Here is a 72,089-nt window from a genome sequence, read left to right on the forward strand (position 1 = left end):
AGCCCAAATGTACACTAATCAATCATTTATTACATAACATAACACAATAATTTATTCCCAAATTCATTATTTTGGGTCAATTTTATTCGGCCCGAATTTTATAACCTCAAATGGAAAAACCGACCCAAAGTGCACACCCGTAACTTAATAATGCATGCTTAAGAGCTGAATAAGTAAAATACCTAATTTTTCATACTACACTCTCAACTCAACATTCGACAACAATTAAGCATTTTGATAATAAGGAGACCTGATTGCCTCGGCCGGTGTACTTTAACTGGCAGTAATCAAAGCCTGGGCGGTGGCGGAAGAGGTTGTGGATCTCACGGGCCTTCACGTCGTCGGGTAGTCCCGAAACGAACAGTGTCTTGATGGCGTTCGGGTCCTCGTATCCGCCACCATACTCCACCATGCTGTAGTATACTGGATCGTACGGAGGACGGTGCTGAATCGCCATCGGAAGGACGGGAGGATGTGACCAACTACTGAAATTTTCATTTATAAATAACTAAACTTTTCTAAATGCTTTTAATTTTATAAAAAATATATATCCGAACACACGATTTTAAAACAAAATAAGTCAGAATAGCAAAATCTAGTCTTAGCGTTTTTTTAATTGACGTCCTTTGACAAAACAAATGACAGAAAGCGTACTTGTGTTCTAATTCTCTTTCACGTTACGTCCTTTGGCTCTAACCCCGTTAAAACTTTCTTGTTAAAAAATGTAGTACTTAGAGCCGAAGGTGCTAATCCTAACAATGGATTTGTGGGAGGAAATTTGGAACAAAAGCCGATTTGTGACTGGTTACCCGAAATCGTTTTTTTTTTCTTTTAAATACGACTTATTACTATTAGACGTGTACTTGTCGTTTATAGCGAGCTATTTAAAAACAGTCATATAGCCTTTTTAAAATGTTTTTTAGAAAATTTAATTGATAGTGCAATTGAAACTTTGGACCTACACAAACAATGAACACAGTGTGGAATGAATATATAAGAACGTTTTTTTAAGAATTCTTCAATTAATATGTATGATTTTCATTTTAAGAAGATATGGTTCACAATCAAACATTTTGAGTCGTTTGTTCATCATCTAGTAGTTCGCGTTGCAACCCTAGCTATAGTGTCTTTAATAAATTGAAAAATGATATAAGTAAACAGCAAAGGGGTAATACCTCCACTAGCGAGTTCGAGAGGTATAGTAACCGTCTTGTAACATCACGACAAATTTGGTCCAATTTTGACAAATAATAAAGATAAGGGATCAAAAAATAATCATGGTATAAATAATGAGTAAAATAAAACAAAGAAATGGAAGTAGCTTATGTTAATGAAATAAGAAAGAAAAACTCCATCCCACATCGGAAGAAAAAAGAAAAAGAAAGCACTTTATAAGGAGAGAACTTTATATGATAATATTTTTATGTGGCCAACCACTCTCCCTAGTCCTAGCGGAGGGTGAGAAGCACCCGACGCGCACGGACTTGGGCACGGGTGAAGGGCGCTTTGATGGCGCACTTTGCACTTCGCATCACCGCTTAAGAGCCGCCATTGTATTTTTGGATGATGAGACGAGATCAAGAGATGACAAGTTACCAAAAGATCAGGGACTAAAATGAACAAATTTGAAGTTTTGCATCTTCGCGCATCGCGAAGAATCCAAGTTGCATCTTCGCGATACGTGAAGTTGCATCTTCGCGATACGTGAAGTTGCAGGACACGTCATTGGACACGTGTTACCACACGGTGACACGTGGCAAGCCTACGCGGAAACTCACCAAGCCTACTGCATCTTCGCGTATCGCGAAGTAGAACTTAGCGTATCGCGAAGTTGCAGTTTTCTCCCTATAAATAGGGCAGCCATGGGGGATCTCTCATTCATCCCTCACACATTCAAAAAAACACACATAACCTCGATAAGCGTGCCACAACCCCGATATGTCGATATTCCGATGTTTTTGGCCTCGAAGTGCATGATAGAATTCTACACAATTACACTCTCGACTTTCCTCCAGGTAGAAGTGCGGTCCAAATAGAGCTTAGGCATTTCTTATATCAAGCCGTCTAAGGTAGGGATCTTGTCTGATTATTATATTATAAATGGCTTAGACCCTAGTCGGGGATATAGCTCGTACCTTGATCATATAAGTAAAGTGAAAATAGATTTCATAAGATGAAATATTATTTCTCTATTATATATAAAGATTTTTATAAACATTCTTATGATAAAAGAAACTTGAAATGTACGTTTCTACATGAAGAAGAAACATAGTTTATAAATGATTAAAAAATGAACGGACTAGAGGTCCTTATATTTTTATAAAAGAGATTAATGTCAAGGTAAAGGTTATGCAAACGGACTAAAGGTCTGAAGCTAGATCATTGATCTAGTATTTATAAAATCGTTATTCTCATACTATAGGTCCGAGGTAACGAGACAATACAAAACAAGTGAAAGAAACCGAACGTGAAGAAAGGTGAATGCGTCCAACTTCTTATAAAACAAGTCTTTAAATGTTTGCATGGGAATATGTATCCCTAAAATTTTATAAACAAAAGTAATCGCTGGCCCTCAGGCTATTGTATACGTTTGTTTGGATCCTTACATATGTGGGTAGACGGTGGGCACACCGCACCACACTTGCTAATGCCTCCGCCATGTTGGGCTAGACCTAAGTAATGTCCGAGAGGAGATTATCTCGTGTATATTGGTAGTTGCTAAGTCCTCGATGCTACGGTATCGCTGAGAGATTTCAAGTAGAACTGGATGTTTATAATAGTAAATTTAACTTGGTTGTTTCCTAAGCCACGATGGGCCGGGTCATAAGATACCCGAGGGGATAACTAAGTAACTTAAATGTTTTGTGTCAGCGTGTTCACCAGCATGTGTTGCTGACGTATTTTTATAACTGTTTTACTGGTAATGGAGAGTGGGTGTTTGGAGATATTGGATAGCCGTTAGACGATCTGATGGCTCAATGGACGTTTTATTATTAAAATAATGTAAATCATGGTTTTGTTATCCAAACACTTTTGTACAAGTCAACGGGTGTTTTAAAATCCCGTCTTTCGAATATAATAATATTTTAATTAAGTCTTCCGCTTTACAACCTTAAACTTTGATATATTTACAAAACAGATACCAACTTATGAGTCACACGCCTAGGCCCTAAGTCGGGATGTGACACATATTTTCACCCAGTATACCCCTAAGGATTTGGTAAAACTTGATATGTTAGCATGGTAGAAAGAAAGGGAAACCTAATATCTCGTGCTAGCTGCCATTGTTCATGATTTACTAACCATTCAAACTTCATCTTTAGCCTCAGAATCCACATTTTCTTTTAGTGGCAATGCTTTATCAAAATCCAAAAAACGAGACTCACTCCAACGTCGATGAAAATGTGCATTTGCTTAAAAGATCATTTGAATGTGATGAAGCATGTACAACATGCTAGAAGTCTTAAAGGTGAACGCTCTCTCAAGTAAGATATAGACGAAGAAGTGGAAATTGGAGAAGCGTCCCCATTATTAGGTGTATAACTTGTTTACGATCAAAGAACATGTGCAACCCAATAGACACCAACTGAAGAAAAACAAAGTCCTCAAAGGCTCAAAACAACAACTTGAGTTTATTTTAGGGAATATCTTTATTTGTTGAATAATGTAAGAAGATTATGTGATGTTAATTTTAAAACTTCAAAAATCAGAAGAAAGTGTTTGTTGAGTTTATTTAATATTTATATTATTTAAACATTTTCTAACTTTTTTTATACCCGGTTACATGCTAACCGTTTCGATTATAACATAACCAGCTAAGATGGTTATTAGCTCGAGCTACACAAGGTTCTTTTAACAAATACCCCATGTATATAAGCTTGTGGAGTGTTTAACCCGTGCTTAGGTGAGAGACTTGGGTTTGAATCTAAGCCTTCTGATTTTTTTTGGATGTTTGGTTCAAACAAACTACTACCCTTGTAGAGTTATATTCATTTTTATCCTTTGACGTTCATTCCTCTTCCTGACACTTCTCCCTTCCCTGTGTTTCATCGTTTTTAGAGACCACAAATTGTGAATGTTTTTTGCCTCCTAAATCGATTATAGCCTTGCATTGCCTATAAAAACATAAACAAATGCAGCAAATCACGCCATGAATCCCTTGAAAATATTAAAATAAGTAAGCTTTAATCTTTGAGTCGATCGTCTCTTTTCATATTGTTGGAATCTTTTATATTTTTTAAATAACAATTCACCTTAAATTCCATCCTACAGTGTAAGGATTTGAACCCATTAGCACATAATTTGTATAGGCCAAGTAGTAATACCATGCAAATATTGTTTAAATTTTTATGATGTTTTCTTGAAATTTGTTTCTAGAGTTGTATGCTTTTATGGTTCCATAAAGTCTCTTTTTTTTTATTCCACTCACATCCAATTTGTTTTAATCAAACCCAATTAAAATCCTAAAACTAGAACTTGTTTTCTAAGGGGGTTGTTTGGTAGCCCTTAACACTCATTAAGAGATTATCATTTAATGGTTCACAACATTTTAATGGTTATGAGATAGTTTTAAGTCTGAATGATTAAGATGTAACCATACTTAAGGTTATCTCTTAACCATGGTTGATTATCAATCCAATGTAACTCAAAAACTACAATGCCGTGGATCATCACCATTGTTGGAAATCCACCATTCACTATCATACAATATATTCTTAGACATACGCAGAAATCATTTACTCAAATCTACATTTGTTCATCGAATAATAATTGTTGTATAGAATATTTTGTGCTCTAAAAAATCATGAATAATTGTTGTATAAAATGTTTTCTGCTGGAAAATATCATGCTGTTATAGTCTACTTATTTTATAACCTAATTATATCAAATAGTATCATGCTAGTTTTTTTTTATTAATTTTGTTGACGGCATATGTATCATGCTAGTTTTTTTTTATTAATTTTGTTGACGGCATATGGTTAAAGTGATATGCATAAGATCCGTCAAATTCTATACATGCAGCTAGGCCGGCCTGTATGAGACGTATAACACACTATCTCTATTCAACTTGTATAGACCCCACTACTTGATTTCTAACTCTACACTAAAAAGCGAGTCCATTTTCTAAAAAGTTTAGTTCGTCAAACTTTAAATGCATTGCATTACAATAATAATAATAATCAGGTACATAAACAGATCCACTTCAAAAGGCAGCAACATGCATGCATGTGTTACTGACATATCACACTTCCAACTCATCACTAAAATTAAAAATTAACAAACCAACCAGATCTTCAATCTCTAACAGCATCGATCATCATTCAAGCCACCGGCGAAGACACCGCCAAAAAGCCACCATCTTCTTCTAAACACAAGTCCTCCATCTTCCTAACCGCGGCATGCACCACCACAACCGCCACTCCAACCAAAACCGAAACCAATATATTCATCGTGGCACCGGTCAACAACAACAAAACAATAGTCACAACCGATAGCACGGCCATAACCACGCGATCGTCAACTGTGTAGTGAAATATTACTAGCGGCTCGTCACGGAGGAAGTAGAGGAACAACCATGCAGCCATTAGCACAACGAACACGATCAATGAGATCGGGTGCCATAGCAAGCTTAGGAATAAGGTTATGAGGACGATTATGACGTAGTTCATTAGGAAGTATTGGAAGTTGATTTTGATACGTGAGATTGCGTCCACGGATGAAGGTGGGAGGTTAAATGAGTGTAGATCGAACATTTGTTTCCATGGCATTCGTTCGCCCAGGCCGTTTTGTAGGCGTTCGGTTGCACGGGATAGGAATTCGACTTTTGAACCGCCACCGTCGTCGGATGAGGTCGGAATGGTGCCGTATGTAGACATTGGTGAGAGGAAAACGATTAAAGGAGACCAAGAGGGGAAGCCTGAAATATATTATGAGTAGAGGAGTTCAGGCTTTAACTATATCATTTTTTTAGGGAAAATGTCAAAAGTGGGTCTATTATGGGACCGCGGTCTATAATTGTTAAAAGGTGTAAACGAGTCGAGCTCGATCTTGACCAATTTAATTTAAGATAGCTCAAGCCTGGTTTGTTAGTAAACCAGTTTCAAGTAGTTTAGAAACAGCTTGACTCGTCTACTTCCCTAATTATTATAATTTTGTATTGAAAGAGGTTAATGCAACTTTGTATATAATGTTCATGTGTAGATCAAAATAATTACCAAAGGGTTTTGGCCTGACACTATGGCATTTGATGGATTTTAATAAGTATAGTTTAAGAGCTTTTAAAAAAAATTAAAATAATTTCAAATTAATATGTCTCTTATATAGCATGCTACTACATCTTTATATACGGGTTCATGTGTTTATATCGCGTCGACGCCGACCCTAATTTCACTGGTCATACTCAAGTCTATACGTTCGCGCCTTGATGATATCTTTGTGTCTAACTTAATTAGTCATATTTGTGTGTATCATAGTCATATAATTACAACACACTAATTAAAAAATGTTACTTATTTAAAAAACAAATCGATCAACTCCTGTGAGCAATCTACTCCTTTAACAAACTGCTAATGTAATGTTCTTTTGTTTAATTATATATAACTTCTATTAATTTAGAAGGTCTTGTATGGATTTGAGATTTCTGCTTGCTTGAATCTCAAATAAACGAGATGGCATTATTGATATAGTCAAACACACGCAAAAATACAAACATGTATGCTCTCACGGTCAACAACGCATTCTAGGCCCCACATATACAACGATGCACACAAAGAGCAATCAGCAATGATGAACACATTGATATCTTTGTTTTAAAATTTGATTTGGGTTCATTTACGATTATTATTAGGGTTTTTTTATGGTCCAAGTGTATATAACCTTAAACCGACCGATTTATTCGGTTTGGATGATTGATTGGTTAGTGTTGTTAGTAATCACCCCAAACTTCTTATCATGCATAGGCTTGACTTGTTAGTGTAAACCCGTCCACGCACAAAATTATAGTTCAATTTGTTATTTTTATTTGTGCTTTTTGAGTTATATCAAGGAAAGTTAACATGCAAATTAAATTTATAACTGTAAGAATCAAGTGGTGTAATTATATTTACAGGCAGTGTATAAAAAAAATTGGCCTAAGGCAATATTTATTTCACAAAAAAAAAAGCCGCATTAGATGAAGTTGCATTAGACCTAATCCAACCTTGTTGTTAGATAACGCAACTGTTTCTTTCAGATGCAACATCTTTCATTAGATTGTCTGACAGGGAGGCGACGTAGCTGCGCCTACGAAAATGGTGGTTGTAGGATTGGCTGACAGGGTGGCAACGTAGGCTTCGTCAGTTGCTATGGTGGTTGAGTTGGTGTCAACGATTGTTGCGCGTCAGTGACAAATGTGGTTGGGTCAGTGGCAACATAGACCGTGGTGGTTGCATCGTTGATAGCAGCGATGCTGACCACCTTGTGGTAGTGGCAACGGCGGGTATCGCTCACCCATTTGGTCTCATTTTAAATTATCAAGTGTTTTAACTTTTAAGAACAACTTATTTTAATTCGTTATTCAACTTGAGTCAAACCAAGTTGACACATCACACATCGTATGTTATAAATTTATAATTAAACCCAAATGGAAATATTATTTACTCGAATCAACTCATCTATGGGTCATGATCACCAAACCTTCAATTCAACTCCACCTAAAACAATTGAAGGGCTAAATTACGAAAGTGAAAGATTTCATAATCCAATAACCATATATTATAACAATTTTAGTGAGGTAAACATTTAGTGGTTGTATTTATGTAGTTATAGATGATGCAAGATCCAACATATTCAACTGCTCCAGTCAGGGCGATGGGCGAAGGTATGGAGGTGGTAGGGACATTGGTTCTGATGGGATTGGTTACTTTGTACCACATGCTTTGTTCCATAAAAGCTGATCACAAGACTAATATCTACGTCCTGCTTTTATATATTATACCGGCCCTGCCACCCACTTCATGCAAGGGGACAACAATATGTGTAGTCGCGTTCGGCCCCTTTCCAAATCTGATACTACCCAAACACAACACGGATTTGATAATCAAGTGAGCCCGTACTCACGTACCCATACTTACATTACCCGCTTAACCCAAAACTATTAGATTTGGATACTACAGTTAAGCATATTTCTCTTTTATCTTTAAACTTTGACATAAAAGACCCACTTAGTTCAAACCGAGCCTTTTTATAAATTTAGCGTAGACGCGCTACTTTTCATATCTTGTAAATAAGCATGTCAAACCGTGATCAACCAGGTCGACCTAAACACGACCGTTTAGCTAAATGTGTTAGCAAGTTCAACCAAACACGTTTAGACACTAACATCAAACCCGCAAAATTTTTATTAGTTTGATATATGTAAGAGATTTATACCCCTAACCATATAGTTTAATCATAAAGTGACTATAGGTTATAACGTAGGCATGTGTTGGTCATCATGTGATTATTTTAAAATATATATATATATATAGGGAAGGATGACCACATATGTGTCGGTCATCATGTGATTATTAAAAAAAGAAAATAGGAAAGAATGACCACATAAAGAGTGTTGTAGATGAACTGAATTTTCAATGAATAGTTAATAAACCGTTCGAAGTTTGTTTATATCTGTTTGTTTAATAAATGAACAAACACGAACAAGAAATTTCGTTTGATTAGTTAAGCAAACGAACATGAACAGAGCCCTCGTTCGTTCAATTGTGTTTGCGGATGTTTGGTAATATGTTAATGAACATTTGTTCATGCTCATTGTATATGTTGTACATGAAAGTTTTTTGTACATTTATTTATGTTATCTAAACAATTTATATTCTTTAATTATCTCTAACATAAAATAGGAAACCATATTCTCATATTTTTTTTTGCATTGTTCTCATTTTATTTCTTATTATCCACATTGATGAATACATCGTTCTCAATCTTTAAGCTCCACCGATTTTATTTGTGTCGTGAACCGTTCATGAACACATTCATTTTCTTAATGAACGAACACGAAGATAAAATCTCGTTCGGTAAGTGATCATGAACGCATTATTTCTTTAATAAACGAATATGAACAATGTCTTGTTCGTGTTCGTTTGGTTCGTTTACAGCTCTACTCATGATCATGACCACTCACTCCATACAACCATACTCCAAAGTCCATAGTCCATCGGTAGATATTGTCATAGTATACATAGATGCATAAATTACCCGCATATCTGCATTCCTGATTAACCTAGCAACCCAGCCCAATTCAAATTTCACCCATATTCACATCCAATCGGGGGCGGACCTAGCACATGCGTACGGGGTTGGCCGCCCCATGGAAAAAGAATTTTTAGTGGTATATATATGCTAAAATCTTGATCAATCTCTGTGAAATTTTTACACCGGCCTCCATAGAATTTAAAGAACGACTCCTCAACAGGGTGGCTGAAAAAATTTTAAAAAATATATCACCGGAAAGTTATTACGGTGTTAGTTGCGGAGTTGGGTTGGAGAGTTAATATAAAGAAGACACTAAAAAATAAATTGTACACGGTACCCTTTATGCTTTTTATGTAAGTTTGACTTTTCTTTAATTTTTAAGTTTCAATATATTTTATAATAATAAAAACAACTCCTAAGTTTTGTTTTACTTTATACATTTTTTTAGTTTTCAGTTTAATCTAACTGATCTTAAATTTATGTTATTATATTTTTATTTATTAGTTAATTTAAATTACCTTTATTTTATTTTACTTACCATTCGTTTAAATGTTTTTGATTTACTTACTAAGTGAAACTCTAGTCCCAAACAATGTTCAATTTTATTTTTTTATAGTTTGATGTTACTATCTTATAATGTTCAATTTTACTTTTGAGTTTGAGAATTTGATTTTGTTAATGTTTTAATTTTAGTTTGTATTTTATTTCAGTTGTTTGTTTGAGTCTCTTGTTTAGTGTGAGTTGTCCTTTTTCTTTTCTTTTTCTTTTTTTTTAAATAATTTTCTTGTAGAGAAGAAAAACTTTGATGATTAATGGTGATGCTTTGATTTGAATTCTGTTTACATGTAAAGAACAGCTTTATATATTATATTTTAATTATGTATTTTTATTAACGTTTCACATACATTTTTAGTTATATAATATTTTGCTTGATCATCTTGTTTTTCATATAACCTGACACGATTTGGTCCGACTGGAACGACCGAATTGGATTGAAAAAAATTATAACCCCATTTGACCCGACCCGAACAACCGAACCACACAAAAAGTATTTTATATACCACGAGTCAACTTATAGTACTAATGCAAAAAAGAAAAAAAAACGACCCCTGTGCGAAAAATTCCTGGGTCCGCCCCTGTCATTTAATTGAAACTAGTATTTATTAATAAATATAATTTATAATTGGTTTAAATTATATAAAAATGAATTTTTATAATAATAAATTTATGAAGCAATAATAGTATATCCGATACCATGTTAAAAAAATACATATTTTGAAACAACTCTGTTTTTTTTTTGTAAAATGTATGTCAGCATGTTCACAACAACAAAAAAGAAATAAAAAATAAAATAAAATAGATTGTGTTTAGATATTTTAAGAAAAAGTTAAATATTATAAGTTATTAGAGAAAAATAAAGTATATGAAATGAAGTGTTAGAAAGCTTTAAAGAAATACAAAATAAAAAACCAATGGGCGTGCTCTAAGTGTAAAAACCATAAATAGCAGTAACAGTTAAGGGGTGTGTGGGGTTTGATGCGGTTTTACCGAAAATCAAAGTTTTGATTTTTTTTTTCAACACCCTTCGGTCCTGGTTTTTTTATGGTTTTGGGTTTTCAATTTTAATTAGTTTTTTTCAGTTTTGCTAATCAGGCTAATAATTTTTAGACCAAAGACATGTGACCCACGATATTATAAAATTGGGTCTAATATATTTTTAAAAAATAACAAATTGCATTCTAGATCCACTCGTTGCATTTTTCTCGGTTACCCCAAATCCCAATGAGTACCGAGGTTACTGGTGTCTTGATCCTCTTACCAGTAAAGTTCATTTATCTAGGCACGTTATTTTTTATGAAGTTGTGTTTCCCTTTAATGAGCCGATCTTGCCATCCTCGTCCCTGACACTCGGCGTTCCACTTCCGGATGTGTTTTTTTGGGGGATACACTTGTCTCATGGTAGCCTAAGCGACAACCTACTATATCACGCTCCAGTGCTGAAGTCGAGTATCGTGGTGTTGCTGAAGCAAGCACGCTACCGAATCTTTTGCTTGAGTTACATGTTCCGTTACGGCGTGCCACTATTGTCTATTGTGATAATGTTTCAGCAGTTTACTTATCAGTAAACCCGGTGCAACATCAACGCACCAAACATGTTGAGATGGACATTCATTTTGTACGTGAGAAGGTTTAGATAGGTCACTTACGGGTTCTTCATGTACCAGCCTCCTCACAATATGCAGATATCTTTACTAAGGGTCTTCCACGACATCTTTTTCAGACTTTCAGGTCTAGTTTGAGTGTCCTATCCAATGCCGCTAGAACTGCGGGGGACTATTAGCCAATATCTTTGTAAATATGTTTTATATTTAGATAATGATTGTATTTAGGTTTGGTACATATATGTTTCCTTATTGATAGGTTGTTCTCCCCCCTATATAATGGGATTAATATTTCATCAATGACACACAAGATTTTACCCTTGATATTATCATACGCGTTTACACTAATCACCTTTTTCACACCATAACGTTATTAAATGGATATACATCGAGATTTGATGTCAAGTACCTTACCTAAATATTATACTTGATAAATCACCGACAAAGCCCCAAATCACAATAACCTAAAACCCCATATAAGATAAGAAATCAGCCATCGTTTTGTCAAGTACATACCGCGACCCCACGATCTAATATCAGGATTTGAAGGTTCGGCCCGAAGCCTTTCAATTTCGTGTGCCATAGATACCAAATTCTTTTCCATTGCTTGTTTTTGATCCAACAGCTTACTTGCCTTCTTCTCATAAACAATAGCATCTCTACAAGATGGACAATGAACGATAAATCATTTAATATAAACTTAGCAATTACCATGCGCGCATAAAATCGAAAACACGTCGCAAAATTGCTAAATCGAAACAAAAAACATAAACTGAATGTTAGATTTTTGGACTTTTGATAAGTAAAATCCAGTCTGGGATTGTTTATGTGAGAAAAGTCGAAAACCAAAAGAAAACAAACCAGACCATTTTTCAAAGATTAAAATCATCATTTTGCAATTTAGCATATTAACTGTTTTAAACAACACAGTTCACCCTATCTTTCACTTCTCATTACCAGTAATCGTGTGCAATCTCTTGCAAAACAGTGAATGTAAATAGAGGCGCACATAAAAAACCGGATCAGAAACCAGATTCTGGTATTGAACACATTTCGGCAAGAACCGGTTGGTATCGATCCAACCCGCAGGCTTGAAATCGGCTTGTAACCCTATACATTGAAATCAGTTTTGACCCGACCCGAACTGGCTGAAACCTGGTTGAACCAGTCAAACCCGACCCGAACTGGCTAAAACCTGGTTGGACTGATCAAGCCTGACCCAAAGAGGCTAAAAACCGGGATCAACCAGTTAACAGACCCAAACCAGCTAAAGCAGGATCATTTCAACTCCAAAAACCGGTTCCAACCTGGCCCGGTTACGCCAGAACCCGCTTTTGACTTTTGTTGACCCAACCCGAACAAATTTGAGCCTAGAACCAACTTTGTGCACCTCCGTGTAAATAGCATCATAATGACTTAAGGTGTTGCTTGTTGGGCCGACTCAACCCAAACCCGATTTGTGTGAGTCTGAAAATAGGCCCAAGCCCAAACAAAACCAAACCCAAAACAGAAACTTTTAAAAACTGGAAGTAAACAGTTTCAATGTCCCAAAACGAAACTTTTCGGGTTCGTTCAGTACCCGACCCGTTCCGACCCAAACGTACTGCATGAATAAAGAGAATGTCAAACCTAGCATGCATAAACTCCTTGTATAACTCCTTAAGCTCATTTTTCAAATCATGAAGTTTCTTATTCTCATCTTGCAGTTCTGCAAGGTCTTCTGTGAGGGTCTGAACCTGCCCATATAACTCACGCGTAACCGAATTAAGCCTTTTAACTTCCTCATGAAGTGGCACAACCTCTTCTTTAAACGGTTCAGTGGCCCAAATACCAGCTTCAAGTTTCAACACACTCTCAATAAGTTGCCTTGAATGCAATTCATTTTCTTTTTGAATTTCAGTAGCTGCATTTTTCATTCGCCTAAATTGCTCTTCTGCAGCGCCTAATTCTTGTTGCAGAGTGTCCCGATCTTCAACTAGCCTTCGGTTTACGCCCAAAAGCCTGCGGATATCATTATGTTGCATTTCCAGTTCTTGCTCCAACATAATGTGGTGAGGTGGCATGGGCTGAGAAGGAGGCCCGTTTGGGGGGTACCCGTGATGATTGGTTTGTGGCTCGTGAGGATATCGATTTCTTCCCGCCATTTAATTTGAACCTGAAAGAATTTTGTTTGAACACGACAAGTAAATAATCAAATTTTCGGTTGGCATATCCAACCCGTTTAAAAAACGGGTGGTGTGTCGGTTGACCTGCTTAATTTTAATTAAACGGGCCATGTTTGGGTTGACCTGTTTAACCCGTTTAGTCAACCTACCAAAACATTTACAACTTGATTATTACCCATGAACCTGTTTAGCACGCTTAGATAAATGGCTTACAAGGGTCATGTTCGGGTTACATAATTTCAACATGTTTGGGTTAGGATTGATACTTTTCACACGAATAAAAATATGGGTCGTGTTCGGGTTAAGTATTAAAGTAACTTGTTTACAAAATCATCATAATGCCTGTAATGGGTCAAGTTATTAACAGGTAATATCATCTCAAATTCAAGTTATATTAACTTAAAAGTCAAAATATGCGATTTATTTACCAAAAAAATGAGGGTTTTACTGGCGGTGAAGATACAAAATGAGCATGTGAGAGAATAATAAGGAAATGGCATTACCTGAATCAGCCTCCGACTCCGAGAAGTGAAGAAGAAATCACTGATTAGATATTTCCATTGCGTTATATTTGGAAACAAAATAATACATTCAATTTAGTTAAAAAAAGTAAAGCATTGTTCTAGTCACTTCTGGTTTTTTTTTGTTTAATTATGTCACCCTAAGAGTCTCGTTTAGATTACTTAACTTTTAAGGGTTTTAAAACGAAAAAAAACAACTATTGTATTATTGTAAATGATATACTTATTGATAAAAAATAAAAAAATTTAGTTTTAGTTAATATGAGCATATCATATGTAATCGAAGCATTTGATATGAAGTTAAAAAAAAATATAGTATTAAAACACTCATTAAAAGTTACCCAACTAAGATATATTGAGAGTTAAATGATATAATTGAGACAAAAAGAAAAATGTAAGTAGCTTTATTGTAATAAATTTTGAGTTATGATTTTTGTTATTAATTTTTTATTATTTTTAGGGATTTTTTTTTTACCTACAAATTCTTCTTATTTGTGTCCCCTTTGTAGAATAACATGGCCCTCTTTATCATAACCTGACATTTATTATTATTCACACATAGGGTCAGCTCTGAGAATTCACACATATGGTGTTTATTACTCAATAGAATCTTTACAAAAGTCGCTCTAGTTTCAAGAGGTATAAACTATGAAGATGACACCTGTGTGTTATGTGGTTTGTTCCCAGAATTGTCGGAGCATTTATTTGGTTCATTGCCAAGCATCAAAATGGATTTGGTCTATAATTCATAGTTGGGTTAAGTTACTGGTTTCGTCAACTTTTGGTTCGATTAGAGAGGTATTGAACTTCTCAAATAATCACAAGAATGATAAAGAAGAAGGCCTAACAATCCAATCAATTTCACTTGTAACTTGCTGATTGATATGGAAAGCAAAGAATGACAAAATTTTTAAAAAGATGTCCGTTTCGATGGATAAGGTGGTCAATGAGATAAAGTCTACATCATTTCTTTGGGTGAAGCATAGAAGGCGGAAAGCAAACTTGGATTGGCAAGCTTGGTGCATGTTTAGTTTTATTAATTTTCCTTTGTAAGTCGATTGCTAGTGGGGGATCTTGTTTGTTGTTTTTTTTGCTTTCTTTTGTACTCTTTGGGGTTCCTGCGGCTTGTAGGTTGCTTCTTTTGTTCTCTTTTGAATTTGGCCTTTCAAAAAAAGTTGTGTACACAACGCTTGTTGTGTGAGAGAGAATGGAGAAAAATGTAGTGATTGCAAGGGGTTTTTGAAGCTTTTATCACCACATCACTTTTTGCAAAACTCCTCATTGCTAATTGCGACGCCACGTGTTGCACAATGCCTGTGTGTGAAGAGTTACCGCTACACATGGTCTAAGCCTGTAAGGCTTAACACGTGGACATTATATACATTGGGCCTAATAATTAAGTCCATAAAAGATTAACATAGACCTTCATTGGGCCGGCGAGTTAACATTAGGAAATTCAAGTAGTAATTACTAATTAGTGTTTAGTTGAGAATAATTATTTATATTAAATTTATTATTTAAAATTTTATAAGTATTTAATTTGTTTTTCCTTAGGGGTGGGCACACGGCCGTTTAGCCCTCTCAAATTCATGGTAAACAGACGTATAGCCAATGCCATAAAAATCAATCAAATCAATAAGTGTGGTTGATTAGTGAAATATCACAACTGATTGTATATATTTGTTTGATTAAATTGAAATGTAGTTTTTGAATATATTGTTATTTATTCACTGGTAATCAATAATCAACCTCAGGTTCTTGGTCGACTTTCTTGATTAATCTGTGATGCGCCTCCTTCTCGATCGCAAGTTCTTGGTCACTTGTTATGTTTATTGTATTAAGAAACTCACTCAAAACTTAACTACAATAATATATCATATACGGTTTATATAGCTAACTTAAAACGTATCATCCTATACCGGCACGCCAAGTTAGAATCTTTATCTTCTTTTAACTTGTGCCTTACACGCCAAGTTAACTTGCCTTATACTTTAAAGCATTAATTAGAAATTGCAAATACATTCATGTTCATTCATTGCGCAAAAAGTTGTGTTCATGTTCTTTCCATGAACTTCCCACCAGATGATTCACTAAACCTACGATTCGTTTACTGAACTATGTGATATGCAATGAACAACCTGCTTTCAAAGAGTAGCATGCATTTTAAACACAATGGTTAAACCATTACTGTTATATGATTCGATTCCTATTTTACCCCTGCAGAAGAAAAAGGTTATAAAAAATCTTATATCTTTTTTGCATGTGTCCATAAAATGTTTTGTAATATTATTGCAGCAAGCAAGCTGCTGTTACAATCGTCATGGATGGAGATGCCACCTCATAACAAGAAGTACTTGGGCAGCTCAGCAAGCCACTAAAGAGTATGTGGCCCGTGTTGATGTTAGCATAAAGCACAAGTTTTTATGCTGAGCGAGTTTTGGCCGGTGTTATGGAATAATTAGGAATGCAGGAGAGCTGTGAGCATTTTACCACTACATCACTTTTTTCCAAAACTCTAAAAAGCTAACTAGACACCACATGATGCGAAACGCATAGGATGCAGAGTTTTGACTACGCATGGTCTTAGGGACCCATATTTCAAATATAGCTCTTTTGTCAATTGCTAAGGGGATTAGAAGAACAACCAACTATGCTTTCAACCCGTCAAGTAGAGTATTCCAATCGCAAATCGGATCATTCACAGTTTCACACACGAGGTAACTGAATTCTATCAAATACAACACGTGATAATGTTTTTCTGTTTTTTTTTTCGAATTTTGGAATATAGTAATAAAAGCTAAAAAGAAGACTGCAGAAGAGAACATGTTAGGATTCAGAAATCAAATAGATATATAGAAATTAGGGTGATTGGCCTGATTCGAGATATATAGGCTAGATCTCCAAAACACAAATACGATTAGCTAGATTGTTAATAACTTGACATCTTAACAATGATGATAACCAGGAAATTAATACTAGTCACGCTACGGTTACTAGATAAAAACTGATCATAAACACTGCCCAATGCATTACGGAATTAAAGCTGTTGAAGCAAAGTTACATCTTCCAACAGAGGGGAAAGCTTTCTGCATTAATTCACAAATATATGAATAAACCATAGGCAGCCCAAATAGAATTATACACATTACTGAGTCAAATATATCATTTGGCTTGAAAAACTTACATCATACTCTTTGGTGCAGCATCCTCCTCTTTGTTATCTTTTTCACCACCTAACATATATTATTGTTATTATTATTTACAATGAAAGATACATACCATATATTATTATTGAGTGTCATATGATTTCGCATAACAAACTCCACTGTTGGTGCCAAAACAAACACAGCATTATCGATCATTCATTGGAAACTATGGAACTCAGCAATAAGAACGCACGCTCTTTAGTAGTTGAATTGCTCATGCATATCATATCACCATCATCTTTCATTTGTAACTTGCTTAATAGATACTCACACTAACTACTTTCAAGGACTAATTCCCATAACTTTTAGTTAGTTGATAAAAAGAAAGCATGTATTTGCAAACACAAAACAAAGTAGCTGTTTTTTTACTTCATGTCTTGTTTTCGTTTTCACTTGCTTCCCAACAAGCCGAGACACTTATCTCTTGTTCCCTCCCTCCCACCAGAGAGGGCATAGAGACTCGACACAAAGATAGATGCCATTACTAAATATTCAAAGATATCATTTGGAAAACTTACAACATCATATATATTTATATTTATATATATATATATATATATATATATATATATATATATATATATATATATATTGTAACCTAATAATACAAAGAACCCTATAATCGGTTGCACATATAAAAATACAAACCCTACCTTTCGTCTGCATGAAAGAAAGCGTGAAGTTAGATTTTGTGTAAATATATATATAGTTTTAAATTAATTAAAGTTTTAGTTTACCCCTCCTAAATCCATTTGCCTCACATTTTGATCCATAAGTTAACCGCCTTTGTTTCTTCTTTTTCCAAATTCTACAATATGTTATAAAGGTAAACTAAAGGCCCATGTTGAAAATGTATGTCCATAAAATGTTTTACACTGACCTACGATCAAATTAAATTCATGACGTCTTTTAATATATTTAATACTAGCTTTTGAACCCGTGTATTACACGGGATTTATCAAATGATAAAAATAAATAAGGTCTTATTTTAATTATGATTCTCACAATACTTATGAAGGTATTAAAGTTGTGTAGTTGATCAAACCGAATGTGTGAAAATGATATTTAACTCAATAATAAATAAAATCCACACTATGTTATAACCCAACTAACAAAATGGTTTTGACCCATGACCTATGGATAGCTAGAATGAATGAGATGGGAGATTAGAAATTAGGAGGAATGTAGGTTTGACACCTAAGTTTCAACATTTTCTTTTATTAGTATCGTAAGATTGTTATATGCTAGCTCATGTGAAAAGAATAGAGTATTTTACTAATTAATTTGGTTTGAATCTAAGCTATTTATTTAATTAAAATTGAAGTGGAATGAATAAAATTTTGAAAAGTATAAATTAGAATTAAAAAAGAAAAGCCATGGATCTTTTACTCGTTTTGTACCACCAAATTTTCTTATCCCGGTTGATAATCCATGTGTTGATGATTAGATATTATTATTATATATTATAAAAAGGAAATTTAGTGACCTAATAGTATGATTGGTCCACTTGGCCTCGTGTATTTGGTCAAGATTTTTTTTCCAAGTTATTTATTTATTTATTTTTGTTAAATTTGATAATTAAACGGTTATTCGTCTCAATTCACTGCAGCAACGTCCGAAAATGATAACACCAAGATTTATTGCCGCAACATTCGGGTTTTACTGATGCCCGGGTTTTACCGACCCTTTTGTTTTGGTTCTGATATCACTCGTTACCAAAACCGACCGAATTTGCATCAACTCACCGCCAAAATACCCAAGACCGATAACGCCTGAGTTTTACCGACTCGCCTCCGAAACGCTCAGAACCAAAAACACTCGGTTTTGCTCGAGTTTTACCGACCAACACCACCACATTGATTCATCTCAATTTTTATAATTTTTTTTGTTTTAATTTTGGTTTTCGTTCCGGTACAAGAACGTAATCAAAATCGATCGAATTCACGTCGACTTACCATCTCACGCTTAGATTTACCACAACTCGGGTTTTACCCAGCAACTCGCCAGGTAAACAACTAGTAGTTTATAAATGAAATCTTGATGATTGATAATATACATTTTAGATTTCAATATATGGGGAAAAAAGGAGCTTTGATTGGGTAACATTACTTTTTTAGATGTTACAGATTTCAAACTAATTTGATTTTTAAAATATAAGTTCAAAATGTTTTCTTGTAGATTTTTCATTTAGCGAGAAGTTTACCCAATTCAAATGTGTTGACTATGGATTCAGATCTCATAAATTAATGACCAAGGTCCGATATCATAGTTAGAGCATCACCAATGGGTCATTTTTTGAACCACCTGTCGCAAGACAAACACCGTCAGACGAACAATGATGGGGTTCATGCACGTTCTTGCAGTCCACCACTACACCAGGCATCTATCGGAGATGATCTTACGATAAAAAAAAACATCAACTTAAAGTCAACAAGAAGAAACAACTTAAAATCTTGATTACAAAGTTCGTCCATTAGCTGATGTTCAATATGTATTAAAAAGTTAAGTGATTCAATTTCAAGTCTGAAAAGAAGTGCAAGAAGATCAAGCTAAGCTGACGATTAAAAGACTAGCAGAGTTCAAACAACAATAAAAAAAATACCAATAGTACCTTCCCAATCGCACCTCAGAATGTGTGGATTGTTCTTGTTCGTCAGTTCCATGATCGACCACCACTGCTGTAACCCCGACCACGATCGCGAAAACCGCCATGTCCTACTCAACACATAAATAAAAAGATAAAACTAAGTTTCAGTGAGAAAACAAAGTAGCTTAGAAGCATCGACAACATTAATCACTACATATACAACATTGACACCATTACAGCTTAAGGTAGCGGGTCAAAAATGAGTAATACTTATTGTGGTCATAACAGTAACATCAAAGAGAGTGCAATAACTAAAACAGAAAAAGTGAAAGCACATTGGTATTTACGCAAAGTCACAAATAACCCTTGTTATAATGAAAAGCTTTAGGAGGTTTTGCGTGCGTTGTAAATAGAGACTAGATGATTTTCAACCCATTAACAATTTTAGCTAATTTCTATAAATTTAACCTATGTGACTATGTGAGACGTAAGAAGAAAATATAACCCAAATTAACAGTGTTATCTATACCCTGAGACATAAAAGGCTATAAAAATTAACAGAATATCCAGTCAACCAACCTGGAGGAGGAGGTGCACCACGACCCATTGCCGCTAGATCAGGGTTGACTTTTTGGCCTGCTTCTTGAATGATGGCAATAAGCTCTTTAGCAAACCTTGCATTTGCTGCTGTAAAAAAAGTGTATGCGGTCCCTTTTGCCCCTGCTCTTCCAGTTCGACCAATCCTATGAACGTAATCTTCAAGCGAACCCGGGAAATCATAATTTATCACATATTTCACATCCTTCACATCTGCAATTAATTTGTAAACATATCAACAATATAATAATTTAATTATAACTAAAAACATGTGACATACCTAACCCACGGGCTGCAACGTCCGTGGCGGTCATTATTGGGCTTTTACCAGATTTGAACTCGGATAAAACCCAATCTCTTTCTGCTTGACTTTTATCTCCATGAATAGACAAAGCAGGCCATCCATCCATTCTGAGCTGGCGGGTGATTTGGTCACAACCCTTTTTGGTATCCATAAATATTAAAATACGGCTACCATCCATGATATCATCCAACAGCTTCACCAATCTGAAAACAAAGCATAATCATTAGTTACAACCATGTGTATCTATAAAGTTGACTTATTAAGATTCTTAATCGATGCCAAAAGGAATGTTCCACTTACCTGTTATACTTCTGATTTTCGGTCACAATATCCACATGCTGGCGAATTGAATGGTTAGCTTTCAACTCAGAAGAACCAATTACCACCTGTATATATATTTCAAACACAAATATCTTAACAGTTAAACACCATAGGATGTTGTAAAAATACTTAAATATTTCAAACACCAATATGTAAACACCATAGGATGTTGTAAAAAATAAAAATACTTAAAATGTATTACATATGGCTGCAAAAATATATCACCTAAAATATTTCCTTCTAAAATAAACCAAAATAGGGTATTGCAAGAATTTGAATAAGTGGCATCTTTAACCATTTTTAAATCATGTGTCGTGCTTCATGTTTAGCTATGTTTTTACAGTTGTCCAGTTACCAGTTGAATACAACCCAATTTGATATTTCCATTATAACTAGGTTGAAACTGCGACATCTAGTAATTAGCATTTAAAAAAATCTTACTTTGTAAGGGTTATATAGTAACTGCCTTGCAAGTTGCTCAACTTCCTTTGGCCATGTGGCACTCCAGTACAAAGTTTGACGATCTGGCCGAATCTATCACAGAGGTGATGTGTCAAAATTTTATACACAATTATAAAACATCTCAGATATTAATTAACAAGATAACTTCACATGAGTGTTATTGACATGAGTATAACCAAAACCCTACCATTTTTTATTCAAGTTTAGACATGTTTTGACATCTATTCCCAATAGGATCATTTTTGGACCATGAAATTTAATAGATTAACATGCAACTTTGAGTAAAACAGAAGTTCTTTACTATAAAAAGAACATAATGAAACTGTATCTATATTATAGGTTTAACATTAGACTTGTAAACAAACCGAACAAACTCGAACGAGTGTGTTCGTGTTCGTTTGTTTAACTTTAATGTTTAACCGAACAAACGATCGAACGAGTGTGTTCTTGTTCAACTTGTTAAGACAATAAGTTTGTTTGTGTTCAATTATGTTTGTGTTGTTAAAAAAAAGAGTGTGCTAATGTTCGATTATGTATGTGTTTGTGTTGTTAAGAAAACGAGTGTGCTCATGTTTGTTTGTTAAGAAAATGAGTGTGTTCGTTCAATTATGTTCGTTTGTGAATTGTATAAATGAACGGTTCATGAATGTGAATGAACACATAGTTGAACATAGACGAATGAGCATAACCGAACGAACACCAATTAAAAGTACACGTAAACATCAATATGTTGGGCCTAAAAAGTTACAAAATAGACTAAATTGTAGCATGTGATATTTTGATTCATACAATTAAACTAAATTGTAACGGGGCTAAATATTTTAAATGAATATATAAGTGAATGAAAATGAAAGAACTTAACTATAAATGACTGCAAGGGAACGAGCATAAATGAATAAATGCAAATGAACGTTCACGAACATCAGTGAACGAACAAGACATGTTCATGTTCGTTCGATGTTTGGCTAACTAAACAAACAAATAAATTACTTTGTGGTCTCTCGTTTAATAAACGAAATTCCAGTCGAACAGTTCATCGAAAGTTCAGTTTGTTTACAGGCCTATTTGACATAGAAGGTTTCTTTTCATATATAAGTTATATTTTTCACAATACTTTCATAAGCATTAATATCCCAAACCTGTGAAATAATTTTCTTCATTTGAGGTTCAAAACCCATGTCTAGCATCCTATCGGCCTCATCCAACACAAGATAAGTAACCCTCCGTAAGTTTGTATGCAAAGACTCCATCATGTCAATTAACCTTCCAGGTGTAGCAATAACAATTTCAACACCTACCAAAACAATAATAATAATAATAATAATAATAATAAATTGATGGTAAAACATGTTTTTTATATAATAAAGGTAACTATGCTGGAAAGTGTTTTATGAGCATAAGCATTAGGATATACCCGATCAATAGTCATCTTGTGCTTATCACCACCTACCTTTCTGTAAATCACGAACTTGTGGGCCCTTTGGGACTCCGCCATATATGCAAGTACTTTTAATCTTTGAAGATGATCCAAATTTAGTTGCTTCTTGTTGTATTTGAACAGCAAGTTCACGAGTTGGTGCTAAAACTAGCACGATTGGTCCATCTCCAGGAGCTGCAAAAGGTCAAAACAAACAATTAGGCTTGTTTCGAACTGAACGAACAGAGCATGTTCATGTTCGTTTGTTTGACTTTAAGCGAACAGACAATTCAAAACGAACAATAAAAAAACGTGGTTTTCTTATTCGTGGTTGTTCGTTAAGAAAATGAACGTGTTCATGTTCGTTTTTGTCTGTCCGTTAACAATATAAACGAAGTTCACTAACGTAAACGAAAGAACATGCTAAAACCAATTACAAGTAAATGTGAAGAACGGCATGTTAGGCCGAAAAAGTTATCAAAACTAGACTGCTTTGTAAGGGGCCAAAAGAATTTTAATGAATACATTAACGAACATAAATGAACGAGCATAAACAAATGTTCACGAACATACATGAACGAAAGAGACATGTGTTAATGCTCATTTGTTTAACTAAATGAACAAAAAAATTAGTCATGCCCGTTCGTTTATTAAGTAAGCAAGCATAAGTGAACTTCCTGCCGAACGGTTCACTGAACGTTCGGTTTGTTTACAGGACAAAAAACAATATTACAATCATGTAATACCAATAAAGAGGATGATGAGAAAAACATAAATATAAGGATATAAAAAATGCATACATAAGATTGGTTGAGCATTAACATGCACAATAGCAGGCAATAAATACGCAAGTGTCTTTCCCGATCCTGTTTCAGCAATTCCAATGAGATCCCGGCCCTTTAAAGCCATTGGCCATCCTTGAGCTTGAATTGCAGTAGGCTCTGTGAAGCCTGCTTTCTCGATTTCTCGCATAACATAATCTGTAAAACACAAAAATTTATTAGAAATAGATATTGATCAATAAGTTACAAAGTTGAGAATCAAAAATGCTAGAAGCTAGCCATGTAAACGAACCGAACCTGTGTTCGTTCGTTTAACTTCAACCAAACAAATGATCAAACAAGGGCAATTGAACAAACTGGGTGTGTTGTTTATTTCCGTTTGCAAAACGAGCATAAACAAACATAACTGAACATAGATTAACGAACATAACTTATCGAACACCGACTGCAAGTAAACAAGAGCGTCAATATGTTGGCCTAAAAAGGTAATAAAACTAGATTAAACTGTAATGGGCCTTAAAGATTTAAATGAACTTAAACAAACAAACATAAAAGAACGTAAAAAAAGAACCTAAACAGATTTAAATAAACAAACGTAAACGAATGTTCATAAACATAAATGAGCAAACGAGGCATGCGTTCATGTCGTTCGTTTAACTAAATGAACAAACAGTTTTGTTCATGTTCTAATGTTCTTTCGTTTATTAAATAAACAAACTTCGCAAATTGTTCGGTCCATTTACAGGCCTACCTACTAAAAGCATTTTACTAGCATATGCAATGAACAGCCTATTTCCTAAAAACAACATTCATTTTAAACATAACCATTAACTCATTACTATTATATAATTCAAATTCCTTTTTTTACCCCGGCATATTCTATTACATAGAAAAAAAATGTTGAAAAGTTTAGCTTCTTGTCTGGGAAAGAGAGGAAATGAAAGCAAGTGAGAGAAAAAACAACTCAACGTGATTAAGAAAACATTAGACAATTACTCATACACCATGGGTCTATATTGCTGCACAAATCTTATTACATATGATCCTAATAAACTATTAGAAACCTCTGAAAGCTATACAAAATACTACAATGATTAGCAATTAATTCACAACCAATTTCATATGCCTATGTACAAAAGTAAAAAAGAACTTGCATGTTTTTACCTGGAAATCTAGCATCGCTGAAAGTTGTAACAGGTTTTGGAACATCACGACCTTCAACAGTAATTTCTTTTCGTTTCCTGTATTCTTCCACCTCACTCTCGGACATTTTTGCAACATTTGGTGATTCCACATAGAAGTTCTTCTCGAAAGGAGTCAATCCATCCAAATCCACCTTCTTTTGAGGCTCAGTATTTTCATTATCCCTCTTGCTAGATGAAGAATTATACCCACCAAACCCTGAATCACTAAAAAACACACAAATGCAAAGTTATTATTACAGTTAAGGGTGCAAACACCGAGCCTCTCGCAAGCTACTCAAGATCGGCTTGTGTAAAACTTGATCGAGCTGAGCTTAAACGAGCTCGAGCCTAAAAATAAGCTTGTTTAATAAGCAAGCCTGAGCTTTTCAACTATCGAGCTTGAGCCAGCTTGCGAGCCTAGACGAGTCTATTATTTATAAAGCTTTTGCTTAATATATAATTTTAATAATAAACTATTGTATATGAAGTTGTGAGAAAAATTACTAAATAATATATGTTATGTTATATATAAAATTATAATTGAAAAATATATACAAAAATAATTATAAATATATAAAAATCGAATAATAGATAGTAAATGAGCCAAGCTCAAGCTTGAAAAACTACTACTTATTAGACAATTAATATCGAGTCATATGAAAGGTTTATGTTATGTCATATGAAAGGTTATGTGTCCTCTGTATAAAGGACCCTCTTATGTAATCCACAAGACATAAAAAACAATTATAATACAAAACCTTCATAGTTGCCAAATTTAACTCTACTCACGAGCCAAGCTCGAGCTTTAGAAATAGAGCTCGAAACGAAACAATCTGAGCCGGGCTCAAGCCCTGTGTAAGTTAAACGATCCCGACGGCTCGTTTACATCCCCAGTTATCAGTTCACATTTCAAAATTGGAGTAACTGATTCAATAAGCGAGCCTGAGATCCAATTATCAAACTTGAGCCAGCTCGCATTATATATAAAGTTATAATTGAAAAATATATAAAAATTAATTAATAAGCAGTAAACGAGACGATCTCGAGCTTAGTGTAAGTTAAACGAGCCGATTCGGACTCAGCTCAGCTTGTTTACAGCAGTTGACAATTAAAAATTTGGAGTAACTATATTCAATTGATCGTAATTGGCTTGTCAATGATAAGGCCAATGTTTAATTTCCCCAAATTTGAAACCCTAAATACGCAGAATCAATGGAACATTATAAAAGGTGAAATAATAATACTAATAAGGTAGGGTTTACCTTTTCCGGTCACGGTATGAGCCGGGATCACCGGAACGGCTGTCGTAACGACTCATGATGTCGTATGTACTACTTCCCACGGAAATGGTATCAGTCTGCGGTGCGGTGCGGTGTGGTTCTTCGGTTAGTTGTCGGTATTCAGTTAGGTTTAGTTCAGTTAATAAGCAAACAAAACTCTGGGCTAAAAGTTTTTGCTTGAAAATGCATTTCGACCCATCCACTTAGCATGTCACGTTATATTTTAAATTAACCTACGGAAACATTTATTTCTTCTCATTTGGTTATTACCGTCCTTGTTTCAAACCATCACTTCACCATCCATCTCATTACCTACTTTTCTCTCCCTGGCGGATCTTTTAATGGGCCAAAGCGGGCCGCGGCCCCATCACGTTTTTTGTTCGTTAGTGTATTTTTCTCGAAAAATCAAAAATATATATGTATGTATTGAGTTCGGCTCATCTAAGTTATTTGAGTATGGCTCATCCATATTATTTGAGTCCAGGCTAACCTTAAATTTAAAAAAAAATAATAAAGTTTGTCGAAAGCCGATAAACGTAAAGATTAAAAAAAAGGCTAAGAAATAAAGCTCAATAAGACCAAACTCAAGCCCGAATAAATTTTAAACCAAAAAAATCGAACATTAAGCCTAAAACTAACCCTACCACTTGGTTGATGTTCGAACACACCAACAAACAGAGTAACCATTGGGCACTGGCTGCTGTGTGACTTACTGACTTGTGAGGTTCGACATATAAGTCGGAATAGAAGCTAAGAATGAGCAGGTGAATTGGTGAAATAGTTTGGGTATGAAATCGATTAATTGATTGATTGGGTGCTGCCGCTGTTTGTTGAGGCATGAGGTTCAGAACTGACTCATGTGGAGGTGAAATTGAGTACTCAAAAAAGTCAACGGAAGCAAGTAGAGTCCAGGTTCGGCAATTCGCATTTCACCATTTTGTATATATATATATATATTTCAATTTGGTATGTTAGGGTTTGAAATTTTTGTTTGACCCAACCCGAACTGGACTGCCGACCCGAAACTTAGAAGTAGAAAAAGAAATTTTAGGTCTCATGACTTTCAGCCTATCGATACTGGATGTTCAAAATCCGTCACTATTTTCACTCTATTTGATCTATAACAATTTATATCTTTTATAGCTAATAATTTTAAATTTCGTATATATTAAATAAATTAACTAATAAAAACACATAAAATAAAATAAAACAATTAGAAAAAAATTGCATCTTCAAATTAAATTTAAAACATATAATATTTTGTAAGAACTACACCTAAAATAAAAAAGTTAAAGAAAAGAGAATTTTAATTAAAAAAATCACATTGTGGGTGCCTTGCATTTATTGATAGGACCTTTGTAAATGCTAGGATGAGAGTTTGTGTTTACAAAGTGTTGCATCACTACATGCATGCCGTCTCCAATGGAGAGGGTGATAAGTTTAAAATTAGAAGTTAGTACCAATCTATATAGATGCAAAACCTCTCTAAAGATGCTCTAAGCCTTTTATTGTAACCTAGTTTGAAGCCCGTGTATTACACGATCAATTGATGAAAATTTTAAGTTTTAACCATTAAGTAAAATACAATCAACAAAAATGATCATATAATGTTAATAAAATTACAATTTACATTAAAAATAACATAAATTAATAACTAAGATTATACAAATATGTTGCAAATAAGTAAAACCTTCATTGTATACTACATTTGTGATTGTATTGGTCATTTGGTCGGTATACACTGTTTATCAAAAATCAAAATCTTTAGTCCATTTCTGCTTTTAACTCTGGATAAGATAACAAATAGGCCTGCTTATAACACTTCTGTGTCACAAATAAGATTCTTTAAGTGCATTCCAACCCTAATAAATGAAAACGTATCCATGAAACCAACAAAAAAAATATCCATGCACATAAAATATCATACCTTTTAATTAATTAATATGATGTCATTTGAGATCATATGCTAATAAATGAATCGGTTATGATTTACATTTAATAAAAATATTGAATTCATATATTGAAATGACTTAAAGAATTAGAACTATATATTGAAATAGGTTGAAAAAATGTGAGGATGGCTATGAGATTGACTAGTGACAAGAATATATAGTCTTTTATTAGAGACGACGGTGGGAATTAGTGTTTGTTATTCGGGTTGGTGTGTGTTATGAAAAGAAATTGACATAATAATAAAAGGATCCGGAAACTATTATTTGAACGGGTTGACCTGAAATAAAAACCATTTATTGAATATGAGTTAAAAAAAATGAGGAGTGATGAGGGCTTGACAAGTGGCACAATAAAATGGTCTTTTATTAGAGTAGTAAGATACATTAAATATATGAATATGAGATATAAAAGCTATAATAAATATACAAAAATATGAATGCTTTGATTCGGTAAGTTTCGGTTAACTAAGGGCACATAAAAAACAATAACCAATGTTTATTTAAATTGGTTAGCGATTAACTATTCGATTATTGCTCACCCCTGGCTTATGTCTACAACATCATATTAAATGTAAATTATGGAGAAAGAAATAATAATAATAATAATAATAATAATAATAATAATAATAATAGCATTTCGTGGAAATATTTGTATATGGTTCTTTGAAAAATAATGAGGGTCTTATACGTCATCTCGTATGATGAAAAGAAAATGGTTATATGGGTTGTTTGACTTAATATGTTGTGACATTATTTATTTGTTAGTTTAACGCATCATAAGACCCGTATGATTTTAGCAAACGCTCATATGGTCCATAATTCCATATGAAACAATATGGTATAAGTGATTTGTCACAACTCATAATAACAGACTATACATCATCCGTTACATGGCATGTATGGCCATAGGGCGATATGAGACTTAGTGGTATTTATATAGTGTGTCAGTAGGGTTTCTTTATCATCTTCTTATAAAAAAAAATGTTAATTATGCTATTGAGTAACCAGCTACGATATCACAATTAAAACATTATTTACAACTCTTTAGAAGGTTTATATACTCAGTCTTAACTATATTTGATTTGTTTTAGCACACATATTATCATTAATATTATTAAACTAGGTTAGATTTCTTGTTACACACGGACGGGAAATATATAAAACTTCATATATATATATATATATATATATATCAGCTACGATATCACAATTAAAACATTATTTACAACTCTTTAGAAGGTTTATATACTCAGTCTTAACTATATTTGATTTGTTTTAGCACACATATTATCATTAATATTATTAAACTAGGTTAGATTTCTTGTTACACACGGACGGGAAATATATAAAACTTCATATATATATATATATATATATATATATATATATATATATATATATATATAGTATCTTAGTATACAGATAGGCAACCTTTCACTATCCACATGAGACGCCGGTATATTTATTGCTCCGATAGGCATTCATTGTTCGGGCGTTCAATAATCATATGTGCAATCAATTATCAGTTTCCTGAATTTAGTTCATAGCGAACGTTACAAGTGATATTTGCCTACCTTTAATTACAATAAATTATCATTAGTTTTCTCTTAATCATCTACGGCTTTCAATTATTTTATCTATTTCGTATTATAGAGGTTTGATCAACTGAAGACCCCTTCAATTCTCCTGAGCATCCCAAACGATTATTTAACGCCAATTCAATTCTTATATATAGACGCTATGAAGAACATACTCATCGCAAACCAAAAATGAGCAATGGTGGTGATGATAATCATTGCAGGTTATGACTCATAATGTAAGGCCCCGAACCCCGGGATCCTCACAGTTGGTAATCATTCAAAACACTTGTAAAAATAATTAAACTTGAAAACAATTCTTTTCATTAAAATAAGCATCACAGAGTATAATTCGGTGGAAAATGTAAATAAGTAAATGAGTTCCCAAAACCCGGGAATTTTGCCCAAAATCAACATAATTATCTTTAAATAAAAACTTTTAAAAATAAATGTTTAATAATAAAATCTTCATTCACCGTATGCCCTTCACCGTCCAAGTAGCTTCGTGCACGTCCAAGCGATAAGGCATCCTCTTCCTAACCTGGAACTCAAACTAACATGCACACAAAGTCAGCTTAAGCTGAGTGAGTTCAAGTTTTAAATAAGTAACAAAAGTCTTAAATAATCATTCCAACGGTTTTAAAACGGTAAACGGAAATACATCGGTTAGGTCACCACATTCGATAAATAGTCATTCTTACGTATGAGCATCTCTATACGTGCATTCCTATATATATCAATATATATATATATAACATTCAATAATAACATTCAGGGCCGAGAAAACGTACAACCCAAACACGTAACATTCAGCGCATGCAAACACAAAGTAGGCATACGCAACATTCAGTAGTCGAGACGACTAAAAACATTCAGGGTCGAGCAAACGTACAACCCAAACACGTAACATTCGGCGCATGCAACACAAGGTAGGCATACGCAACATTCAGTAGTCGAGACGACTACAACATTCACCAAATATTGGCCATTCTAAATATATATAAATATAATACACATTCTATAACATTCCAAGGCCTACCAATACTAGCAAGCCTATGTAAAACCATTCAAAACATTTCATCAAGTAAGAAAAACACTTAGGTGTGCATGCTAGCCCAAAAGTAAAAAGAGTAAAAAGGGGCATCATGAACTCACCTGGAATCAATCGAACACCTGCAACGAGCTAGGAATCCCTAAGTGCACAATCATAAGCAAGGGTCTGTAAATTATACACAACACGTTACTAAACTACACCGTAAGAACACTCTTGCCTAATGGGCCGTTCAAGCCCAACGCTTTGGCCCAAGGCCCAACAACTTGGCCCAAGGATAATCAAATCGGGTCGAATGCGCGTGTAATAAACCTTAAAACGATTTGTTAAACGAATCAGCCCTGAATGGACCAAATTCCATTTTAAATATTTTCATTCATCAAGATTATGTCACCCGAGTTGATAGGGTTGACGGTTCCTTTTTACAACTCTTACTTTAACGTTTAAACGAAAATTCGCGCACCGCCGACTCGATTGACGAAGCACTAACCACAACAGCCCCGAGCATCAAAAAAATAATTTTTCCACAGCCCTTAAATGCCCCTAGGGCTGTACAAACTGATTCAGTCGGTCACCCGATCAATTAACGCATCAAACTCAACAATTTGCAATTCTACACCCGATAAACCCTAGTTTTCGAACTAAAATCGATTGACCGACCTAAACACCTCCAATGGCCATGAAATTATAATATGATGTACATGTCATACCTAGTGGGATTTTGATGCGAAAATCTCACTTTAAACAGCCCCGGAAAAGCTCAATTGGGCAGCCACCCGGTTAGCCTACAACAAGACGTTTTTCGATCAATACGCGCAATATAAGGATCAATTAACGTGTAAAAGACTTGGGGAATCGTAGTACATACCTTGAATTGAAGTTCTAAGGCATAGAATTGGCTGCAAAAAAGAAAATCGTGGGTCTTGGGTCACCCTCTACCTACCGATCGCAGAAAATGGTGGGGGCTAGGGTTAGGATATGTTATAACATAATATTTTACACTCTAATCCCTCCAGATTGAAGTGTAAGGCAAAATGGAAGGAAGAGTTAGGTTCTTTAACGTACCGGGATGACGTAAAGGCTTCCGAGAAACGTCGGTTAAGTCCCGAGAGTTATACATACTCTACAAGCTTTAATTCTGAAACCGGAGTTAACGGGCGTTACACATAATCACTTGGATTCCTTTTCTGTTTCAATTTTTATTTTTAATTTGGAATTGGTTTGATTCCAATTAGGGTTTTGGTCATTCTATGTGTATTTTGAAATTGTTGCCCGCTTAGGTTTTGATTGTTGGTTGTCATTCTTCTTTCTGTCTGCTGTAATTACATTGTTACGACGTTATCACTAAACTATACAATTTGGTAGAATTTGAGGGCTTCAAGCCATGGGGTTTGTTAGAATTGATGGTCATATCTTAAACGCCAACTGGTTGTATATTCCCTAAATTTAGTTATTTAGAGCTTGTTTAATAACTGTTTGGACTTGATTTTTGTTATTTTTTTTTTTTTAATTTTCCCACTTTATTTAAGTCGATACCTGTTTTAGTTTAAAATTGTTTAACCTTTTTTTTATCGATTTGCAAGTGCAGCGGCTAATGTCTGAATTAAATGAAATTCTGGCTCATGAAACTGTTGATGTGAGTGGCGTTTCTAAACAGCAATGTTTTTGGGTATGTCGTTGGTGGGACTAACATTGCATTTCTGGTAAGCACATCAAAATTTTAATTTTTATAATGTTTATATATGATCGTTGCAACTATTATGTTAAATTATTAACATGTAAAATAATCATATAAGTTTTGTTTGCTTGATAAAATAAAGGAAATCCTATATCACATGCACATGTTATGTTCAAACTGAATATTCTAGCTTGAATATGCAAGCGGTTAACTTTAATTTTCAAAACTTTATTTGAAACCATTAAAGGCCCTTCATTTTAGTTCTTCTTCAAATAAATTAAGAACAAACTACTTACGGTCATACCCTTGTCATATTAAAGCCTTGGCTCATAACGATTGGCTTTTGAGTAAGTTTTAGTTATAAATTTAAATTGTAGTTTCTTGTTATTAAAAGATGTTGGAGTTGGCTAATGTATCTTTAATGGTATGTAACCATGTTGACTTTTTTATGACTTTTCTATGTTTTGATTTGAGAGTCATGCTGCAAGAGATGCAGGGGCAGGGGCCTTTAGAGAAGCTAGAGACAAGTTGGCGAAGCTTGTTGAGGAATTAACATGGAGATTAGCCTTTGAAAAGCATTTGAGGGTAATGTTTTATGTGTCCAAAGAATAGCATGTTAATGTTAGTATAATTTTGATATTCTAAAAAGTTTTACGTTACTTAATGGCTGATCTTGAAGAAGCATAAAGGACAAGAAAACACAGTTTTGAATTATTATTAATGTTTTGATTTAAAATTTTTAAGTTTATCATATACAATATGATTACCAGTTTCATTTTTTGTCTGCGCGATTGTTATGATTAACTTGACTCATATTTTGGTTACCATACAATGCTAACTTCTAATTACATAATTGACGGATTTGTGGCTCATTATCGGTGTTGGTCCTCTACACGTTACCTGACGACCAACCGACACCAGATTGCGCATAATATGCGTCGTCCTCTGTTCCACATTACTTCAGTCATTTTACGGTTCGCTCGGTTAGTATAACATCCCAACTTTTACCGATATTAAGTGACTTATTTAATGCATTTTTTTGTCATGTTACCTGACCAACCGACACCAGATGGCACATAATATGCGTCGTCCTCTGTTCCACATTACATCAGTCATTTTACGGCTCACTCGGTTAGTATAACATCCAGACTTTTATCGATATTAAGTGACTTATTTTATGCATTTTTTTTGACGTAATACCATAAAAATAACATTACATTTAAGGGCTTAAATATTTTTTATCAGGTGATTGTTAGATGTATTGTGTTTATATGTTATTTTATTACAGGCAATTTATTGTATCAGCAGGCACATTTGTTCAGCAACAATAATTATTTGAAGAGGTGGATAAATGTTGGGACTTCTATTATGTATCAAAGTAGATATAGGTGAGAGTTGGGTTGACCTTACATTTTGGTTTTATGATTAATGGAGAAAGGTGTTTTGGTCAAACCGTAAACTAGAAAAGGGAATGATCTTTTTAAAAAGTTTGTATAAAATAGATTGTAATTCTGATCTGAATTATTGATTGTTCCTACAAGATGCTCCAATCTTTAAGCTCTTGTTTTCAAGTATTAACGTTTCCTGTGAAACCTATGTTTTTTTGTATTATATATAATTGATAACGGGTCAAGCAATATGGTTACAGTTTACAAATCCTTTTAACTTTATGCAATTTCACAGATTGAATAAAATGCTTCATTAGGAGCTCCACCTGAGATGGACCTGTAACTTATCTTTCAAGATGCCTGACCCTACAGCCTGAGTGTTGGGTTTTCTTGCAGGGGTATTTTAGGAATGCTCAACGCCTGATGTCAGATGAGCCTGAGTCTTAGACATTTAATAATGTAGGCCTTTATGCTAACTTTTATGATCTGCTTGCTTATTGTTGATGAAATTACATATTACATTAAGAGTTTCAAGATATCAGTTTAATAACATTTTTTATTAATAATAAGAGTCTATTTGTGTGATATATATTGTTGCTTGGCATTTAGTAATATAGGCACTGGTATGAGATCGTGTACTATCTTTTTATGTTAGTAATACTGACCCCGAACCTGCTTGTCCCGCTACTTATCCCACCACATCTAACAAGAATTAAATTGCTAAGCAACACTAAAAAGGTTGGCATAAATGAAGCACCCCAGGAGTCACCCCCTACACATCCCAAATTCTACTTTTATGACACCAAAATCAATTCAACTAATTCATGATTAGGTCATAATTACTACAGGTTTAAAACTCAGAAATTTTACAGTTTAGAAGATTGTCTGATTGTTTTGTTGTGATTTCACAAGTCAAAAGAGGAATAAGCTCACCATCATACATCAAAGAGAAACTGGACCTAGACGGTACTCAACTCTTCATCCAAATCTGAACCCGTTATAAGTAGCAAACCTAACACACCCTTTTTTTTTATAAAGTGCAGAATGATCCTCAATAATTGGTCTGCAAAGTCGAGCTATTAAGTAAATAGTGGTATCTATATAGGTTTTTTTATACTTTCCTTTTAAAAAATTGTTTTCTGCTTTCCATTATACTAGTATTTGTACCCGCGCGTTGCAGCGGGGCTCATTAAATGCATTAGATGTATTACCAACAAAAACCAAGCTGTAATCCGACCCGTTGTCAATAAAATACAAATTGCAGGTTGTAATCCGACTCGTTACTAATAAAATACAAAATCCAAATTCTTTACAGTGTAAATGAAATGGGAAAAAAAAGTGACGCCTAAAACATTTGAGACTTCGTAGCAAACGAAACCATAACAAAAATACACTCCAAATCTAAATTTACCCGAGAAAGAACTGAAGCTGAAATCAAATCCAAAAATTCACAGAACCTGCAACCAACAGTTTGGTACACCCATATCAGTGACACCGGCATACGAAACCCAACTTTTCAAAAGACTCTACCCTTAGAGTCCTAAACAAAAGTAGATATGGCAACCAATATCCAAAGACCTATTTGAGCACAAAAGCAAATTTATGCAAATGAATTTAAACAAAACAATGAATATGGTAAAACCTATTTAATTTAAAAGCATGAGGTTATTATTCTTATAGTCTACAAATTGACATTAGAATCATGTTAGCAGGCCACAAAAAGTGAGTATGATGTTGCAATGCATAACCCTTTATACTATAAATTTTGCATTCCCCGGCATACAGATTCATGTACTTGTTTTCTTCCTTTTTTTTTCACCCCTTTTAGTGATGTCTTTACTTAAAGTAATTATTCCATTGTTAAACCTCCGAATAGTTTAACATCTGACAATTCTTCAACTATTAAAAAACCTAAATAATCAAAGATGAACTATACGATCAAACTAAAATTACATGCACAAAGCACAAATAAATCTGAATAACATGCAGACCATAATCAAAACAAACGAATAAATTTGACTAACATTCAGACCAAAATCAATTACCAAATTAGACCTAATACAAAGATAACTAAAACCCCAAATCAAAGAATCGATAGAAGAATAATACCTTTGAATTCACGATCATATCCATGCACGCCAGAGAAGAGACAACATGTCTAAACCTAGCCACAACTGGTAAATGATTGGCTGTTTTTAACACGGAAGGCGATATACTGAACACTGATATCATCAGTGATAGACCATTGACCGGTCAACGGGTCGTATGCAAAGCCAGCCATCTCTTTAACCTATAAAAAATCTGGTCAAACAACCAAACAAAAAAAAAGAACTAAAATTACACATTAACTTACAGAAACCGAAGCACATTGCAGTATCAATGCTAGTTCTTCAGGAGTTATAAAACTCGGCCATTGATGCGTGCCCTTCTGAAGCTGTTAATATATCATTTGTCAGCATACAAAAACTCCAAAATTTAAAATCGAAAAAGAAAATTTTAAACGTTATTGTGATACCCAACGCAGAATGTACTCTGCTGCTATAATTGTAGAGGCGAATGCTCGCATAGAACGGTTTACAGTTGAGATGACAGTTGCTCCATCAGATTCAGTTAATGCTGACAAGGACTTGCAAAACTCAGCAGGGGCTGCCACATGTTCAATTACCTCTAAAGCAAAAACTGCATCAAACTTCATCTGTTCTTCAACTAAATTTTCTGTTCACAAAGTTGTAATACAAGCATCTTAAAGGGATATGCGTGCGCGCGTGTATAATTGTATATAATGTGAAATGATAACGAAAAGGGTTAAATAATGTATAGGAGGTACCGGCAGTTGTGCAATGGTATTCAACAGACGAAGCCACCGGATCCAAATCCTAATAGAAAAAAATAAAAAACTAACCATAAATCAGTTATACAAAAAATAATATAATAATTACATAAAACAAAACAATGGTGCATAACTAATCATACCACATGAAGACGTGCAAGCGTGATATGTTTCTCCACGGCATCAATTCCCGTCACTGAAGCCCTCATGCGAGCCAAAGGCTGACACGGGCCAATAAATCAATTAAATGATGTTAAAGTAATCTAGTTGTGCTTTAGCATTTGCATAGGAACATAATGCACATTGAATATTAATCTTATACCTTTGATAAAATACCTCCTCCACAACCAACATTCACAAATTTTAGTCCTTCAAAAGGCCTTGCAGAAAATGGATCCTTGCTGAAAGCACCAACTTTAATAGTCATTGTTATGTATCAATAAACTATGTGTAATATCAACAAACAATAGTTGAAAAGAAAACAATACCCAAAATGTCTGCAGAGAGTTGACCGAATAGACGTTAGACGTGTAGGATTCATGTCATGTAACTGCTTAAAAGGGCCTTCAACATCCCACCTGTCAACAGACAATATCTTATTTAAACGTTAGACGTGTAGGATTCATGTCGCTGGCCTGATAACGATTAATATTTTCATAATTCCTTCACAAATGAAGTTGATTAAATAACGAACGGCGGTATTTAAACAAGCCAAAATACATGGACATAACTTAAGCTACAAGTGGAGTTGTGTGGCTCATAAGCAGTGGACAGAACGGTGACGCTGAGCTGGATCACGTGGCCCAGCTTTTGGACCCAAAAATGCAAAAAAGGACTAAACACTTAAGGGAGGGCATCGGATCCCTAGAGGTGATTTCCGAACTGAAGATGCTTCAATAGAAGCTGCAAAATGAAATTAAAGAGTGAAGGAAACAAAAATACCTTTTGGTTGAAGGTTGTGAAAAGCTAGTTGCCACTGCATCGCCACGTTTTCACCATCAAACATCTTCAAAACAGAAACCCTAACACAACGCATAAAGTGATATTCCCTTAAGTGCAGAAATAAAAAGATTAAACAAACATACACAATTATAAAAGTAACAAAGAAATGGACCACAACATACCCCTACCAGTGCCTTTGATTTGCAAACAGATTCAGGTGAGTAATTAATGGAAATATCTAATTCTATGTGAGCATAATGTAGTTTTGTTAATAGCATCAAACAAGCATAAATCTAGATGAACATTTCATAATATTAATTCAGATTGGTTACATGATATGAAAAGGAAGAGCACTGAAATGGCACCTGTGATCCAGTTTGTGAAATTTAGCAGTGGCGATGTGAGGGTAATTCTTGGTTTACTCATAGTTCAATGACGTGAACGACTGAAATCAATACAGCATCTCAAATTAATAAGCATTTGGCTCAAACATGTATACAATTAGCAACACAAAACATCAAGATTCATCAAAATAACAGCCAATCTCCACTCATCCTCATTATATTTTAACTGCCCTTATGAAAAGTTACAACTTAATAATTTACAAAATTAGCTAAATCAAGCACCACCAACAATAAGTTATCCAATAACAATACAAACTCATAATTAATACAATACATACCTGGAAAAAATTGAAAAGATTTTCGCTCCGGAGTCCATTTAACTGGGACTATTGTTGGTGTTCATAACAAATAACAATACAAACTCATAATTAATAAAATACATACCAACAAATAAAACACATACCAGCAAGCATCTGCTGAGCCCACTGGAAACACGCAACTAAATACCCTTAAAACAATTATAAACAATAAACAATTACTTGCCTATTTCTACCTGTCGGACGTTATGGCGGCCACTGGTCTTTGCAGTCATAGATATCATGACAAATTCAATGAATAGGGTACAAATTACAGTGATTTAGAAGAAACTGAGTTTGAAACTGCACAGTTAGATAAAGTGAATCATCGTTATTGAAAATTCCAATAACACCACCACCGTTTCTTAGGCCACCACTTTAACCGTTGCAATCCCTCCATCTACGAATCACTTCATACATAGAAACAATAGACAATGATTGAAAACAAATACGATTCATAGATTACCTGTTATTCTTCAATTTAGAGCGAGTAAATCTAGAGAGTTGAAAAAGAGCTGGTATCTGTTGTAAATACTAGTCAATTTATTAGTTTTTATTTTTTGAATAAATTGAATCTCACCCACCATATCCCACTAAATAATTCCTATTTCGTATCCGAACCTAAGTCATAACAAAACTCTTAGTCATATTCTTTATGCAACCAGAGATATGACTAGCTTGCAAGCTTATTACTTTGAGTTCATATTTGTTACAGAGGGCAGAGGGATACTAGCACACTTTTTTCTAGTCTAGATATATTAAACCGAGAGGAGAGATATATATTTGTGAGGGGGGGGTGAACATGCGTGCCTTAACCGGAAACAAAATAAACTTGTTTGGGCGGTTCCATAGTTTTTAAATGCATGACTAAATTATTTGGTGGGTTATCAATCTTTGAAAGTGTCAGTTATTGGGAATTGGATATGACCTTATACCTTACTAGTATTAATGATATTAATTGATAAATCATCGATAGAGGCGTATGTGTTACATAAGAGTTTGCTTGAGGGCAAGCAAATGATAAGTGCGGGAATATGATGAGTGGGTAAAAAGATGCGTTTTTAATGTCTAATATAATATATTCTAATTAGTTATATCTATAGAACACGATTACTTTAAATTCTTTTATGATTACAGAAGTTTAGCGCTTAAACTAGCTAATAATTGGAAGCTTAATAACATTGATTAGTAAACTTTAATAATATTATACAATGTGTATTATTTTAAAAATAAATCAAATGATGGCATGTTGTTTGATATCACGTGCACCAAAAGAAATATAAAATCTATTGTTGGTTTTAATTATTATTACAGTACAAACAAATGAAGGAACTATTCTTTGCAGGCTAGGTTTTTAACGAAGTCAGTGCTTACACATATGGGTTTGACTCAAAATTAAAAAAAAAAAGAAAGAAAGAAACGGCAGTGGCATGAATGAATAAATTGATGACTTAATTCCATCATTTATTTGGAAGTTATTTTTGTGGAATCCCATTTAAACCGGAGAAGATCACAAAACAGAGGAGACAACAAGTGGGGAGGTAAAACATCACTTGGACATCAATTCTTGAAGATTGTAAAACAAAAGTGAAGATGGTCTTCACAACCATGATCGGCTAATCCACCTTTAATCATTCCCGGGTGTAGGGTTTTGTAAGTTTTAGGGTTTTTCACATCTATGAACTAAGATAATATTTTATGTAATCGTTTGGCGTGAACACGAATTGTGTGACTTTTTATTATTATGAACTTATGTTGTTAAGGATTTCTTGCACCATTAACCTCACAAGATGATAGTTGCAAGTGTCCATGATGCGTGTTAGGGTTAATTCATGTTCTTAATCTATATTGCATATACTTGTCCAAGATTCTTGCGTGAATGTTTTCTTGCACCATTTACCTAGGATAGACGAGTATTGATACTTTTCGTTGGGAAATTATATATTGAACCTAAATAACCATTGTGATTACATGAACTCATTTTTATAGTGTGTTGCTCGAATTGCTTATAGAACTTGAAACCCGTGTTTGATTCGTTTCATAATCATTGTTTACAATTCAAATTTATTTCTTGCACATTATTATTTGTTTTCATTAAACTTAAAAAAATATTTATTTTAAACCAACATCATATTTGGTCTATACGACTACTCAAAAAAGCTTCATAATTATTAATCAATTAAATTTAGATCACCGACCACACTCTTCGTGGTTCGACACCCTTCTTACCCTAACTAGTTTAAGGTGATTAGGAACACATTTCTTCTTTATCTTTGATCGGTCCGATGACGACCGATCAAATTTTGGCGCCGTTGCCAGGGAAACTAGGTTAGATTTCTTGTTACACACGGACGGGAAATATATAAAACTTCATATATATATGTGTGTGTGTGTGTGTGTACGCGCACGCGCGTGTGTTATATACATTTTAATTTTTGACGAATTGTAAATAATCTAGCATTATTATTGTTATAAGGTATCAAATTGTTATTTTAATTAAAAGAACTCAACATACAAAGTCAAATAAATAAAAATAACAATTTAAAACATAATTCTAAGTTATGTCACATATTTCTAACTTATATCATGAAACAAAAAAGACATATTAGTTAATACTTCATCATTTACTGAAGTCATATATTGTAAACTATGAAGCGTAAGCATGTAGATGTTGTAACATAAGTTGTGTGTTATAAAAACTATTTTTATTGAAATTATAAAACATTTAAGTACACAACATAAAAAATTCTAAAAGTATGAATATAACAATAAGATATAATTATAATTTTTATTAAATCGCGCGTTTAATAAAGCAACAATATAATCTAAACCTCGTGACTTAAACCACCATTTCAATCCAAACATTCAGTCCAAACGCTCATAAATAATTTCCCAAAATCAGAAAAAAATAATAATAATAACAAAGTCTCAAAATTTTAAAAATAACAATAAACACAATTAATTGTCTTTATTACTCAATAAATGATGATTATAACAATTTATTTTGAAACTTTCTTCAACTTAGGAGTTAATGTTTAAAATTATTGTTCAAATTAACATGTGGAAATTATATAAATGGAAAATTGATGAGTTGGAAGCCTATGTGGACATGCTAGTTGAATGTCATGTGAAAACCTTGTATTTAGTATAGTAAGATTTGATATTGTTCTTATTACTTGACCAGGTTCTCTCTCAGATTCTGACGACTTGTCATCTTAAGGTATAATAACCCGAACTTTGATATTGGATAATAAATATATATATATATGATAATAATAATAATAATAATAATAATACTAAGACATTACCATCCAGCCGAACATATACAGGAAGAAAGAAATTGATCATCATCATCACAACCTCATTGATAATAATAATAATAATAATAATGGATGGGTTCAAACTCAAGACTAACCACATGTGCATTATTTTAAATTTCCATTTATCATCAAGTTGGCTTCTTCAAATTCAAACTTTCGGATATATCTGAGATGATCGATTCGTTTCTTTTTAAGCACCCTCAAACTCTATCAAATCACATCCTCCCGTTTTTAACTACCACCCATGTAAATAGCTAGAAACGACACCGGAGCCGCCACCCCTCGGACACAGATTTGCTTTCCAGGTCTGTTCGATTCATGAACCAAGTACTTAAGTTCGGTTTGTTCCCTCAAATTCATCTTCCATGAAATTTAATTCGGATGTATGTTGATTCGTTTTGGTGATCACCGAAGCCTGTGGCGTTCCCGGGTTACCACGCTGTTGCCTCCTTGATTTGCTCATGTTTGACTACATATGGAGGTGATTGAATTTGGTCTTTTATTTATAGTTTTGGATTATAAGTTCTAGGATATTGATCGATTCCGGCGACAAAGTTATCATTTAATCTAAAATTGAGATGTGAAGAACATGCTAATAATTTCAATACATCAAGAATTATGTTTGTTTTCTGTTTGTTTGTTTGTCTTAAGACTTGTGATCGACACAATACGTAGGTTAACTACTATATCCATGAACTACTACTACTTTCTTGTTTACACCATGAAATCATACCCCAAGAACACTTTTAACATAAAAATAATACTAAGTTTTGAATATGAAGGATATTAACATCTAAGTTGGCTGATAAGTCAGTACGTATATTGATTGTAGTTTTCATAACTTATAATATAATATGCTTTGTTATTGAAGAGTGAAACTATTTTATTAAGTATTCATTCAAGAGACTATTCAACAGGAGAAAAAGAAAACTTGGTATGATTTATGGAGAGCGATAACTTGTTGTATCGTATAAAAATATTAAAAGCTTTTGTCGCCGGAAAAGCAATAAGTAAACACATTAAAGTTCTATAAATCTAATTCGAACCACAAATAAAAATGTAGATTTTCAGTTTGGTTGAAGACAATTTGATTTGTTTGCTATGTGTAAGGTACGGATTCTGGTTTCTGTCACTCATAGTATAAATTTTATTTTGTTACTTTGTAGTACGGTTTCTGTTTTTGTTCACTTTTAGTATTGACTCTATTCCGTTACTTTGTAGTACGGATTTTCGTTACGCGTCGGTTATATTTTGAGTTCAGTTATTTTATATAATATATTTTAGTTATACGACTTTAGTTCAGTACTCTGTTACCCGAGCATTTCTGACTTGTCGTTGGGGCGTCAACGACATGGCACTTATCGTGACAGTGCGTAATCAAAGTTCACGGCGTCTCTGAAAGTACTCATGTAGTACCTTGGCCACTTAGAGGCGTATAGATCGATCTTAGCTCCGACTCCTGACTCCTGACTCCTGACATGGCACTTATCGTGACAGTGCGTAATCAAAGTTCACGGCGTCTCTGAAAGTACTCATGTAGTACCTTGGCCACTTAGAGGCGTATAGATCGATCTTAGCTCCGACTTCTGACTCCTGACTCCTGACTCCTGACTTCTGTTTGAGATGGAACAATGTGTGCACGCCACCCACACCGTCTCCTTGGTGCATGGACTAGCTAGCTGTGTACCCCTCTGTTTTGGCTCTGGGTGCTTCCGTATTACACGACCTATTTATTTTAACATCATCGTCGTGTATTTTAGTAATTATATTTTGTTTCGCTATATTTCTGGTCCGTTTTGATATGTGTATATGCATTTGATTAAATTTGAGTATATTCAGATTACGTCCCGATCGTGTATCGGATTATGTTTCACATTTAATTATAGTTCAGTTAAATGTTACACGTTATATGTTACACGTCACACATTATATGTTACAAGTTATATGTTTCTGGCTCTGGGTGTTTTTGTTATAGTTCTGATATATTTCCGCATGCGTTTGACCATGTTCTGGCCAAGTGTCGGATCATACATCCGAATTTTATTAAGTATATGTTTCGGTAAAAAGGGTTGGTTTCGAGTTTGAATTGAAGTTCGTATATTTATTCTCTTACGTCTGTCCTTACCTATACTATTGTTCTTTCCGTTACTAGGCAATTTTTGGCTCAGCTGTGTTTTCTTGTTTTGTTTTTCTTATTTTGTTTTCAGGTAATCCGGGATTCGGGGAATTTAGTGATGAGAGATAAAAATGAAGTTCAAGCTTCTAAAAGTTAATTCATTTTGTTTAATAATATGACGTAGGTTGCATTAATTTTTGTTGTATTTTGGATTGTGGCGTTGATTTGATATCTGTAATAGTAACACGTTAGCCTGTTCCGGGTTGGGGTGTTACATAAGGGATCACAAATACATACATAAGTTTGGGATTTTGGTGGTTTAGGTTGGTGTTTTCACATGGCTTGAGGTTTTTATGGTTTGAAACCAGATTTGCAATTGATTTGGTTTGTTTTTGGATATCTAACGTTTAGACGATTGGAAGAATAGAGATGTGTGTGCCTGTGTGGTTAGGCAGAAACCGTATAAACTAGCTAAACTAAAATAAGTTGACTTGATTTTTTTTAAAACTATCGTATTCGGCTTGGTTCATGATTTCAAGGGCCAGGGCTATTGATTTAAACCAAATTAATCTACATTATGTTGTTCTTTATAGATAATTATTGATATGCAAGTTGAGATCAAAATGTTGGTTTATGTATCTCAAGTCTACGATGCACTTTCCCAATCAGAATATCAAGCATTTGTCATAATTTGGTTTCAGTTTTTGATTAGGTATTTCTTTTACTTAATAATAATTTGATTGATTTTAAGATTAATATTTTATTTTTTTATTTTAAGCATGATTGATTGCATATTCTTTCATGTAAAAATCCAATTAAAAAAGACCAAACCTGTCAAAACAAACCACTACTAGTTGGTTTGGCATGTTCCGTTTGTATCATTAATCCGGCACAATGAGATTCAAAAACTCGAAAGAAAGTTATAAGGTCAGCTTAATACAAAATAACCATATCCTAAAGACAGATTGCAGGTTTTGCTCCCTAAAACACCAATAGCGATTCCGTTGTGCACTTTAAAATAAGGAGCTTAAAAGTTGAAAATAGTCATAACATGTTACAACAAACTTAAGTGAATTACAACCCTAAGAGTTTTGTTCCGAAGAGCAAGTGCGAAGGTGAGATTTGAATTGGCCCAGCTCGGTGATAACCTCCTCATGTGGGCGATAAATTAAATCAATCATCCGCCATATCTGCACAGTTTCAGTTCCAACGTTATAAACGGTAGATAGATTGTGCAGATGAAAATTTTAACCCGAATGACTTTATTTATTTGTTAGATTGTAATGACCACGCACTTGTGATCATGGATCACGTCTAATGTGTTAATTAGTTGTCAAAAAAATACATGGGCTGTATTCAGGTTCTTTAATTCAGCCCGACGCAATTACCAGAAGTCAGTTACTCACCTGTAATGTTCCACCCCCACCAGTACTAGCATTATTGTCAGAAACACTAACCATTGTCCACTGATCATGTGCATTCCAATGAAAATCAACCACCTTGTCCCTACAAGTTACACAAATGCGCCATTCAATTCATTTTAAAAACCATAGTTTAAAGAAAAAATAAAGTTTATGTGGCTGGTTATGACAAAATTTATAAGACATGATATTGATACAATTCACACAAATGCTATTCCCTTCATCTATTGTGTTTTAACATAATGTGTAGTTTACAATTAGTAGTAACTATCCAGAAGATGATAATTAAATTTTACTCGTGAATACGTGCTATATTGCACAATAAACAAAGGATATATTTTAATAACGGGGTTTTCGTACCTGTGCCCAGAATGACGGAACAGTAAGCCTTGTGAAGACTTTGAAGATGGACCAGAAAGTTCCCCAATCTGCTCAGAAACAAAAATGATTTAAAAAGATAAACAAAAAAAAAACAATTGAAGTACAGGTGGCAACTTTGACCCATTTGATTATGAATGTGTCAATTTGGATTGTTTTGTATTTAAAGATGAATCTTGTTAAAAAAAAACCAAATTAATCCATAGATGATACAACCTCCTAAAATCATATTTATACCAAGATTAAGATTGTTTTTATGATAATAACACATTAACAATTAAAAAACAAGTTTTTGCTGATCAACCGAACTCAAGATAAAATAAAGTCATACCCAAAAAAAAGTATGCAATTAAGATAAAATCTGCACCTTATAATGATCCCAGATGTTCAAGACTCCATCCTCCGCTGAACTGCCAAAGACAGATGATTTGTCTGGAGACCACTAAAAAATAAATAAAATTTTGTAAATCTCATCTACTGATGCAAATTGTAAAACTTAAAAAAACAAAAGCATAATAGTATAATACACACACACACACTTTTGAGTCCTACCTGTACACAAAGAACAGCAGCATTGTGATTCTCAAATATGTGGATGGGTGACCCGACCCCGTTTGTAGTGAGATTTCGACGATCAAACAAGCGAATAGTGTTATCAGCAGACCTAAAAATATTAACTAACTTAAACTAGGAAGCTCAATTGCAAAACTGAAAATTAGTTTTATTTAACTTCCAGTTTAAATGTAGGAAATTTACAGAGAAAGTTAGTAGAAGACAGCATGTACAATTATTACCCTGTTAGTAAAAGATTATCATCACTTGGGTTCCAATCAACACAGTGAAGATCAGCATTGTGTGCTTTCTCAACCTGCAAAACAATTACAAGAGAATAAAAAAAAATATGCAATTATACAACTTATACCAAACAAAACATTTGCAAAACACGAGAGACCCAAAAACAAACTAAATAAAAGTCAAAGTCAACTAACCAATTGAACTCAAACTTAAAACAAAAATAAATAAATAAAAAGAAAGCTGAAGAGGCTTACCTTCACAACTGGAAAAGAACCTGTTCTTGCATCCCACAGTATAAGACAAGAATCATCACCAACACTACAGAACTCTTGCGCACTGCACCAACGTCAACAGCAGTCAAACCAACTTCCAGTTAGTCAGCACTATCATAATTCATAGACATCTAATAATGGAAACTCTATATGGCATAGAGGTGGCAAGTTGTCCTACAAGTCAAAACAACTATAGGTTTAAATGGGTCACTTTAGTACCAGTTACTAATCCGGGTTGATTGACCCACAAACACTTGTTTTAATTAAAATTATTAATGCTTTATACATGATTATGAACAACATAAATACATTATTACAATAAGAGAGCTGATTTGTGCACCACCTTTTTAACTACATGCACCACCTTCAAATTAATTTTGATTTTATCGTTACACCTGTTTAGCTCTTTTTTACCTGCTCATGGTGTAATGGCAAAATGATCAAAACCAGTTTTCAGTGGTGTAAAGACTAAGAGTAAACGTGAAGATGAAAAATCACCTACCTTTACAAAACCAATTAAGGGATATTGTACGCATTAAAAATACACTTTGATCGATTTTCAACCAATTTGACCCATTTGATACAAAAAACACACCCAAATGAAAACAATACCACTTTAAGAGAGACAAATCATACTGTGTATGTTATTTTCTGCTTTAAAACACACCCATTGACCCATATGAGTCAAAATTTCCACCTCTAGTTTTTACATGAAAACAGAGCCAGTTACCTTGAGGGACAAAACTGTACATCCTCAACAGTATCATTATGCCCATGGAAAACACCTCTTGCTTGAACAACATTGCTTTCAGTAGGCTTATCACCAGGCCCATCAGTCTTTGGCTGTGTTGCTAATGTTGATATATGATCTTGAATATTCCAAAAAACAACTGATTTGTCCTTGCCTGACAACACAACAAACAACTCAAAATTGAATACATAAATAATGTAAATATTTTAATACATGAATGATATCTTAAAATATACAATGCCAGAAGCAGAAAAGAATATTTTTTTATTAAAGAGCTAAATGCACAAAACGACAAAAACTTAACATCTTTTCCTCATTTTAGCAACCAACTTACTATCTTACACAAAACCAATATTAGACGCCTCATACTAAAAACTACTTGTGTAATTAAAAATAGTAACAAGTTTGAAAATTAGTCCTTTCTAGAGTTCATATTTTAAAGAACTTAGTAAATGTCAAATCTACATATAAACTGAAATGGCCAAAAAAAGCGATGTTATCCAAAGAACTTGATTAATATTGCGATCATTTACGTAATCATTCTTGACACTTACTATTCGTAAAAGTTCAAACTTTGGAACAGAATGTGTTCGAATAAACGCAATCAAACTTGACCCATACCAAACCGTGTAGAGCAGTTACCCAACCCGTCAGACCCGCCCAATTCCTATAGTATTATACATTCACACTCTTTATAAGATAACTCAAATATGTTTCCTTCTGATCAACCATAAGAGCAAAATGTTCTCAGTTGGCCCATTAGACATTAATCATTCTAGTAAAACATTAAGCATCGCTAAAATAGTCATGTTTCACAAAGCAGTTCAAGAAAGTATTGTTCCACTGTATTACCTCCAGAAAGTACAAAGGGTTCACTTCGGCACGTGGCAAGAGCGAATTCAGCATTTTCTTGATGACCGGTCAAAATCTGCAATGTCAGCAGTATAAAGAAGAATCAAATATAGCCACATAAACCAAAATAAACATGAATAACAGCTCCACATCCATATATTTGACGGGGGTACATTGGGGTAACTAGTAAGATTACAATATAACAGATAAAATGCACAAACTGTGTACATAGCGGCATAGTTATTAAAAGCCCTCGCTTCTTGCGCCTAGGCCCATTTTTCAGGCGAGGCTCAATAATGCGCTTTTAGTTCCTAGGCGAGCGCTCCGGCTTTGTCTAATACAGAAACAAGAGAAAATAAAAGCCGAGCAAAAGAAAAGCAAGGAGTGTTATTGAAACTTAGATCTGGGAGAGGTCAAAGGCATTTGAATCTTGACAATTTTAGAACTGTCGATACTAATTAGATGATATAAAATGTTATATAATAGCTTTTGTTTATTTATTTTGAAGAATAGTATTATTTTTCATATACATAATATATTTTTAATTTTTTATTCAAGTGCGCTTTTTTTTCAAGCCCTCGTTTTTGTTTGCGCCTAGGCCGACCTATGCGCCTTGAGTGCGCCTAGCGCATTGATAACTATGCATAGCGGTTAGAGGTGGAAAAACAGGTGGGGCAGAAAACGGGTCAAAACCAATTGTTGATAATATGGTTATATTTGGTATGGATCGAAACAGGCCAGGCCAAATTGGGTTGACACACATACATTTTTTGCCCAACTCTTATAGATAAAAGTATGTACTAATTATGATTACAAAAACAATATTATCACAACAATAATCTAAATGACTAAATCTAAAATAAAAATAAATTTCAAAAACTTCCAACCACTTTAAGCCAATCCCCTTTTAACTATTTGTCATTTGGCCCAATTGACTCATCTAAAATAAAAATAAATTTCAACAACTTCCAACCACTTTAAGCCAATCCCCTTTAAACTATTCGTTATTTGGCCCAATTGACTCATTTAAGATAAAACACAGGCCAAATCAACTCATCCATAAGTAAATGGTTCAAAAGAGCCACCTCTAGATACATGGGTACATAGAGATAACTTATAGACATAATGTTCCCTGCGAAAAACTTACCAAATCAGGACGGGACTCTGTGGCTCCCAAGACAACCTGGCGATTAGGCTGAGATTCGACATCCCAGATCAGGACCTGTACAAAACAAAACAAGAAAAAAAGTAACTTTAAAGAAAAAAAACAGAATAATATTGAAATGATTTATATATTAAAACCAGCCAAATACGTCAACAAATTGAGTGCGTACATCAGGACTATCAGTGTGTGTAGCTACTATATTGCTGTTCTGAGGAAGCTCCCTGATGCGATTCACCTGAACATATATAATCAAAGCCAAAGAAACATAGGATTACATATTCATGATACACTGCACATGAAAACATTATAGTGTAGCTGTAGGTGGTAATAAAAATGACTAAATGAGTAACAAGTGTGATTAAACAAATAATTTAATACTGCATATTACTATATCCATATGGTAGTCACCACCAGATCCTGAATGCAGTAGAGTCAGACAATAAAAAGAAAAAGTCGCCATGAAATTATGAATGCAACATACTTTACCATTTTTACTATTGTACGCAACAAAATTACATTTGTTTCCCATATAATAATACAAATTGCATGTTTGCATACTATGATAAAAAACTGTAACCAGTAAGTATGTTACATTAAAAGGTTAAAATAATGAAGTGTGATGCATGTATTGATAAAAAACAACTTTGCATCGTCTCATATACTCTTGCAAAAGCTCCATTACAAGTATCTTTTTTAAGTACTACTAAATTTAGAATACTTATAGTAAAATATTTATCAGAAACATTATAGAGTGAGAAAGGGGTTAGATTGTATTTATACTACCTCTCCAGGATGTATAATAGTTTTAAACTTCTTTACATAGGGTGATCGTGCTTCTTCATTGAACTACAAAAACATAAAATTGTTAATAAACTTATATTAAAGACACAAGATACAATTCAAATTACTTTTGGACTCACCTGCGATATGTGTTCTGCTGCTGCTACCCTAGGTTTAACAATTTCACAGTTTGCTATCACAAGTGTGTTTGGTACACTACCATCAGTCTGTACAAAACAGAACAAAAAGGATTCAAATTTTGCATCCAAACATATGAAGTCAAAAAAAAATTAACATTAAAATTTCAGCATGGATCTCATATAAACAACTTTGAATAAATCTTATTCAGTTTAGATGTGTTAAAGCACTAAAAGAACCACATGTTTCATTAGATAATGAAAACTAATATTTAATATTGATAATAATTCATAAAATAACTCAGTTATGTTAGAAAGATCCTACAAAAACTAAAGGATGTGGTTTTCCATAATAGATAGCAGAATGTGAGTTGACAACAGTTGTTTAAAATAAACAATAAGCCTAAGACTCTACATCTTCCACGATGACCATACCATGTAGATGCTCACACAACAAAGCTTTACAACTGTACTTTTTCTTTATATATCTTTGACTAAACATCACGTGTAAATTAAAACAAATCCATCATGCATACATACATTGAGGTGAAAACATCATTTACCTGTTCTGATAGATAAAGTCGTTGGCGATTCTTGTAAGTAGCTTGCTCTATTTGTGGTCCCCATCTATTAAGAAGTCAAATGTACAGAACACAGAACAATAGCCAATGTAAGAGGTCCAACATGAGCCATATGAACAAACTTGCCAATAACTCAATATAGCCCCATTATGGTTAGTCTGAGTGAAATGACCAGAAATAGAGTTTCTGTTGTTTATCAACAATACAAGAAAAAAAACAAACTACGCAATGCTTGTGAAATACTAAAAGAGAAAATTTTAGCGTACGGCAGTCTCTGCTATCTGTAAAATAGACAACTCGCAGTTACTAAAAAGATGGCAAGAGGGAGAACAATTTAAACGTACACCAGCTATGAACTCCAAACAAATATAGATATAGCAACCATGAGTAGAGAGCATGTTTGCTTATTGATAAACATGTCTCGTAACCTTATATATAGCTACATAAACACATAATCCGCAGTGCAAAATTAACCTCAACATGGTTAGTCTAGTAATTTCATATTGCATTATAACACAAAGTCTCATACAAATTCACATAAACACAAAGTCACATGTGCAAGAAGCTAAGAATCATCCTGAACTTGTTAGGCTAAAGGTTTAACATTATTATCACTACGTATATAACTACATCTTGTAAACTCCCAAAGCCAGTAAGTTAAAGGTGTATTGAATGTTTGTCTTTAACAGTCATCATTTGGCCAGTGTTGTAAAAGTCAGTCAACTCGGCCTTGGAATCGGCAAGTACTTGGAACTCGGGGGTGTCCCGAAGCGCTTTTATACAACTCGGATTCTGGCCAACTTGGCTTTGGAATCAGTCAAATTGCCTTAAAATTGGTCAACTCGACATGGAGATGGCCTAATCGGCACGGAATCGGTCAACTCGGCCTTGGAATCGATCCAATCAGAACCACCTACAAGTATGCTTTTAATTTATATTGATGTTCACGTATTTCGTTATATATATTCATAAACTTTTGATATTTTACATGCACATAGTCTCCCAAAAACTAATTACTTTGTAACTTACCATGTCCGAGTACTCCCCGACAAGGCCGAGTACTCATAACTCCCCGTCCGCCCGACCTGGAAGAGCCAAACGACTTTTGCAACCTTGTTTGGCCATCTAATAGGAATACATAATTGCGATTATAATATCCTAGTAGCTTGATTATTACTAGTTGCTTAACATTATTACTAGCTTGATTATTACCCATTGCAACCCTAACGATGGTAACATGAACACATGATATCATGTACATTGAATAATAATACCTTCACTAGCTTAACAACTACTGGCTATTCCTTCCGGTCTAAACACAACTTATCACAAACTTTAAACCTAAATCAAAATTAAACACACTATGTACCACCTCACAGCTTGCTTTATAAACTACGTGTAAACAAATGTAGCTACAATTTGTAAAATAATAATAATAATAGCAAAAAGAAGTCGGAATTGAAACCCTAGAGATATAGAATACGGACCGACAAGATAGAGAAGGCCAAACAAGGTTGTGATTGGCGAGCCAGTCGTAGAGAATCGGCACCAGATGCTTCCACTGTGAGTACCGCTCATCCACCGCCGGCGGCCGTACTCCTCCGCGGCCGTTGTTGCCGGCAGCACCACCTCTCTCCTTCATTTTCGATTTCTCTCTCTCTCTCTGCGTTTTCTTTTTGTTTTCCCGCCTCTTTAACACTGTCTGATTTCTGACCTGAGTGTGACCTCTTGAATAAATTATAATTTTGGTCCCGGTGTTATACTCACTTTACTTGTTTAGATCATAAATTTTCAAGTGTAGTTTTGTTTTGTTTATTTAAGATATCGGTTTTCAAAATTTTGTTCACTTGTAAAAACTAATCCTTTTAACGGTAATGGGGTATGTATAATCAATCAAGGTTTAGGAAAAAAAACAAGGTTAAAACAAATTACAATGTTAAAACTATGTTAGGCTTCTCACTCTATAGAAGAATATTTTCCGCAGTTATTGATTCAAAGATAGTCCAAAACCTTAACCTCCTCTGGTGGTGGCGAAGGGCCAATGTACGAAGTATGTGACAAATATATATATATATATATATATATATTAAGGATAAAAGGTCGGTATATTTCGTTAGGTTTTAGCAAAGATGGGATGTGATTTTCCGTTCCATGGGGGCACTTTTTTGTTCAATAAGGGTCATCGAAGGAAATCTTAACAAAAAAAAAGACTTTTTAGTTGTAAACGAAAGATAATAAAAGGAATAAATGCATTTCATTCGTGTATTCAACTATTACATACATTATGTGTATGTACAAATACAAACATGAACCCGAAATTGAATAATAAGCAAGTAGACAAATACAAATATAAACCCGAAATTGAATAATAAGCAAGTAGACGACAATACATTATATATGCTAATAAGTATCATCATTTATAAAACTTTTTCTTATATTAGTTTTGTTGTGTCATTAAAAACCTCACTAATAAAACCCAACGCAACTTGGCTGATGTCATATGTTATGTGTATCTAATATACACCAATCATATGTAATTTTTATTTTAAAAGGTATACTTATACAAGTCTTGTGTTGTAATGTCCTCGTTTCGACAATAATAAATAAAGTGTTACAAGTTTATTTAGTTATCATATCGTGTGACGTCGGTTATATTAAATAAATAATATGTAGGGTATGGATAATATTAATAGAAGGTTACTGGACTTAAGTGTGATTATGGGCCAAAAGCCTTTGGGCTTTGCCTATTCAAACCTTAAAAATCCTAATTTAATCCTTATCCTCATCACTTCACCATCATCCTCCCAATCATTGGCACACATAGACACACAAAAACCTCCTGTACACCAAACATTCCTAATCCAATCTCATCCATCCAAGATTCAGTTCAATCACCAAAAAGGTAAACAATTTATACTCATTTTCATTTCATTTTCTTGTTAAGATTAATAATAAACGAAATTGGAAAGTTTGTAACAAAACGAGCCCACACGAGTAGCGAATCAAATCTGAAACATATGAGCTTGGGTTAAGACGATTGAACAAAAGTTATAAATATATATATACACATATGAATGCAAAAGGATTCGGCTCGAGACGGATTAGAACATCTGGGTCAAAAATGATCGACCTAAGCCGAGCTCGGCTCGCATGGTTCACGGCTTTGGATGGTTATGGTTAGGTTCGAATCGAACCAAGCAAGACATGGGACCAAACCGTACAGGCTGTCCACGGAACCAAAGGAAACTTGGACCTCGAAGTTATCCGGAACTGGGTCCGAGTTCCGAAAAGGTGCGAGCGGTCTCGTGGATAAAAGTAAACCTGATCCAAATCATCAGCCCATGTACACCACTCGTCGGAAGCCCTAAGCGACTAGTTTACAACCCAGATCCAGACACCAACAAGTCGCACGAGTCCTAAGTGACTCAATCAAGCCATTCGCGCGACCCAAACCCTATGCGAATAGTTGGAACATAAACCATTCGCACGACATGCGAATAGAACTCGTGCGAATCATTGAAGGCAAAGCCATTCGCAAGAATTCTTTTGAGCAAATAGTTTGGGCTTGTGAATTCTTCTCGTGTGAACATGTCACACACCGCCTTCGGGCCTAGGCGTTTGACCAACAGTTGGTACTTGTTTTGTAAATATATCAGAGTTACGTTCTTTAGGGGAAGTCATTTGAATAAAATATCATTATATTGGAATCTCGGGAATTGAATATCGGTTTTGATATTTCAAATACCTGTCATTTTAAAATATGATTCATCACAATATTTAAAATATCTGAGCCATCAGATCACCTCTAATGACTATGTCCCCAATCTTCTAATCTGTCTTGCTTGCCTGTTCTAGCCTTTACTGTTTCTTTAAAATGTGGAGAAAATACGTCAGCTATGTGCTGGTGAATAACGCTGACTCAATAAAAGGTTTCATAATTCATAATAACATAATCACATTCTTTAATACAAAATCACATTCGTTATGACACAACACCAATAGCATTCAACGACTCAGTGGGCCTCATACCATCTCATAGGAACTAAAAATACCAATAGACCACATAATCGGACTTCACTCGCCCTAGAGACAGTCACTTGTCTCATGGTCAGTATGTTTGTAGTGTGGCTACTACAAATCATATATGTACGGATCCAGACACATGTATTTTAGCCTGAGTGTTTAGTACTACCTTGTATCAAAACGTTTTAGAGGATTTGAACCAACCCTCATGCAAATACTTTCAGAACTCTTTACATATGGATAACAGTTCATAGTTTATAAGAGTAAATATCTTTCAAAAAGACAGTACATAGACGTATTCACGTCGAAAACATATTTATATTTATAAAAAGGTTGGACGTATTCACCTTTGTTCTTGATCAGTGTATCTTACTGATTTATGCACTCTTTCTATCTTGGACCTATAGTACGAGAACAATCTTTGTATAAATATCTAGATCAACGATCTAGCTTCAGACCTATAGTCTGTTTTGTATAGCTTAACCTTGACAAATTATTTCATTCTATAAAACATTTGGACCTTTAGTCCATTTGTTTATTCATTAATCATATACTATGTTTCTTTTTTAGGAAGAAACATTTGTATTGGGTTTCTTCTTCAAGAAGAAATATTAATTTAACTATAACCTTTGCATATATTTCTAAATCATAAAGAAATATTATTTTATTTCTTACGTTTCCTAATCACAAAGAAAACAATACTTTGACTATAACCTTTACTTATGAAAAGGTATATTATGCTTATCAATAATCAAGATTCGGGCTATACTCCCGACTATGGTCTAAATCATTATAACAATAAAATAACACTTAAGCGGAACCCCTACCTCACACGGGTATTCAGAGTTTAGATGCCTAAGATTGATCGAGCAGCACTTCTACTCTCTATCGCGTTCCAGAGCTTAAACCGTCAGAGCTTCGGAGCTTGGCACGCTCTACGAGATCGGCACGCAAACCGAGGCTATGTGTGTGAAAATTTGTGTGGTTTGGTGTGAGTTGTGAAGTGCCATGACCCTCCTATTTATAGTAGAAATTCTGCAACTTCGCATCGCGCGAAGTGGTCATAGGTCTTCTGAGACATCGGTAGAGTTGCCACGTGTCACTAGGTGTCTCCACGTGTCACGCATGCAAAAGTGCAACTTCGCGTCGTGCGAAGAATCCTGATCCTGAATCTTCGCGTCTCGCGAAAATGCTCAAAGTCGGTTTAACCATTTTGTCTTTCGCGTAGCGCGAAGATTCTGAAGCCTGATCCTTCGCGTCGCGCGAAGGATGAATTTTATATTTTTCATTTCATGTCCTTGTACTATTCAAAAATAATAAAGCGGCCCTTATGCGGCAATGCGAAATGCGCCATCAAAACGCCACATTACGCCAATCGCCGAAGTCCGTGTCCGTGCGCGTGCGCGTCGGGTGCTTCGCACCCTCCGCTATGACTATGGAGAGTGGTTAGTCACATTAAAACATTTATATGGAAACTTACTTCCTTATATAGGGCTTCCATTTCTTTGCACCCTTCCATGTGGGATGAAAGATTCATTCCATATTTATATCCATGTGGAATGTTTTCGCTTTCTTCCACCTTTCCATGTGGGATGGATTTTCCTACTTCCTTAAGCATAATATGCTTAATTTTTCCTTATCTCGTTTTTTTACATTACTTTGTGTTTGAGATTATTTTTAATCCTTCAACTTTCAAAGTTGACCTTTTTACCCCAAAATAAATATGGGTTTTCCTAGATGTTACAGAATTTCCTCCCTATGTGAATCGTTTCTTCATTATGATTGTCATGGTGGTTGGGAATGGAAGGGATGTGGCGGCGTGGTGTGTAGCCGGAGAAGAAAGGGCGAGACGGGTGGGGGGGTGTCTTGGGGCCGGTGATAAGGGGGTTAGGGTTTGGGAGGTGTTTGGTGCATAATAATAAATATAATTAATAATAAGTTATAATAATAATAATAATGTTAATAATAATGTTAGAAATAATAATAATACTAAATATAAAGAATATAATAATAATAATAATAATAATAATAATAATAATAATAATGAGGATATAATAATAGTTAGAAGACTAGAACTTAAACGAAACCCGAGCCCGAGACCCGAATCGTCTAACGACCCGTGAACTGCCTCACGTAAAGAAATGAGATTATAAAGGAAAGTTAGCTTATCAAGAGCAAGTGAGAACCCAACTGAGCATGAGTCAAATATGAACCCGGCACGAACCCGAACTCTCTTAAGGACGTTAACTCATAAACGCATAATGCATTAAGGACATGAATTAATAATAAAGAAGCGAATATAATATAAATATACGATACTAATAAATGAGGATTAAAGTATATTAAATTAAAATGAACGGTTAAAGAAGAATACATGTCGGTTCGGTTAACTTGAAAGTCAACCCCGTTAACTTAAGAAATGAATAACAAGAGATTATAGAGGATTTTATGTGTAAGTTATTGACAGTTAGTCGGACACAGTTGAAGAAAGAATTACAATTAATACAGAGAGGAATCGACTCCAGGTGAGTTCTAGCCCCCTTTCTCTGTGATGTTTTTCGGGGCTGTATGCATACTCTTATGTGATAGTTAATACACTTAGCCTAAGTGATAAGTGTATGATATGTGTATGATTATTTATTTAATGCTATTATTAATCGTTGTATGAATGTGTGTATATAAATATAATTATTATATATGCAATTGAAAGATTTGTAAAGCATGCACGTATGATTATGAAACATAGGAAGTAATGTATGGACGATTGACAGGACATGTATGGTTGTATGGTTAAGCGAGACAAAGGGACCAGACCCTACTAATATTTGGGATAGAAGGAACCAGACCAAATAATATCTGAGATTGTGATAGTGGGACCAGACCCTAATAGTATCTGAGATTGTGATAGAAGGGACCAGATCCTAATAATATCTGATATAGTAGGTAACAGACCCTAATAATATCTGAGATTAGAGGGACCAGACCCTATTAATAACTTAGAGGAGGGATCAGACCCTAAAAATATCTGAGATAGAGGGACCAGACCCTAATAATATCCGAAATAGTAGAGATAGGGTAGTTTACAACATACCTTAGGAAGGTAGGAAAGAAAATTATGTAAATACGTATGTATGTACGTAAAGTGTATACGAATGAGTAATAGCAAGTAAAGTACGAAATACGTATCTTCGGACGCGTATAAGCATGAATATGAATGTATGTATGTTAATTGATTAACTAGAACTCACTCAGCATAGCTGACTTTTAGTATGCACGCAGGTGAGTATGATGAGACAGGTTGCTTAAGGGGAGACACGTGGCAAATAAACGAACATTGGCATCAAAGAAAAGAAGAGTCACGTGTTATTTATATTTAATGTTTAAAACTTATGTTGTTTCCGTTTAAGACAAAGTATTTAAGTTATGTAAGAATGGTTGACTTTTATTCCGCGAAATGTTTTAATTAACTCTGATTTTCCGAATTATGTGAATGAGTAAATCCAACCAGCATGAAAGTAGGGCACCCGGGGTCAGGGGCTTTACACGTGTTCCACAGATATATATCGGAATATATATTTTATTATGTTCAGTGTTTGCATGTTGCGTTTTGAACTGTATTTCACTTGTGTATGTACTAAAAGAGCAATATCATTTTTGATATATTAGTGCATCAATCGCGTTTAAGTACGATACTTCTTGACCAAATGTCACTTCACCCTGTTCTTGGGACGGAAATGATCCTTGTATACATTTAGCGGTTGATCAATTATGTGTGTGCTTAACAAATAAGCATTGTTTAAACTAAAATATGCTAACATCTTCTAGATGTAGTTTGATTGATAGACAAGTGTATAATTACATGTATACTTGAAATCCATACCTAGAGCTAAATACGTTATGTTATAGTCTTTCAAAAATTTCTCTTAGAAGTTCGACAATTTTTATCGAAGATGTTTAAACCATCGCTGCAAACTGCGATTAGAACTTAATTTTAGAATGATAATTTTGATAATACATATATACTCGAACTTCTAGTTAATGAATAATTTAGTCGTGTCCAAATTTTTCATTTTAAAAATATACATGAGCAAGTTCAAAAGTTTATCTCGATGGTGTTTATATCTACTATAAACTCTGATTATATTGACTTTTAAGATTTAAATGTTGATATATATATATATACATCAGGATCATGTGAGAACTTTTTGGGAATTGAGAACTATGAGTGTCACACCCTAACATAAGGCGGAAATGCCGATGCGTGATCCGATTGCTCACAGCTCGAGGATACTATCATAATATAAAGGTAACAATATCTAATTAACTATTTTATTCAAAGTATACACACATTATTCAATTACAACAAGCAATTTAAATACATGAATATAAGCTCAAATAATGATTATCTTGATTATATCCTAAGGTTTTGTCTACGTGTCCAAACTTCAATCTTCAATACAAGCAGCCTGCATATGCGTAGAAAATGGTGTTTGTCAACATAAAGTTGAGTGAGAATATCACCAGTTTTGCATGTCAATATAAATAAGCATAACGTGATAAAAGCAGTAAATATAATCAAATCATAAAAAAGTACGTAGACCGTGGCCAAGCGAATCGGGCGTTGGTCAATAGCATGAGCACCCAATACATGGGAATATGATGGACCCCTCTGAATATATGAATGAATGAATATTAACACAAGTAAGCATGTAACACGTATATTTGATTAAGTCACTCACAATTACACGTATGCATTTGTTTGATATATATAGTATGAAATACGGATAGGTACGCATATGTCCCCAAAACGTTTAGAAAAGTTGGTAAAATAGGGGAATGATAAACTCACCTTAGATTAAAGATAAACGAATGTAAATATGAATAAGCGAACTAACGAATAAGCGAGTCATCCACTACCTGTCAAATGATATAACTAATTCATAATTTGATATTTTAGGATATGATAATATAAGTAAAAACGAACTCGTTTCCGCTTGAATCAATCCAAACGAACGTTTAGAATTTAAGTTATGTTTGTTTTAAGATTTAAGCGAGCTGGTACTGACCAGAATCCGAACAGCGAGTCGGAAGTTGGGTTTTGGTTAATAGCCTTAAAATTTTGTTACGAGAATAAAAGTCTTCTGGACCGAATGTTGAATCCGACCAGAAGTATGAGAAAACGTTAAGTCAAACTAGTTTACTATTTTGTCCTTTAACGAGTTTTAAACGATTTGACCAGTCAACACCCTTCAACCATCGAAATTGATTGAAGGTTATTGACTAGGAAATATATATGAATGATTTCTATGTTTACAACTTACTCGGAAAGTGAAAGAATTAATATAAACGATGAGCAAAGGTCCACACGTAAGCAAAGTCAAACGAACAACCTTGTATCTTCAACAATAATGCAAAAACCGAAGGATTTTATGAGGCATAGAGAGGGGTGACGGCTGAGAATGCTTTTTAGGGTTTAGGTAAAGTTTGTGGCAGATATTATGAGTCTTGTTTATATAAGAATATCAAAAACAAACCATATTTTTACTCGTTTAAGTAACTAAATACGATATTAATGACCAAATCAATGAAATAAGTTGTAGATTTCGTGCATGATCAGTAATTTATGAATATGGACTTGTATTTTAGTTATAATCCTTTTCTTGGACCTTAATTTATTCGATTTATGCCAAAAATAAGCGATTTGGATGCTAAAAACAAATTAGGAAATAAAACAAGCTATTTAAATACAAGTTTCAATCAGTTCAAAAGATCCGAATTACATTCTCGAATCGGTTTAAACAAATACGAAAAATCCGAGATTTTACAAACCATTTTGGACCACAAAACCAAAAATAAAAAAAATCATAAAACAAAAAGAAAAAACACAAAAATAAAAAAAGTAAAAAACAAAACTCTTATTTATCATCCCGGTTTCTAAAAAAATGAAAAAAAATAAAATTCTCGGTTTAGCTAAATGATACAAATATGTATAATATGTACATATATGTACACATATGTATAATATAAGGTAACATATGTGTACATTACGTAAACTATAGATTAAATGAAAGTATACATATGTGTATAGGTATAACACGAATTAAAAAAAAACTTTTTTTTCAGTTTTTTTTAATGAAACAGGAATGAAATATAAGAATTTTAGTTTTTTTTACCTTTTTAAAATTTTCTTTTTTTTTTTGTTTTATAATTTTTTAAATATTTCTATAAAGATTTTTTTAATGGTTCAAAATGGTTCTCAAAGTTCTCAATTTGCCAAGGGTTCTCTTAGGATCCTTGCCCTCTATATATGTATATATATATATGCGTGCCTGGTTTTTATCAAACTTATACCATCGTTTTCAAAATATTTAGAGTCAACTACACCATATACGACTAGTTTTCTTGATACCATATAAAAATCTACTAGGATTTATAATAAACATTTCAAGATATTGTTTTTAATGCTTCATGCAATTAACCCTTTAGGTGTAATCATGTAAACGCCATATCAAGTGTCCCATGCAATTATGCGGTGACGATATATCTAAAATAATTTTTAGATTGTGAGGTCGGTTAAACCTTTGGGTTATCACATCCACTACAAGGGATAATATGTTTCCTCATTTAACTGGGATGATTTGTGGAAAAACAAAACCAACCTTGTGTTATGAGTTGTGCCTTACATCGCACAATCTATTTCTTTCTGTTTCTTTTTGTTGTAAATACACTCATTTTAAAGACATCTATATCGAGCACGTTCAACATATTACCATTTTTAACTTTTTAAGTACAGAAATGCGTGAACCTCAACAAGCAACTATACATAGTAGGAGTGTAAACATGTCAAGCCACTATAGAGTATTTCAAAAGTCGCTCGAAATAAAACTCGAGACCTATTTTAGTGGTCCTTTAATTAACACGGTCAGACCGAGATTGTCACATCCCCCGATCCTATACCCCGGGACAAGAGTCGTGAACGCAAGCGGTGATATCGGTGTAGGGATGAGTAAAAATCGGTATGGTACCGATTAGTACCGGCACCGAACCGATACCGGTACCGAAAAGGTTTTGAGTTTTCGGGACCGGTACGGTACGGCACCGGTATTTCCCAAATTTTACATTAAATACCGGTGCCGGTACCAAAAAATTTCGATTTACGGGATCGGGATTTCGGTACCGGTACAGGTCGGTACCGAGCTCATCCCTATATCGGTATATGTTAAAATATTTGGCAGCGAAATAATTCATCAGAATCATAGTTAGGAAAAATTATCAAAGTATAAAAACACCGTGATTTTTATTTCACAAATAGGGGATAAAATGCACATTTATACAAACATAAGTTTTACAGAGATAAGTCCTAATTTACAAAACATATTTCTTTATTTTGGTGACAAACCACTTATTTATGCTAAAAGTCCGCATGCATCATTCTTGTGTCTTTAACAAGTAATTTGAAACATGTTTAAAAATATTTGGTCATCAGGAAATATTGGAGAGTACATTTATTTGTAAATAACACATTTCTACAATCTAATCTAATCTAACTATACCATTAAAGCAACATGATTTTTTAACTTATCATCATTCTAAGGTCTCCACATAGGATGCCACATAGATGACATGTGAGCATTTTCCTATTTTATCAAACCAATCAATTATGCTATATTTAGAAGTCCCATAAAATAAATAAATATTATAGATGAATCTACCTATTATAATAAAGTAAAATAATTGTGGACACATGTCAGTTTGTGGTTAAACCTCATAATTTTTTTCTCTCCAAACTAATAACTATGCCATAGATAATAATTATTCACTTTCCTTTTACACTTATTTATATTATATCTATAACATGATTATATTATTCACTTTCCTTTAAACTCTATTTTCTTATATATATATATATATATATATATATACTAGATTGTATCCCCCATATTACGGGGGTTGTATTACATTATTTGTTTTTAATATTTATATATGTATACTTAGATTTTAATTTTATTTATAGTAAGAAAGTTAATAATTAATATAATTGAGGTTTGATGATGAATGCTTTCACAAATAAATGATATGTTATAATCTGGTTTAAAAGCTATATGGGTTTGGTGATACCCATTACCCATTTATTTTCTTTATTATAAAATTATTTCTTAATTATAAATAATATATTTTTTTAAAATAAAATAGGATTTTAATTTTTAGTATATACCTATTTTATAGGATTTTCATATCAAACATTTGATGAGATTAATTTTTAATATAATGAGATGTTATAACCCATTTAAAAGCTATCTAGGTTTGGTGAGACATTTACCCGTGAATTCGGGTCAAATGCGTGAGAAGACTTCATTTACAAATAAAGCAATTTGATGGCTTGAGAGAATGGTTGTTTTACATTTTTCGTTTTTTAATATTTATTTTTTGAATTTTAATTTTCTTTGTTGTAAGAAAGTTAATAATATACTTAGGGTTTGATAATGAAAGGGTTTCATAAATAAATGATATGTTATAACCTGTTTAAAAGCTATCTGGATTTGGTGACTCATCACCCGCTTATGTTTTTTAATATAAAATTGTTTATTAATTATACAATTGATTTTTCCACATACCATCATTCTAAGGTCTCCACATAGGATGCCACATAGATGACATGTGAGCATTTTCCTATTTTATCAAACCAATCAATTATGCTATATTTGGAAGTCCCATAAAATAAATAAATATTATAGATGAATCTACCTATTATAATAAAGTAAAATAATTGTGGACACATGTCATTTTGTGGTTAAACCTCATAAATTTTTTTCCTCCAAACTAATAACTATGCCAAAGATCAATAATTATTCACTTTCCTTTTACACTTATTTATATTATATCTATAACATATTAAATTATTCACTTTCCTTTAAAGTCTATTTTCTTATATATATATATATATATATAAATAAACATTCTTATAAATTATAAATATATGTTTTAAATATATCAATTTATTTTTTTCAGTTAATTTACTAAACTATATATATGTCAAAATGTAATAATATATACCATTCACTTTCATATATAATAAAGTTTATCATTGTCAGTTTTTTTTATCAATAATTGTTTCAAGTTTTTTGTTGAACTTAAATTTGATTATTACGGGTCAAAAGCTGGTAAATAGATTGTATGATACAAGTTAACTACATTTGGTTTAAAATTTGTTATGGGTCAAAAAAGGGTAATATGAGTATATTTAAAAGTTTGAGAATGCAAGTAGATTTATCATCAAATTTGTTACGGGTTCAAAGTTTTGACTTGAAAATGTCAAACAAATGAAAGTTATAATTTTAAACGCGATTTAGGTTTCGAATTTATTTTCAATGATATTTTTGGAAATAATGTAAAGATTCGGGATTTGGCTAATTGACTATTTTTCCCACAACTATTAAAATTTAAGAAAAGACAGCGAACACTTCCGACATGCTACCTCCAGGCCTATCAATGCTTCTAACTTTTATCAAATTTGAAACATTTGTGTCAGCATTGACTTTTCCTTTAATGACGATTAAATGTATTGTGTGAAACATGCCATACAAAATTATGCTCAAGTAAAGCAAAACATTCACAAAATTGAACAGGTTAACGTGTTATTTTTATGTGTTGTCATTACAGCAAAGTCGAGAAGCCCCTTCAAAATTATAAAAATCGTGTTCATGGTGTAGCTCAGAACTATTATTGTATGAAAAGTCTTTTTTTAAAATTGGTCCATAACCAAAATTCTTTCAAATATACATATATGATACTAAGAATCAAATTTCCAATAGATGGACTGTCCTCATGTATGTTTTTGCACTTGCGTTGTTATTATTTTTTTATTAAGTTCATTTAAAAAAAATCATTTTCTGATATAAATAAAATCAATTTATGTACACATATTATAAATATAAGCATAGATGTAATCATTTTTCTATATATAGTATGTACTTATTTACTTTATTTATAACTCTATTATATGGATCATCTCGTATGTTACACGGGCTCTAAAGCTAGTTAGTATATATACAATTTCATTAAATGTCTTATTAATATGTTATAAGTTAACCTTTGAATATAATTTTATCTTAACATTTTTCCTAATCACACCGGGTCACTATCCAATTTTGTATTTAAAGAGGTTTTTAGAGTTTTATGAGTTGTAAAATTTTGTTTATCATTACTTATATCTTATTAATCCATAATGTATGTTATTATGGATATTATTAAATTTAACCTTTTTATTGTATTTTTTTAATCACCCGTGTATCACACGGGCTTTATTCTAGTTACAACATTAATATGTCTTCACACATGTCTACTTACAAATTACCGAAAGGCACTTGTCACTCGACCATATTTGTGACTGTGGTCATATTACTTATTGGCTAACACTTGTCAATAAGTAACGTGTAATAGCCCACTAGGCAAGCATTGCGTACAAATTATAAAGCCCTACAATACCAGTAGTAACCATCGGTAAGTCTACAAAGACTTAATCATCGTATTGTATGAAAACCTTTTGAAAACATTTGGACTATCTCTGCCATGAGTTATACAAGTTTAAAATCTCAATGACAGGTTTGAAAAACTAGTTGTCTAACACAAATGTGAGTTGTATAAAAACTCAAATGCTTCACCTTGAAAGTTTATAATTTACAAACCTACTGATAATTAAGTACCTAGATTAACACAATGTAGTATGTCTATTTTAGTATAAACCAAAAATCATAACGATAATCACGATATTAGAAACTTTGCACGATGACACAAAGTCTCACCTTGTTTAGGCAAAGATTGGATTCATGTACGAAAGCTTCTTTCGATCAGATTAGGGTATCGTTATGGCTATTCGAGGTATTATACTAACACTTATACGTAAGAAAACGTGAGAGAGATTGAGAGAAGAGCAAAGAATGAATGCCGAATCACTCTCCTTTTATAGCTGATTTTCAAGCTTGTCACGTATCGCGACGACCTAAAAATAAGGGTCATTGCGTAGCGCGATGGCCTTATAGGCTTGCCGAGTCAGTCCTAGCTATATCACGCAGCAGGAAACTTTTCATGGTTGCGTAACCTCCATGTCGCGTATTGCGATGCACACCAAAAATTTCCTGATAACTATAAGCCTTCGCATATCACGATGAAGCTTATCTCCACCCATCGCACAGTGCAATGAGAATAAATTTTTTTTTTACCAAAAATACTAAGGCGGCTCTTGACGAAGCGCAAAGTGCACTATCAAAGTGCCACACTGCGCCCATCGTACTTCGCTCAAGCCCGTGTCCGTGCATGTCGAGGCTTCGCACCATCGTTAAGACCGCTGAGCGTGTCTTGTCATACAAGATATTATCATGTGAGTCCTCTTCATTATAAAAAGCTTGTCATACAAGATATTATCATGTGAGTCCTCTTCATTATAAAAAGCTTACAAGTGTTTATTTCTAGCGACGTGGGCCAAACCATTTTGGTACTTCTCCGATTTGGGATAACCCACTTTCTATAGTTATAGAGATTGATTAGGCTCGCTAACCTAAACAATCATGTAATTTATACAATATAACTTTATTTTGTATAATAAATATATGATTACATGATTAATTTTCATAAAAATAAGTAAACCGTATATTTTTATTATTACAAAACATACAACTAGTTTTATATAGATACAGATATATAAAATAGTTAGATATTAAATAAAAATTAAATAATCAAAGTTCAAACTTTAGACTTAGAGCACAAAATAAGTTAAGTTTAGATAAACATCGCCTAAAATAAACTATTTTACACCCCTAAGACATAGTGTTAAACCAATCAATCTACCAAGTAGTAACCCACAACAAAGTAAGATTTTGACACTTAGTTCTAAACCATATGTGTCACAATACACAATAATAATATTACACGATCTTGTTAATATTAAATCTAATATGTAAGTGTTTTTATTTAAACTTGGTTTTAAGTTTATCACACATGTTTTTTATTTCTATCATTTTAACCCATCATATCATTTAACTAGTCAATATAAGATAAAACAAAAGCAGTTTGCAACGAATGTAATATTATTGCAATATAATTTTATTAAGGCTATTTGTTGTGTGGCGTCAAAGGGAGCGGCAAAGCTGAGGTGTCGGATGCTTAAGGGGTGCCAGTTAGCCGGGTAATGAGACTTTTAACAAGAAAATTGTGGGGCCACCCCCCAAATAACCAATCACACTTATTTTATTTTTTTCTTTTATTTAAATTTTTGTTAATCACAACGCACGAGTTAACGGGTGTGTTAGTTAAAACTTCACTGCCTTTGCGATAGTGACATGACATTTTAACTAACTAGCAAACCCTTCTTCACAACAAATAGTGACACGTATAGCTTTATTATTAAATCTTCTATTATTTTACAAGTTATGGCATTATCATACATCTATTTAGTTTTACTAAATCCATTATGGCATTATTATCATACATCTATTATTTTACAAGTTAATTATAAGAAAACAGAACCTTAAAATATTTAGTTTTATTTTCTAAACAGCGATACCTTTTCAAAGTCCTTAACCTTTATCGTATAAAAGAAATTTGTTGTTTAAACTCATACAAAAGTAGATATAAAATAAAAATAAAAAAAACAATAGTACAAGTAGAAAACGGTGCCGTTGAAGTTGTAAATGAAGGAATCCTTTTGGAAAAGGTCAGGAAGTGGACGGTTGGCTGGACCGACCAGTCGGTGGCATGCTCCCACCAAAAATAATTTGACTCTTGCTTTTATTATGAAACCGATGTTTATATTAATTTTGAATTTAATAATAATAAAACTTTAAAAAGTAGCAGTGATATACATAAGATCATGTGTTATAGTTTGGGTGGTTAAAATGTCACGTTATTGTCACGTAGATAATAGGCTTTAATTAATTGACTTAAAAAACAAATATGATGGAGAGGGGTTAGTTAATCATGGTGATGGTGATGGTGATGGTGATGGTGATGGTGATGGTTGGACCAATAAAAGTAATTCAAAATATGTAATGATGATGATATGGGGGTGCGGAAAGCGCCATTGCTTTGGCGTGGGGGTCGAATGGTGCCCGGTCAATGAACTCGGTCATAAAAAACACAAAAATAGAAAATAAAGATAAAAACCAAACTAAAGCACCCCAATTCATGAGATCGTTCGTCCCCGATCTTGTAAGCAAGCTTGGCGATGTGTTAACGACCTACTCAGATTTACGGGTAAAGCGGTTTCGGTGGAGATCATCAACTTCCATGATCGATTTTCCTTCACTGTTGTTGAAATCATCCATTTTTGCAAGATGTAGGTATAGAAGATGTTGGTAAAGCGGTGATGATGGTGGAAGCCATCGACTTCCATTACCGACTTCTATAAGCGAATTTACCCCTGACAGATTTCTATATAACTACATATGTTTTATTGTCGACAATAAGTGATTTTGTTGCAGTAAACCCAATCATCTCAATGTTGTCTCTTCTTGAATTTATACATGCATGTTGTCAGCATACATTTGTTGAGTAAATATAAACACACGATGTTAAGTATACCGACCTCGTATGCTTTACGTCATTTCTTCAAATTGCAACACTTGAACCATCTTGTATATATATAATAGTGTATAATATGCATACTATTATACTTATTATACCCAACTAGTTTAGACTCTCACAAAATAGTGAAACATAATAATATGTTCAACATGTGATAAATCTTTTATTAAATAAGCTTTAATTAATATTGAGTCAGGCTAAAATAGCATTTGATATGACTTGTTTAAACTTTTAATAACGTGTATGAAATTATGAATAGATTATAAGCTCATCATCTTAAGTTATTTTATGTTACGCCCTTAATTATTATGTATTAATATTTTTAGATTTTCAACAAAACATAAACACACATTAATGCTTCTAGAATGAAATCAAGAAGGCACTAAAACATTTTGGAATTGTGTAAGCACCTTATTCCCCTCCAACATAAGTCTCAGACTCCTCTCATGTTCGAATCTTGTTTCCACCGGTTTTCTATCGTAATCTCTTAAAGACCGTTTATCTAACAGTAAGTTACCTGATATTGTTTGTTATATGAAGTATTAAAGAATCATTTTAAATTTTCGAGATCACTGATATGATCAAGGGAATCAATACATCGACCGTTACAAAGAATCAAAATGAAATATTTTGTTTAGAATAAAAAAATATTTTTTTATTTTATAAAAAAAAAAATAATAATATTTTATAACTTTACACCATGGGGAAAGAAAAAAAAGAAAGAAAGAAAGAAAGAAGTGTGTGCTCGCTTAGCTACATTCCTTTTTGCTATAAGACAGAATTAAACAAAGAGAAAGAGAGAGGGGTTTATGGCTTTATGCTGACCTGACTTGAGATCGCACTTGCTTCTTCATCTTCATCTTCATCTTCAACTTCAAACAATCAAATCTACTAATTAATTTAATTCAACGGTTTGGTTTCAGATGGGTACGTCAAACTGTTTAATGTTTAAATCTATCATGTTTACCTTCATTTTGCACATCTAAACCCTAATGTCGTTTACTTTATAATTAACTTTAACTTCAGTTTAGATATCGTTATGCGTTCCGGTATTCACCGTTGATGTAGTTAAATTAGTTTGTTATCTTAACTTACAAATTCATGATTGTAGGATTAGTTTATAATTTATATTAATAATGAATTATAAAATGAAATTGAAGTTATGCTAGGAACTTATTATTATTGGAATATATTGTTATCATTTAGGGTTTGTTGGGCCTAGTTGACGTTGGAGCGGTTTAGTTTATAATCTGTTGCAGTTGAGAACTTCAGTTTAGATACCGTTATGCGTTATGGTGCTGTTATGGTGCTATTAACTGATGATCTTTGATGTAGTTAGCTGAGTTTGTTATTTTTATGTTAAGTTATGAAATGATGATTGAAGGATTAAGTTGCTGCTTTTAATCTGAATCCATGACTGTGTGATCTGAAAACAGAAATGAGAATAGTGAATCATAAAGTAAATTTGAAGTTATGTTAGGGAGATGTATCATGAGTAAGTGACTGATTTTTAAAGCTATCGTGTTCTGATACAGCAATAAACTGTTTTGAGGGTGTATAGGGTTGTTTATCCAAAATGTTTTTCTGATTATGGAGTGAAATAGGGAAATAAGCTGCAGAGTGAGAATAAACATTTTGAAGTTTTTTATGCCAAGCTGCTTATCTTGAAAAATGAAATAGCAGTTTAATAAGCAATCCCAGGCTATGTTGTCAAAAGCCCTTTGGGCATGCGTCTAGGTCCCCAGGTATGGCACAGGGAAAGCGCCTTGCTGACATCCAGGCAATCCGGCGACCTTCCAGTGAGATTCGGCCAGATGCTGAAAATTCTGGCAAAATTCTAAAAATTCCAGGCAAATTGGTCTAAAACATCCAAAAATGGCATGGAAGCATACTAAGCTACCCCTAAACCAACATAAAACATGTCTAAACCTCCAAAAGTTGTATGTTTATGTTATGCTTCAAGCTTATCTCGGGCCCTCGCTTTTTAAGCGCTATGCACCCAGGCCCAAGGCCCACCCTTTGCGCCTTTAACAACTATGATCCCAAGTACCCTGCCAAGCCCTTAATTAGCAGCTTTTATGTTGGAAATAAGGTGTTGTATTGACATGTAACTCAGGCCATGTGAAAATCGTGATGCTATGCATCAGGTGCACTTGGTTAATTGTTTTTTATTAGGAAGATGTAGATTTTTGGGTTATGGAGCTATATATACAATTAAAGTGTTCCGCTTTTTGAAACAAGCAGCTTTGAATAAGCATTTTCAAACTGCTAATTTAGAAAACTTATTTTATATACAGATAGCCAAATAAACAGTTTGGATAAGCAATAGCATACACCCTTAAAACAGCTTTTCATTGTATCAAAACACAATAAGCAGAGACAGTTTTATAAGCCATACCAAATGCCACCTAGAACATATTTCTTGATTCAGTTATTGTCACTAATTAGCAATAGGAAATACGTTTTGCTTTGTTGATTGAATATTTTATGAGATTAAGAGTTTAGGTGTATGAGGCTATGCTATAGTGATTCAAGCGTTGCTTTCTGTAGATAAAGAAGCAGGTTGCTGTTCAACCCACCTAATCGAAGGAGATGGCACATTTAATGCTGAAGGGCTTGATAATTTTATCAAACAAGTAAAAATGGCTGAATGTGGGCTTTCTTATGCTGTTGTTGCTATCATGGGACCTCAAAGTAGTGGTATGTGTTCTATAATATGCTGATTTCTGAAAAGTGAACTTATTTCACATTTTACCAATAATGCGGTTTAGTTTAAAATCAATGATAACAAAGCGAGCCATCCTTCTTGTAGAAAGGTGATAATTTAGTTTGTAAAACGGCTATTATCATATATTGAGATTGCATGATGTGTATGTGACAGGGAAAAGCACACTTTTGAATAATCTTTTTCACACAAACTTCAAGGAAATGGATGCTTATAGGGGCAGGCATGCGTCTATTTTTCTTGTGTCTTGATTTTTTTTGTTAGCATATCTTCAGATTTAGTAATTTACTAATTTGCCCTTTTATCAGGTCTCAGACCACTAAAGGTATTTGGATGGCAAGGTGTGTTGGTATTGAACCGTGCACCATTGTAATGGATCTGGAGGGTACTGATGGAAGAGAGCGAGGAGAGGTTATAAGTTATAACTAAATTATTATTTTATTGTTTTTAATTAATCTTCTTTACATCTTAAATCGTTGTGTTTTGGTTTATCTTAACACATTCTAAAGTTTTCTTGGTTTTTGAGATGTATACTAATTAACATTGCTTTCTTAGGATGATACTGCATTTGAAAAGCAGAGTGCACTTTTTGCTCTTTCTGTCTCAGATATAGTGCTCATAAACATGTAAGCTTTCTGTTTGGCTGATATAAACGTGCAAATGTGAGTTTTGTTTAAATTATAACTGCTTTACATGGGTACATTGTTTTATGCAGGTGGTGTCATGATATTGGTCGTGAGCAGGCTGCAAACAAACCCCTTTTGAAAACCGTGTTTCAGGTGCATAATCTGTACCCGTGTCATAGCATTTTCATATGTTATTGATAATGACAAACTGTGAACGTGTACTTTATGTATTTCA

General features: G+C 33.7%; 5 protein-coding genes and 2 pseudogenes across 5 annotated transcripts in view; 1 reads left to right on the top strand and 6 right to left on the bottom strand.

Moving 5' to 3' along the window:
- Positions 1-457, bottom strand: part of LOC143595500 (uncharacterized) — a 4,543-nt gene extending 4,086 nt beyond the window's left edge. Inside the window, exon 1 of the mRNA XM_077074495.1 lies at positions 251-457. Within this exon, the coding sequence (XP_076930610.1) occupies positions 251-457 (207 nt within the window). The remainder of the gene's footprint in view (positions 1-250) is intronic.
- Positions 458-5,259: 4,802 nt separating this feature from the next.
- LOC143595501 (PRA1 family protein F3 pseudogene) lies at positions 5,260-5,876 on the bottom strand (annotated as a pseudogene).
- Positions 5,877-11,825: 5,949 nt separating this feature from the next.
- Positions 11,826-13,549, bottom strand: LOC143595504 (protein FLX-like 3 pseudogene; annotated as a pseudogene).
- Positions 13,550-19,839: 6,290 nt separating this feature from the next.
- Positions 19,840-26,254, bottom strand: LOC143595502 (DEAD-box ATP-dependent RNA helicase 20-like). Its single transcript, XM_077074496.1, has 10 exons — positions 26,199-26,254; positions 24,917-25,161; positions 23,771-23,950; positions 23,004-23,165; positions 22,693-22,847; positions 21,533-21,625; positions 21,071-21,156; positions 20,747-20,973; positions 20,449-20,679; positions 19,840-19,997 (listed from the first exon to the last, which is right to left on the bottom strand). Exons 1-10 carry the CDS (start codon positions 26,252-26,254, stop codon positions 19,936-19,938), a joined length of 1,497 nt encoding a protein of 498 aa, XP_076930611.1. The 3' UTR covers positions 19,840-19,935.
- A 9,772-nt stretch (positions 26,255-36,026) lies between these two features.
- On the bottom strand, positions 36,027-38,570 carry LOC143595498 (ubiquinone biosynthesis O-methyltransferase, mitochondrial-like). The gene is made up of 8 exons (XM_077074494.1): positions 38,518-38,570; positions 37,181-37,270; positions 37,015-37,093; positions 36,836-36,913; positions 36,690-36,738; positions 36,378-36,577; positions 36,216-36,296; positions 36,027-36,152 (listed from the first exon to the last, which is right to left on the bottom strand). Exons 1-8 carry the CDS (start codon positions 38,568-38,570, stop codon positions 36,027-36,029), a joined length of 756 nt encoding a protein of 251 aa, XP_076930609.1.
- A 6,282-nt stretch (positions 38,571-44,852) lies between these two features.
- On the bottom strand, positions 44,853-52,544 carry LOC143595503 (WD-40 repeat-containing protein MSI4-like). The gene is made up of 15 exons (XM_077074497.1): positions 52,390-52,544; positions 50,885-50,948; positions 50,325-50,411; positions 50,188-50,250; positions 49,574-49,639; positions 49,387-49,461; positions 48,240-48,315; positions 47,367-47,541; positions 46,619-46,700; positions 46,364-46,437; positions 46,122-46,233; positions 45,937-46,011; positions 45,552-45,619; positions 45,177-45,276; positions 44,853-44,960 (listed from the first exon to the last, which is right to left on the bottom strand). Exons 1-15 carry the CDS (start codon positions 52,542-52,544, stop codon positions 44,853-44,855), a joined length of 1,380 nt encoding a protein of 459 aa, XP_076930612.1.
- Positions 52,545-71,058: 18,514 nt separating this feature from the next.
- Positions 71,059-72,089, top strand: part of LOC143595505 (protein ROOT HAIR DEFECTIVE 3-like) — a 9,576-nt gene continuing 8,545 nt past the window's right edge. The window contains exons 1-5 of the mRNA XM_077074498.1: positions 71,059-71,203; positions 71,385-71,451; positions 71,537-71,639; positions 71,784-71,854; positions 71,944-72,007. Of these exons, the coding sequence (XP_076930613.1) occupies positions 71,146-71,203; positions 71,385-71,451; positions 71,537-71,639; positions 71,784-71,854; positions 71,944-72,007 (363 nt within the window). The 5' untranslated portion in view covers positions 71,059-71,145. The remainder of the gene's footprint in view (positions 71,204-71,384; positions 71,452-71,536; positions 71,640-71,783; positions 71,855-71,943; positions 72,008-72,089) is intronic.

This window comes from Bidens hawaiensis, unplaced genomic scaffold (assembly GCF_021521415.1).
Source record: "Bidens hawaiensis isolate Kalapana, Puna unplaced genomic scaffold, B.hawaiensis_p1.1 tig00045266_1, whole genome shotgun sequence".
Lineage (NCBI taxonomy): Eukaryota > Viridiplantae > Streptophyta > Magnoliopsida > Asterales > Asteraceae > Bidens > Bidens hawaiensis.

What these genes read in the sequence shown, in the direction of transcription:
- LOC143595502 (XM_077074496.1), bottom strand. Translation starts at nt 26,254, where the DNA reads ATGAGTCGTTACGACAGCCGTTCCGGTGATCCCGGCTCATACCGTGAC. An exon ending in AGTTCGTGATTTACAGAAAG is followed by an intron (nt 22,848 to 23,003) that starts GTAGGTGGTGAT and finishes TTGTTTTGGTAG; the next exon opens with GTGTTGAAATTGTTATTGCT. An exon ending in CGTTGCAGCCCGTGGGTTAG is followed by an intron (nt 20,680 to 20,746) that starts GTATGTCACATG and finishes AATTAATTGCAG; the next exon opens with ATGTGAAGGATGTGAAATAT.
- LOC143595498 (XM_077074494.1), bottom strand. Translation starts at nt 38,570, where the DNA reads ATGACTGCAAAGACCAGTGGCCGCCATAACGTCCGACAGGTAGAAATA. An exon ending in CAGAGTACATTCTGCGTTGG is followed by an intron (nt 36,297 to 36,377) that starts GTATCACAATAA and finishes ATATATTAACAG; the next exon opens with CTTCAGAAGGGCACGCATCA. An exon ending in TGCAATGTGCTTCGGTTTCT is followed by an intron (nt 36,153 to 36,215) that starts GTAAGTTAATGT and finishes GATTTTTTATAG; the next exon opens with GTTAAAGAGATGGCTGGCTT.
- LOC143595503 (XM_077074497.1), bottom strand. Translation starts at nt 52,544, where the DNA reads ATGAAGGAGAGAGGTGGTGCTGCCGGCAACAACGGCCGCGGAGGAGTA. An exon ending in CAGCAGAACACATATCGCAG is followed by an intron (nt 50,251 to 50,324) that starts GTGAGTCCAAAA and finishes ATGTTTTTGTAG; the next exon opens with TTCAATGAAGAAGCACGATC. An exon ending in GATAATCTTTTACTAACAGG is followed by an intron (nt 46,234 to 46,363) that starts GTAATAATTGTA and finishes TAATATTTTTAG; the next exon opens with GTCTGCTGATAACACTATTC.